The sequence below is a fragment of the Chanodichthys erythropterus genome, chromosome 19 (genome assembly GCF_024489055.1).
Source record: "Chanodichthys erythropterus isolate Z2021 chromosome 19, ASM2448905v1, whole genome shotgun sequence".
In the NCBI taxonomy this organism is placed as follows: domain Eukaryota; kingdom Metazoa; phylum Chordata; class Actinopteri; order Cypriniformes; family Xenocyprididae; genus Chanodichthys; species Chanodichthys erythropterus.
The window spans coordinates 30,560,662-30,621,609 of record NC_090239.1 but is presented as its reverse complement, the minus strand read 5'-3'; the positions used below and the strand labels follow the sequence as shown (position 1 = coordinate 30,621,609).

Here is a 60,948-nt window from a genome sequence, read left to right as displayed (position 1 = left end):
TTAGTCCAATGGTTTCACAGACAAGGTTTAAGCTAGTCCTAGACTAAAATGCATGTTTGAGCTGGTTTACCTGAAAGCAACTTGCAGTCATTTATCTGAAAATCTGTCAGTGCTATTGTTTTGTCTCAAGATTCGCACCAGTAATGTTTTATTTTTTTCTAAGGGGCATTTATAAAAGCTACTCAAATATCTTAATTGAACTATGGTCTAATCCTAGCTTAGTCTAAACCCCATTTATGAAAGGTAGTTATGTCATCATTTGACTTTTTATCTCATACTTATGATTTATGCCATAAATTCTGACTTTTTATGTCATAATTTCAACCTTTTATCTCATAATTATGATTTTTTTTATGTCATCATAAGTATGATTTACCAAAGCATGTTTTTTTTTTTTTTTTTTCTTATGTTAATGGATTTCCATACTATAAGCCAGACCTAGTAGCATGGAAGTATGCTCTATTCCGATTTCCGACCCGCTTATTCTGTGACTGACGCCCTACAGCGGCCGCATTGGTTCACTGCGTCTCAGCAGCGGTGGAAAGGTGCGTGCTTCATGCGCGTCCCCTCAGCACAATACGACCTATTTAGAATAACCTTTCCAGTTAATAAATCTTATGAATTTAGCTTAATTTTGTTTAATATGACGAGTTTCTTCCGAGATTTGAAAGAAATGTGAAACATCCTAAAAAATGATTTTGCTGATCCGGTGGATGCTGAGATCATGATGAGGTCAGTATAGAGGAGGGGTGCAGACGGTCGCCATCAGTGTCTCTCTTTAACAGCGCTCAAGGAGAAAGCGTCTGTTCATCAGCACTTTATAATAGTGGAGAATGGCGTTTTCATATCGCCTGTCTTCGCCTGTTCTGCCTCATCTCTGAATGCGGTTGTGTGTGTATTTGTGGCGTAAGGGAGGGGTCCATTGGGATGGAGCAGAGTTTCATGCAGTCCGCGATGGCTATGGGTGCACAGTCCAAGAAAGGCTTCTCCAGAAGCATCGCCGTGGAAAGAAAAAACCTTATCACGGTCTGTAGGTGAGTGACAAGCTTTCAGAAGTCACGAATGTACAGTCGCATATGTTGCAGTGTTTATGGCCTTCAGCGAGTCATAAACACGGATGCGATACTAACAAATGTATTTTTTCTGCTGGATTTGTTACCTTAATTCATTTGCAAAATGTAAAACGGAGTCTGAAAACAAAGGTGAACGTTTTCACTACCATCCTAAAGAAATCTGTAGATAGATATCTGTAGACGTGATGTCTGACAGACATATAAACAATTCAGGGAGGTCTGGATAGCTAAAGATCTTTGTTTAAGTTCTGTAGACTTGGTTTTACGAGTCTGACTGTATATTCTTAATTATTAAGGGTATGTTATTAAATGTGTGTGGACGCGAACATTATTTTTGAAACCGGACATTGCACGCTATGTGATTTATGTCTGTTCCCCGGATGATGTCGTTGCTATGACGACAACCTTCCTACCGCAAGGGCAGCAGGGCTGACGGGAGCCGCTGGGAATCTGCGCTGCTGTACAGAGAATAGGGGTCATAAAATGATGCGCTTCCGTTATCGAAAATCGGAAGAATATCATTTATCGTTTTGGGCCCACTTAATACCAAGTGTCTGTAGTTTCTTTATAGGCATCTATAGTTCCATGAATAACCTTTAAATTGTTAGTTCACCCAAAAATGAAAATTCTGTAATTTATTACTTATCCTCATGCCGTTCCACACCCGTAAGACCTTCATTTATCTTCGAAACACAAATTAAGATTTTTTTTATTTGGAATCCGATGACTCAGTTAGGCCTTCTTAGGGAGCAATGACGCTCTCGAGATCCATAAAGGTACTAAAACATATTTAAATCGGTTCATGTGAGTTCAGTGGTTCAATATTAATATTATAAAGCGACGAGAATATTTTTGGTGCGCCAAAAAACAAAACAAAATAACGACTTATAAAGTGATGACCGATTTCAAAACAATGCTTCAGGAAGATTCGGACCATAAATGAATCAGAAAAGTCACGTGATTTCAGCAGTTTGACACGCGATCTGAATCATGATTCGATACACTGATTCATTTATGCTCCGATGCTCCTGAAGCAGTGTTTTGAAATCACTAAAGAAGTCGTTATTTTATTTTTATTTTTTTGGTGCACCAAAAATATTCTCGTTGCTTTATAATATTAATATTGAACCACTGTACTCACATGAAACGATTTAAATGTTTTTAGTACCTTTATGGATCTTGAGAGAGGAAATGTCATTGCTCCCTATGCAGGCCTCACTGAGTCATCGGATTTCAACTAAAATATCTTAATTTGTGTTCTGAAGATTAACGAAGGACTTACGGGTGTGGAACGGCATGGGGGTAAGTAATAAATGACAGAATTTTCATTTTTGGGTGAAATAACCCTTTAACATGTGAGTCATTCCACGAAACTGGTACGATTTGAGTCCCTCTGACCTTTTTCACTGTATTTTATCTATTGGGTCACCAAAATATTTGTTTAAAAGCTTTTTGTATTAATTGAAATGTCTCCTTTAATAATGTTTAAAACATGACATACATTTTATCTTCATATTAGAAATTATTTAGTTTTTTTTTTTTCAGTTGACTCCACCTTTTTTGTCATGTCCCTCAAGGCCTTCTATGAGAGTGTACTTGGGATATGAATAATAAAATGAGAAAAAAGTCCATTCATTTTACCATTCCCATAAATATCCATCTGTGCTTTTTCTAAGTAAATTCATGAGTATTCATTAAAATCACATAATTTAGTTCCGTACCTCAGTAACCCCGTTACACAAACCATTCTTCTCCCCCTATAAAAATAATGAACTGATACTTATGTGACATCATTAATAGGAAGTCACAGTGGCCAATTTGGGCAAAAACTCACAACCCCGTCACACCTACATTTTTATTTTATTTTATTTTTTTTTTGTTAAGGTTATGAAAAAGTAATTTAAAGTTAGTTGAATTCTGTCTGAAATGATCAGAGCAATCATACGAATACTGATTTTAGTTCAAATTCTGAAGTTAAGCCTTTGATTAAAAATGATGAGGTTGCTATCACAAAAAGTGCCCATTTCAGGCTTTAGTATACAAAAGTGTGAGATTTTATGTAACCTTTATATTTGCAGTTACTGAATTAGTGTGAGGGACATCTGATTGATAGAAAAATGTTGATTTTATCACAAATACATTTTATAATAATATTCAGAGAGCTCCCATAGTGTCCATAACTTAAAATAATGACCAATAATAATAGGGATTTGATGCCTGAGATGGGAAAATATGTTTTTCTGGAAGTTAAGTATCTCATTAATGTTGTGGGGTGTTCAGAGAAGTAATACATTTCGCTAAAAAGTCTAAAAATGTGTAAGTCCAAATCGTACCGGTTTCGTGGAATGACTAGCTTTCCATTGCAAGGTTCTTTATAGTGAAAAAGGTTTCACTATAAACTAAAGTGTCTTCAACTACTATGTTTATTGACATTTAAGTTAATCATTTGATACAATGCACTATTACATATAGCCTACATGTTTTTATATTGTATTTATATTTTAATAATACCAGCACATATTTTTACATCTATAATTACACTGTTGACCCTTCCCTTACACCTAACCTACCTTTAAACCTACTCATACCACCAAACCTGCCCCTAACCTTACCCTGTTGAGAGTTTGCAATACAACATGAACAGAATAAGTACATTTTACTTAACTATTTTACCAAGGTTTTTCTCTCCAGTCTCTGAACTATGCCTATTGTACGGCTGTGGAGGGCTGTACTGAAAGAGTCATTGTTGTGATCAGAACAAGTGATGGTGACGTCACTGCTGTTTTTGGCACTGACAGGAATAACATATTACTCCATGTATGACTATATAATTTAATGCATTCAATGAAATTATATTTGTGGTTACACTGTAAAATGACACATACAGTATATCTTCTCACTAAAATGATGGCATCAGATTACAAACAATATTACTAATTAAATACAATTATGTTTAGAAGTCACCTCAGATGCTGGGATGGGCTCCAGCACTCCCACACTAAACAAAGAAATAAAAAAAAATTTAAGTCTATGAAAATTGTCTCCTCTATATTTGTTTTTTTCAATATTACATGCGCCATAAACCAGGGTGAAAGCGGATGTAACCCACCTTCAAATGTGTGATAGGCTACATTGCTTAACCCTGATTTGATTTTAAAAGCCTAATTTAATATTTTGCATACAAATATTCTTAGCAAGAAAAGAGGTGATATTCCCTATAAACATTTTAGAGATTATTATGTTAATGATCTTTAAGGCATATTTGGCTCTTCAGCGAGGCATATATACAGTAGAATGTACTAAAACGCTATGTATCTCTTCTATACATTCAAAACACAGCACTTTTATTCAGGAGTCTGTGGATGAAGTAAGTATAGTAAGTAGTCAAGTAAATGTTTTAGTCATTTACCAGAAAGATTCATTTAGTGCACTGATCCAAACAGTTCAAAAATGGAACACACTTACTCATCATATCATCATTGGCCATTACGTAACCATTGCTTCTTGCAAAAGGTTTGTAATGCATAAACTTGAGTGTATTGAAGGTTTATAAGATTTTGTATCTTATCATTGTATTTGAAATTGTTTTTAGTATGCAATGTATTACTGTGGACAAATATAAAGACATTCTCTTTGATAAAGATTGTGGTGATGCTTTGCGTATAGATTAGCCTTGTTACACCTTTTTTTTTCATTTTCCCTTGTTAAAAAGAATTGAACATAATTACATTTAGTGTGCACTTTTAGTGTACTTCAGATCTTAAAAGTGTTTTTTTTTTAAACTGAACTTGCTGATAACACTTTGTAATAATGTCAAATTAAATTAAAAGTTTTCCTATAAACATAAACTTTAAATCATGTTTTAATCATCTTTTATCATTAAAAAGGACACTTATTTTGATGTGTTAACATATTAAAGTACATGTAAAGTATAATTTTAAATGTAGTAGCCTATGTTATTGTCTTGCAAGGTTGCAGCAATGGAAATAAAGTGCAGGATTTAGTCGTGTCCGTCTTTTTTTTTTTTTTTAAAGGTAACAGAAACACTCTGAATACTCAGGATCAACTCTCGAACAGAACAACCAACTGATTTTGACAAGATTGGAGGATAAACAGAACAAACACAGGGCTTAAATACACAAGACAAACTCATAAACAGAAACATCAGATGCCCATTATGGAAAGAAAATATATTTCCCTATATATAAATGATCAATATATTACATGATTTAACAGTATATTTGAAAATATTCAGAAAAATATATTGAATAATACATAAGGAATTGCTGCTTTTCATATATTGAAAAATATGTGATAATATATCTACTAATATATCATCATGTATGTAATTTTATATTCAGTAATATAATTCATCATCAGATATGGTACTGCATGCATAATATATTGCAGATATATTTACTCATGCAATATAAACATATATTATATTAACACATTTCTTATATTTTATAATTCTTTACATTTTAAATGGTTAATATTTTCAAGTTAGTTAACAAAAGTACACCTGCACTAAAGTTTCTACCAGAGAGACTATCACTATCTCTATGCACAGCTGTTACTTTTTAAATAAAGTTATTATATGGTGTTCAGCCAATCATTAACCTAACCACAGACTCTACTCTTCAGCACAATGGTAACCCCAAAAGCTCACACATACCAGAAAACCTTTTAAATTTCAAAATAATACAACTTTAAACACTAACAGATCTCCCCCTATATCAATATTGAGCAAAACACATGAAATAGCACTTAATTTTTAACATTTACTCTCCCTTAACAGTCAGAAGCAAAGCATGCTGGGAACTAGAAGTCTGTTGTAACCACTGATTGTATCTCATTCCATGAATGTGTGTATATATGTGTGTACAATACATTCACATTTATAGGGGAACATGTATGTGCAATATATGTACACAATAAAGGATAAAACTTTATTTTTATTTTATCTATTCTTTATTTATATTTTATATGTATCAATATATAGCCATACATGGTCAATGCATATTTTGCAGTATATTGAAAAATATAAGCGCAAGTTTCCCATATATGGAAATGTATTATGTAATATATCACATTATATTTTGCAGTATATTCCCATTTATTAGTTATATAATATATTATAGTCATATCAATGAAAAAACATGTTACCAAATGCAAACTTAGGAAACTGAACTAAACACATGCAAAACCCATGTATAGTATAGTGTGAGTAGTATGTTCACACTGGAAAATGCACTTCAAATAGCCAGATGATACACTTCATTATTAAAAAAAACCAAAAAAACAAAACAAACACTTAATGCACTCAACTGTCGCATCTTTGCCTTTCCTTGCATAGCAGAGGTGGAGGATGTTGTATGACAAAATAACCTTATAAAATACATACACTAGATGGTAGAGCATTGCATAAGTGCATAGTATATAATGTGACATTTGTGTAAGATTTGTTTTTGTCTCCTAGAGATGCAATCAGTTATTCCATATTGTAAAATTATATTGTTTGTGTTTGTATGGCAGGTTTTCTGTGAAGACACTGTTAGAGAAATACACAGCAGAGCCCATCGATGACTCGTCTGAGGAGTTCATTAACTTTGCTGCTATTCTGGAACACATCCTCAGTCATCGCTTTAAAGGTAAGACAGTGTATACAAAATCACTTGTACACTTTTAAACTATTTAAAAGTACAATACAGATATATTTAAGCCAGTCACGTGAATGGAGGTATGTCTCTTGCAGGCTCTGGCAGCTGGTTTGATGGTCAGCGCAGTTTTTGGGACTTCATCCGTCTGGCCTGCAGCAAAGTCCCCAATAACTGCATAAGCAGTATCGAGAACATGGAGAACATCAACTCCTCACGAGCAAAGGTGGGCATGCGAAATATTTTTGGTAGGATAAGTAAATACTGTAATTATTAAGGCTGCTTTAATACACAAGCAAAAAATACATGGTACTTTTTTGTGCCGCAGTAATGGTAAAATAGAAATACCTAGGTTCTTACTTTGAAGGGTTAGTTCACCAAAAAATGAAAATTGTGCCATCATTTACTCCTCATGTCATTCCAAATCTATACTACAGTCTTTCTTCTGTGGAAAATAATAAAGAAGATATTTTGATAAATTGTCCATAAAATGAAAGTCACTGGTAACTAAAACTGTTTACCAACATTCTTCAAAATATCTCTCTTTTTTTTAATGTTCCACAGAATATACAAAAAGTCATACAGGTTTAGAATGACATGAGGGTAAATAAATGAGAGAATTTTCAATTTTTGGGAAACTGTTATGAATAATCATACAGAAGAGTACAGGAGAAAATTGCACTTTGGTGAATTGTAAACATTTTTGGTTTTCTTAAAAAAATATGATTTGTCTTATGATGATATGTTTTATTCTCAGGAACACATAATAGACTCAACTTTCTTTAAAGGTGTTCATTAATGTTTCTGCAGCATATGCATATGCATGTTTGATATGGTTTGTATGATGAAGCTTGCAGTGATTTATGATTCATCCATGCCTCTAGGGCAGAGCATGGCTACGGGTTGCACTAATGGAGAAACGTCTGTCTGAATACATCGCCACAGCTTTGCGAGATAGTCGCACCACAAGGTCAGACTAAAAGAGAAAAAACTCAATATTAATCATACCACCAATATGATCCATTTATGGTCACACCCAGGCATCAATACATATATCCAGTTTAAAAATAACAATTTACACAGCCATTAAGAACGTTAAAATATTGAATGCAGAAAATGGTGCATCTATAATGTGATTGTGTGTGTTTATGAATTGCATGTGTGTGTTTGTCTGCAGGAGGTTCTACGATGAAGGTGCCATAATGTTGCGAGAAGAAGCAACTGTTCTGACTGGAATGCTGATTGGACTCGGAGCGATTGACTTCAGGTAAGAGGATGGATATTGGAAGGAGTAGGAATACAAAACACACATCTCTGTTTCAAAATCTCAGCATTCCAACTAAAATGGAACTTCAAAATTAATAGATTTAGAAAGCTATACATAGGCAGCAACCGCATACAATACTATAATGCTGGTTCTGCAACCAAGTGAGAATGTTATGCAATGTAATCAATTTTATGCAAATCTTTGTCGATCTGTGTTTGTTGCCAGTTTCTGTTTGAAGGGGGAGGCTCTGGATGGGAAGTCTGAGGCTGTTATTGACTACACTCCTTATCTGAAATTCACACAAAGGTAAGAACTTTTATATTCTACAGTACAGCTCAGTTTCATAAAGGGAATGGTGTGGGAGAGATGTTTAGAGTTTATTTATATTACTTTATCAAGGGTGGCACCACTACTAAAAAAGTGGTGGGGGTCCAAAGTTTTATGCTTTTGGGGTGTATAATGGGGATTATTATTACAACAAGATTGTATACATTACCATCTGCACAATCTCAGTTCATTATTCTTAATAACTATATTTATTTATACCGACCATTTTGTAATACACCTCTGCATGACATGTGGGTCTATTGTAAATAAAATGCTACTTCTATAGTTTTTCTTTGTACCATCTATGATGAAAGATTCTGAAAGATAATGTGCAAAGTCTAAAAGAAAAATGTGCAACTTTCACATGCATCTGATCAACAGTTAAACCGCACACTCTTATTTTAGTGTTGTTGTTCTTGCAGCAAACAATTTTCTTTATCCATTCAGTTTAACAGCATTGAGTTAAAGAGTTTTGTGATTCAACTAAACTGTGCATATGAATTTTAAACACTTACATTATGTTCTTTCTCCATCCATGCAATAAATGTGTGCTCTGGTAAAGTCAATGGTATGACTAATTTATATTCATATCAGCATAGCTATAAATATCGTAACATTATAAGTATATCGATACAGATTTAACACCCTATTAAGCACCAGTGAACGCTATAGTGAGCGCTTTAACTCTTTATTCAGACTTGTCAGACCTGTCTGTTATTGCCTGAAGTGCTGGGACACTTCAGGGGTTGGTGGTGATAATATAGCAAAATATTGGCTAAATTCATTACTATTACTAGTAATGAATCTATTACTACTACTAGATTAATTACTATGCAAAAATATTTAACTGCTCAATGCAATTGACCAGTCAAATCAAGTATTCAATTGAGTCTATTCCATTGAGGCCTAAATAAAGAATATAGCTGCAAGCAGCGATACAGGGCCAATCCCTGAAGGGGCAGCAACAGCAGTGCAGAGCCAGAAGAGCAAAAACACCAGAAATAGGTTGAAAAAACAGATAGGTTCAGATGTATAGGCGAGAATGAACTCAAAATGAACAGAAGTTCATATGAAAATGAACACAGAATGAACAAAAAACACATTTCTAATCCAAGAATAAGAAAGATTAATACAATGTATTGCAATGATGTGACAGAACATCACACACATTTTTATAAAGTTGAATCATGCAGGACTCAAAAACACAATCTTTAGTTTTCATGCTTGTTGCTTATCATTTTGCACCTCTCAGAAGACTCGCTTACACTCAGTTGCTGGGGTTAGTTCAGTAGTTCAGGTGAGAATTAACTCATGAAGATTTTGTATATAAATGTACCACATGTTATATTTAATAAGTTCTGATTAGATTATTCATAGAAAGACAAAATGTCTGGAACAGAAGAAACTTTTGCACCACTTCTCTTGCGGTCTGGGAATGTGCCACATGGGATTCAAAACCACGACGTGAAAGGTTTGGGTACTGTGGCTACCCAGTTGACACACATTCACCAGGCTGCCGAGGAGAGCTTTCAGTGTGAGAATTAGCATACAAAAGCATTACTTAGCATGTTAACTAGATTAGCATGCTAAGCTAACTTAACTGCTAACGTAGCTTAAGGTTAACCTGATAGCCCAAGACTTACATTGAAAAGAATAGCAGGTTAGCATGTTAAGCTTTTTAGCATAGGACAACAAACGCAGCCAGACAGTCGATTTCAAAAAGGTATTTCTCAGGAACAGTATTGAATAGCCTATCAAAATTTTGTTCAGTCATTTCTGTGTGGTTTTGTCCAAAGATCATCTGAGCCAGATTTGGACAAAATGGACAAGATCCGTTTGGAGGAGTAGCGAAAAAAACTGTTTTTCATTTACTAAAATATGGTGGACAGGCAAATGGAAAATGAGAAATCGTCAGAGATATCGTCAGAATTGGCATAAACCAAGGAACGTAATGAAACAGAAAACAAAACAAAAATTGGAAAACAAATTTTGGACAATGTTTTCAAAAGTTTTATGTGTTTTTGCAAAAAACCCTAGGACATGCTGTTGATGATCCCTACCTATTTTTTTCCAGATATGTCAAAATGTTAAAAAAAGTTGCAATTTATGCAACTTTTCTGACAGACTGTTCAAAAGTTATGAGCTAGAATAGCCATTTTGTTGTGATGGATCAAAGTTTTGCTGAGTTACAGCCTCTGAACCAATTTTGCATCAACATTGTTAAGTTTGCGTCATCATAACTTTTGAACAAAGATGAATAAAAAAGTTGTGTTTGGTTATTTCTGTGCAGCACAGTCCAAAGATCTTATGATCAGTTTTTGGACAAAATTGGACAAAATTTGAAGGAGGAGTAGTGAAAAAACCCTAAATACTGTACTTTCAAAATGGTCAAAAGCAGGATGGATTCTGATTCGCTGTCAATGTTTTTATAGCACATCAGTTGGAAAAAATCAATGTGAAATTGATTCCAATGATATTGTTTCTCTGTGGCATTATGGTTGTGTTGTGGACTCTGCTACTGCTCTGTCGCCATGGAAATGAGATGTTGTGCTGTGTTCAGTTATGATTATCTTAGTGACGATGAGGACGGTCAGAGTGTGGACAGCAGTAACAGTGATGAGAGCGTCGAGCATCCTTACATCCCTCTGGTCACAGATGAGGAGAGCTGGAGGAACAAGTGCCGCAAGATGGAGCAGAGGTTCAAGATCGTCAATGCGCAAAAGGTTAAACACACATACATGATCTCCTATAGTGGGTGAGTAACACTCAAATGAATGTTTCATGTGCTAAAGTGTGTGTGTGTGTGGTTGTATTATTTGTGTTTAGGGGTACCTTGAGGAGCTGGTGAGGCTGCGGGAATCTCAGTTGAAGAATGTGGAGATGGAGAATAAGAAACTAACTGCTGGACTAGAAGAACTGCAACTACAGAGCCAGAAAGAGAAGAGAGAACTGGAGAACATCATACTGGAGCTGCAGGAACAACTGTGAGAGCAACATACACACACCTCTGTTTTTGGAGACATGGGATGTTTATGGAATTATTTTGAATTGGTTCAGACATATTCACCTGTTTTGGTGAAACTTTCTGCTTCTTCCGTTTTCTTTATCAATCATTTCAATGAGAATCAACACTGTCAGATACAAAAACATGTACTGTTGAAATAAATATGTATAAACATAGACACATAAAGCATTTATAATTATGAATGAAGGAATGAATTTCCAACCCAGTACGATTTCAGACTGATTTAAACACAGAATGATGTAATTTAATAATTGCAACGAAATAAAAATAAATAAAATATAAACTTCTAATGATCATCTCTGATTCATTTCAAAGTGGAAATGTTGCTATTTTAAAAATGAATGGCTGGTTTAAAAAACAGTGGGACGTACAGTATCGCAAGAAGTCCATAATATGTTTTTGTCTTTTATCACAGGACAAGTCTGATACCTGGTGAATCACATCCTCTTTCTAAGGATTTGTCAATCCCTCTTGTTAACCAGTGGCCATCACTCCACAAATACAACAACCAGGAGGACAGGAAATTGTACCACAGGTAATAAGGGCTTTCATACGGGCTAACAGCTTACTCAAAATCACAGTCATTAACCACCCAACTGGCTTTGTGAATTGAGTTTGTGTTGCTTAAAATATATCTAGAATGCTGACAAAGATTTAACGGCAGATACATTTATGTTGTGGGTCTGTTGTTGTCTTTTAGGGGTAGTTTCCCCAGCCCGGAGCCACATATCAACCTAACCACAAATTCTCAGAGGACGGAAAGGAAACAGAATGGAAAAGCCTGGTGCACAGCAGGTACTCCTTAAAATCTACCTACATGCTTAAAGTCGATAAGAAATAGAAGCTGCGATAGTATTTACTTTACTATTGTGAATTATATAAGAGTGAAACAGATTCTTGAATAAGAAAAAAATGTAGGGCGGGAATTGATTGGATCATCAGATCATTGTGGTATACTATTGCTGTGATTTCATTGCTGTGAGAATTGTCCAATTGATTTCATGGTGACTCTAAGGTGGTAGCTTTGTTTTTACCTTGCTGTCTAGTCCAAGCTGGTTTTGGTGGTTGTTCAGCTGAGTAACTAGCTGTAAGATGGTTGAGATTTTTGGAGAATGGTAGCTAGACTTTTGACTATCAGCATGAGGTGTGGTCCACTTTAGAGCTTATTCTGGCAGGAATTACCCTCTTAGGAGGAGACTGACAGGCCTAGGGTGCATTTCTCAAAAACATTGTTAGCCAGCTGTGGTCTCAAGTTCTCTTGTTACTAACATTGTTCAATAATTCTGTTTTTCCCTGAAACCAAAGTCTTAACAAACATTCGCAAACATCAAGACAATCTTGTGTAGTTGGAATTACAGCTCTCGACCTGTGGTTAGAATCATAGTATGTATATGTGAACTTAATATAGTTCATGCTTTTAGGTACAACCCAGCTAACAGAGAATGTTCTAAGAACTTCCCTAATGTTCTGGCAAGGTTCTTTCAAAGTTATGAGAAAATGGTCTTCCAGTAACATTAATAAAATGTTTGTTATCTGGTCTTTAATAATGTTCTCAAAATGTTAGCACAAAAAACATTACTTATACACCATTCATTGAATGTTTTTTTCTGAAACTTTTTAGGTGGATGTTCATCTACTAATCTTTTTTAAATGTTACTGCTTGTTTCAGAATGATCAGAGAATGTTCAAAAGTATCCCATAATATTTACAAAATGGAATTTTCCATTAACGTTCTCATAACCAAGAAAAATGTTTTTAAAACATATAAAAAAACTGGAGGTTTGGAATGGTCAGAGAGCTTTCAGAAATAACGTTTTCAAAATTTAATGGCAACGTTAGCAAAAAAATATTAAATTAATGTGTGTGTATTTATATATACATAATTATACAAAGTGCACACACATATATGATGTGAACACAAACTTTTATTTTGGATGTAATTAATCGTGATTAATCTTTGACAGCCCTAATTTTAGCATGTCAACAATCAGTGTTTTTAAAGAGTGTATGTGCATGAAGGACAAGGAAGGGTATGACGTAGGACGGAACCTGCGATGAATCAAACATCAAATAAAGCAAAACGATGGAGAACAAAAAACAGAGAGAAACAAAAAAGGTTAGTTCCCCATCTAGGTAGTCCAGCTGGACAACTTTCTAAACCTGATTCAGCAAGCCAAAAACCTGCTAGAAACCAGCTACTATGTTCCGAAGTACAGCTACCACCGTAAAGTCACCATGAAATCAAAATTGACTTATTTTTTTTTATGGAATATAAAAATGACTAATCTGTGGACATTATTTTTAAATTCACATAACCTCGTAATCTTTAATCAAAACAACTTTTCCCCCTCACAACAACTCTTTTATGATAACACATGCACCGGTGAAAGGGTTGAACAACAATCCCTCCTTCCAGCAACGGTCACTCAAATTAAATCACAGCAATTAGAAAACTCCAACAATCCAGTCAATTCCTGATGGACAAAGACAAGTCCCGCCCCAAATTCATCTAATTTAAGAAGCATTTTCAATCTAATTTACATCACAATAGGGATGAAAGGGCAATTGTAACTAATGTTTCATACCAACTTTAAAGGGACTGTCCCATTTACTTGCCTCATGTAATTTCAAACCTGTTTGAATTTCTTTCTTCTGTGGAAAAATAAGATATTTTGAGAAAAATTACAGTGTGTGCTTTTTTTTCTCTTTCTTTTTTTTTAATTTTAACCAAAAATGTTTAGTTACACAAAAGAAAGAAAGTCATACAGGTTTGGAATGGCATAAGGGAGGAACAGGAAATGCTATTATTGGTGTTCAACAATAATCCATATTCCCTTCATTTTCATTTCAGAAAAAGACTACACTCCCTCTATGTTAGGTCTGTGTGGTTCTCTGTCCTCTTTACCCAGCTGTAAGTCCCTGCCAAGCCTGAGGTCAACAGAGTGCCTGGTGAACATCAGCGCAGAGCCCAGTCCTGCTCTAACCCCCAGCTAGGGTCCAGCAAATGAGACCAATGTCACAAGCAGAGAGAATCTGCACTGTCAGCTAAGACATCCAAAGATATAATGGCTTGGGTACAGCCTGTGTAAACCGTGTTACCCTAATTGTCACAGAAGTATCATCCTGCTTCCCCTTGAAGAGATATAGCTAGACCACTGTAGTTATGTCAAGATGTTTTCTTACAGATTTTTTCTTGTCAGAGCTTTTCAAATGCGGATATCTCTGAATGTCTTTGCTGTTCAGGTCTTTCTCCTGACTTGTTGTGGTATCCAGTGAAGGCAAATTGTGGACTATGCACTGACTGACTTGAAACCTGCCTGAATCGTCACTACTAAAGGCCAACACTGCTTTCCCACATTCTGCTGCCCTTTAAAACCATACCCTTACAAAACACATACAAACAAAATCAAACAGACACTAACAGTCAGAAATTAACAATGAACAGTGTGTGAAAGAAAGCATATTATAGTTACAAAGTAGTATTTTGACATTATCATCACATTTGTTTTCAACCATCTAAACATCACATTTCTGCCAAATAACATGCAAGAACTGATAACAAGGTGATGTGTATGTCTTACTTTACAGTCTACTGTACAGTTATAGTGGTAATAAAATGAAAGACATTTCCGGAATAGCTGCCTTATTCCTCTTTCCTTGCCTCTTGAAAAAAGTTTGAGCATCCTGCACATGATGGGAGTGTACTATTGCTGAATGACTGATAGTGATTGACCTAAACAGATGGACCAGTATATATCTGCGTACTGTTGTATTGTACTGTATGTTTGACATCTATTTGTCATCTGTTGTTGCATCATTACAATACGTCTGCAATGTGTAGACCACTGTCATTTTTGGTATATTAGCAACAGATGTGACACCTTGCATTGATTTTAATTGCATTGGCATCATATAAAACTGATAAGCTAGGTATCCCCCCTCCATTATCATTGTATTTGAAAGTCTATTTGTTTGAGAATGTGTGTGTGTATGTGTGTGTGTTGTGTTAGGCTGTTCACCCTCAATTAGCATTAAATAAATTCATTTTTTTTTTTTTTTTTATCATTGCACATTTCATTGTTTAAAAAGCCATTGGAACCCTATGCTGTTTGTCATTTTAAATCGCAATAAAACTGCCTTTTTTGTCCTAATGTTTTCCATTGAGTCATAGTTGTTTCCTCAAAACAAACATGAAACACCACTGCCATTTTTAGAGTGTTTCTGGGTGTGCTGTATATAGTTTGTGGGTGTAAAGACTAATGGTTTTTAATGGAGTGGAACAATGAGAGAAACTGGTGAATTTAACTTTCTAATACATGAATTATTAATTCACAAAGGGGGAAAAAAGTCTCAGGTTATGACTGTAACCCCATTTCCCTGAGTAGGGAATGAGAGGGACTGTTCTACATTTACATTTACATTTAGTCATTTAGCAGACGCTTTTATCCAAAGCGACTTACAAATGAGAGTAGTAGAATCAATCAAATCAACATGAGAACAACAGTATGTAAGTGCTGAGTGAAGTCACAGTTATGTCAGTAAAGTGCTAATAGCGAATTTATTTATTTATTTTTTTTTAAATAAATACACAGATAGGAGAAGAATATTAGTCAAGGTAAGTGCTACTACTACTGGGTCAAGTGCTGACGAAAAAGATACGTCTTTAGCATTTTTTTGAAAATGGCTAGAGACTCAGCTGCTCGGATAGAGCATGGTAGGTCATTCCACCAGCCAGGAACAGTCCCGGAGAAGGTCCGTGAGAGTGATTTTGTGCCCCTATGTGATGGCACCACAAGGCGCCGTTCACGTGCAGAACGCAGGTTTCTTGAGGGCGCGTAAGTCTGAAGTAGTGAGTTAAGGTATAGCGGTGCAGAGCCAGCGGTCGTTCTGTAGGCAAACATCAGAGCCTTGAATTGGATGCGAGCAGCTACTGGCAGCCAGTGCAGACTGACAAAGAGAGGAGTGACGTGCGCTCTCTTCGGTTCGTTGAAGACCAGTCTTGCTGCAGCATTCTGGATCAGTTGCAGAGGCTTGATAGTGCATGCTGGAAGGCCAGCCAAGAGAGCATTACAGTAGTCCAGTCTGGATAGAACAAGAGCTTGGACAAGAATTTGTGTGGAATGTTCCAATAGGAAGGGTCTAATCTTCCTGATGTTGTACAAGGCAAATCTGCAGGACCGGGTCGTTGCTGCAACATGATCTGTGAAGGTTAGACAATCATCCATCACCACTCCAAGATTTCTGGCTGTCCTGGAAGGAGTGATGGTTGAAGACCCAAGTTGAACTGAAAGGTTGTGATGAAGTGTTGGGTTTGCACCGATCATAAGCATTTCCGTTTTTGCAAGGTTGAGTTGGAGGTGGTGGTCCTTCATCCAGGCAGAAATGGCTGTCAGGCAGGCTGTGATGTACTTGTGAAATCACACCAATTCTATTGGCTGATGGCAGTCATATGACATGAAACGGCACGCCATTATGAGTATGAAAGGGTGCCTGTATGAATGAGAACATAGAGACGTCATCAGCTTCTAATTGGCTGCAGTATGACGCTCAAGCATGTAGGGTTACAATCACAACCAGAGACAGTCCCTTTTGAGGGAACTCAACGCTGCATCAGAATGTTGATGCTATGGGAACTTCAATACCCACTACACCATAATGAAAGGATGCCTGCCTGAAAATGTAGTGAAATCATTTAACGTGCATTGTTTGGAAGCCACAAAACCCCTGCTGTGTGCACCAAAACACGCCAATGGCCTGAAGGTGGACAAAAATGCTGAGAGCGCAAACAGGGCAAAAAAGATGTAGCCTCTTATGTTTCACAGATTGAAAATGCACTAGGGGCCTATAGAAGGCCTATAAAAACACTGAAATGTGACACTGAGGAAGGCACCTTTGGGACATAATTTGGCCTAGGATGGAGAACAGCTTTGACTCCACCAGGAGCAAATTCCAGGCAGGAGGAGGCAACTGACAGGGCTTGCAAATTTTGCGATAGCTAAGAGAAAAAACTCCTTGAGAGTCAGAAATTTCTCAGAGTCTGACTCCTGGGGCTTGAAAGGTGCCATAGATACCCCTTTCCCACCAAGGCAGTTTGAGTGCTGGTTCGGAGCCAGAGCCTAGTTTCAAATCAGTTCTTTGTCTTTCGACACACAAAGCACCAGCTCCGAACCAGGAAAAGTGGTTCGTAAGTAGCACCAAAACGTTGCTGGGCTAGAAGAAAGAACCGCTTTAGGAATATGAATACTGAGATACTTTCACATATTTCAAAGGATGTTTTTAAGGTTTTCGAAACATACTGTGATCCAAGAATGCTTTCTCATTTTGTATTTCAAATGAGGAAAATGTGCGTTTTTTGGTAACGCATCCAACAGGAAGGGCTTTTTCTTTTACTCTTTGTCTTTCTCTTAGTATTTAGTTATTTTGAAGTCATTCTTTAGCTTCACCCTTGGATCAGCGGGAGCGTTTGTAGAGCATACGACACCTTGTACTTTTGGATTGTTCTCACGGTGTTTTGATGTCACGCGCCGATCGCTCTGCGAGAAGCTGATGCATCTGGAACAAGCCTGGTGTGTTTGTGTTTGGCACTGCAGCGCTAGCTTTGCTGTGAAATATGAGACATATACAGTGACGTAACACCTGGCTCTGTGCTGCTCTCTAGCCCATGGAAAGGCAAACTGGTTCTTAGAAGGCTCGTCAGTTAAACCAACTCCGAACTGGCACTAGCACTAGCTCTGAACTAGCACCCAGTTCGTGCTGGTGGAAAGGGGGTAAGAGAGACCTACCAGGACAACTGCAAAGTCTCTAGAAGGAACAACAAACAGGCCCAAGACAAGAAAGGTTGTCTCCCAGGGATGCCCCATCAATGTGAATGCGGATAGCAGAAATTGCTGCCACATACACTTTAATTGTAGATGGGGTTAACCCAGCAAAAAAGAACTCCAGCACTAAACCAAGATGGCAGTTAAGTGGGTCCAATTGTCACTCTCTGTATCACTTGAGGGTGATAGCCTCCACTTGAGGGTGTACAATTTCCTCATGGATGGAGCCCTCACACTTAGGATGGTCTCAACAACCTCAGTTGAGAGACCAATGCCTAAGAGTTGGTCCCCCTCAGTGGCCAGACCCATAGTCTCCATATTTTTGATAAATGTGATAAATTGTGCTCCCTGTCTGAAACAGAAGATCCCTCTGAATGGGAATCTCCCATGGAGGGCTATCCAGGAGAGATATCAGGTCTGAAAACCAAACTGCTCTGTCAAACCTCTGCCAGATCAACTCCAATTTTGGGTGAAGTCTCCATTCCCCGGGCCTAAGCCCCTGACTCAACAGGATGTCTGCTCCCTGATTCAGTTACCAGAGATGTAGACTGCTCTTACCAAGAAGGACGAGATCTGGCACAAACAGAACTGCCCTGGTGATTTATGTATGCAACTAATGATGTGTTAGCCTCATGTATGGCAACCTCTGAGATCTTGGAGGAAGTATTTCAGAGCCAGAAATACAGCCCTCATCTCCAGGCAAATTTATGTGCCTTAAAAGATGGTGACCTGTCCACAGACCCCGAGCTGAATGGCCATCTGGGACTGTGACTTTATTCAACAATTTCCCTCTTCCCTGTCAGTCTGTTACGCATTTGGCACAGTGAATGCATTGCAGAGCTTCTGTGTTTACTTCCGAATGCTGGCTCGGTATTGGCCGAGGCTGTGTTCACGTGAGCTGCACGACACATTCGTGTAATTCTGTCGCAGGAGCCGGCCAATAATCAGTCAGCGTAGAACCTGGAAGCGCTGAACGTAAAAAGGTATGCGAATGATAGAAGAAAAGATATTGTTGGATAAAGTCGTTATTTTTGTTTTGTTTTTGCGCCAAAAAGTATTCTCGTCCCTTCATAAAATTAAGGTCACCTCGACTTTTTTAACAATGTCTTTAGTACCTTTCTGGACCTTCAAAGTGGTGATAATATTGCTGTCTATGGACAAGTCATATTCTGCTCAGATTTCATCAAAAACATCTTAATTTGTATTCCAAAGATGAACGAAGGTCTTACGGGTGTGGAACGACATGAGGGTGAGTAATTAATGACAGAATTTTCATTTTTGGGTGAGCTAACCCTTTAAATATATTGCTATGGTAGCTAGGGCCAGTAGGCTCAGCCTCAAATCAAGTTATTAACAAATGTTAATAGAACGCTCATTCAAAGTGATCTGTTCTATTAATGTTCTCTAAATATTAGTCAATTTTTTTGAACATTTGGGGAACAATGAGAAATAACATTAACTTTTATAACTTAATTGGAACATTAGCATAATTTTCTTAAATATATATTTTTGTTAGCTGGGGTTTTCTGGATAGTTGATAAAATCTCATATAAATACATAACGTTCTGTTGTCTCATATGCATGGAACACATCATTCTAATCTATTTCAAACCTGTTCCTCCTCCAGATGTCACTGTGACACTCATTACAACATGACTTGAATTTAGGGTCACTGTGACCCAGGGGTCAAACAAAGAACAAGTGTCAATTATGTGTCAAAGGTCAGCATCATTTGTTCACTGTGGACTGTTGCAGTAAAAAGAACCTAAGAGAAGTGTCTAAATGCAAAATGGGGACCGGTGGTTCACCAAAAAGATGTGACACTTGATTAATATCTCAGCATGCAGCAGGGTGAAGCTAAAGAATGACTTCAAAATAACTAAATACTAAGAGAAAGACAAAGAGTAAAAGAAAAAGCCCTTCCTGTTGGATGCGTTACCAAAAAACGCACATTTTCCTCATTTGAAATACAAAATGAGAAAGCATTCTTGGATCACAGTATGTTTCGAAAACCTCAAAAACATCCTTTGAAATATGTGAAAGTATCTCAGTATTCATATTCCTAAAACTCTCTGCAATCCTGAAATATGACAATTGAATAAATGTAAAGCACAGATAACAAAATATAATTTACTATAAAGAAAGATAATACAAGCACACTTTAAAAAACAAACAAAAAAAAAACAAGTGACTGCACAGACCACAAAACAGTTCTGCAAAAATGGGCATATTCAGAAGATGTTAACTCACACAAGCTCCACCCTATGCAAACCACCACTGATTGCACTCCCTGGTCTTCAGTCATTTGGAGGAAGGTTATCTCCAACAATACATGCTGAAGACACCCACAGGGATGGGACTGTTACACCCATGGAAGAAATACCACCTCTATACATAGATATGACAAATGTAAAGCAGTTTAAATATGTGAATGAATGTTTTACTCACAATTCAATATGATAGTTTCCAAAACAATTATACAATATTATTGAATAAGGGTCTAGCATTGCCTAATGCACTGTACAGTTACTTAATAGGATACATTTGACAACAAAAAAAGGATCTAAAGGAATAGTTCACCTGAAATGAACCATTTGTTATCATACTCTTTCTTCTCAGTCTGAAATAGTATCACAAATACAAGGGAAAAAAATAGTCGCAATTACATTATTGTTTATTTGTGGCAGAAACAAGCTTCCATATTAATCTTATTTGCACTTGTACATATTCGACAATAAAATGTTTAAGTTAAACTTGCTATTATGGCGTATTTCTGGATGGCCATTTCTTTTAGCCAATCAAAAGGCGAATTCTGAAGATATCCGCCCACTTCCTAAAATGAATGAAATATCCGACAGAGCGTCTTGATAGGCAGAGTTCTGTGTCAGTCCGTGTCGAGCAGTAGAGGAACTTTTCTCTCAACCGTATAATCGTATACTTATACGATTAATTATGTCTTCTAGTTATCTGTGTAGTTAAGAAACTAGATTTTTGCACGCGTCGTCTTTTACGCAGTTTTTATGTAACTACACATACAAAAAGAAGCGTTTGAGCTCATGACGCCAGAGTGAGTGTTTGTGGAGAAATGAAGATGTCCAGGAGCGGATCAGGTCTCCAGCCTCTTAAAGCTACTTTTCCCTTCACACTGCACAAACCAGCTGGAGCTGCCGTCACAAATATCACTTCAGGTGAAGTAATAGGCCTAATACTCACCAGTGACTATCACAAATGATCTAAGCCACTTTAACAGGAAATGCTATGTGAATGATTGAGTTTGAAACAACATTATTACTTGAATTTGGGTTTTTATATGCTTTAAACGATCTAAACGCTTAAATTAATTACTTTATTAAGCTTATTTAAACTGTTTGGGCTTTTTAATTAATATGGTTCCTTATTTTCTCTGGGCACAGATGTAATTTATCACTAAGTGTATTGCATCTATCCACCTTACAGTTTTCTTCTAGACTTTGCTGATGCATAGCAACACATCATTATTATTAATTATAAACACTGGCTTTATATTAAAGCTGGAAATAAAGAAGCTTTTTTGATAAAAAGTAATTTATGATACAAGGAACTTTTATAACATTTGGAGAAGAATGAAGAAGAATTTCACTAATCAAATAATACAATTGGTAACACTGGTCATGTGAACTTCTTTGTACCAAAGGTCACATTTTCCTGCTTCCTTTGAAGCACAAAATGCTCTTTGAAACATCTCAAATCATGGTGGAGAACATTTTTCAAGAATTTTGTTCATGTCATCTACATTGTTACTGTCTTTAAAGCAAAAGACAGACAATCTAAATGCTAAGACATTGTGAAATTCATGTTAAAGGTGCAATATGTAAGAATTTTGCAGTAAAATATCCCAAAACCACTAGACCTGTGTTATATGTTTTGTTCAGTTGAGTGCTTAAAATAACCCAAATGTTTGCAACTATTTGTAAATCATGAGAAAATTGCAATTTTAAACAAGTCTCCGGGACGTGTGAGTTGCCTGTCAATTGCGTCATACCCGCGTTGTACTCGGTTTCCAGTTTTATTTTGTAGAAACTATGAAAACACCAAAGACGCTTTAATATTTACGTTTTAATAGACAATGGAACAACTGTTTTGATATATTTATAGACGGAAAACAAATTCTTGTTGCATAGCTCAACACGTTTAGTCTTATTGTTTAGGCTAAATCTGATTTTCTTGTTTTTTTTTTTTTTTTTTGTGAGTACCATGTTTTACCTCAGAGAAAAACAAACTATTTTGTGAATTGCTAACATAGCACAATCAGAAGCAGCTTTATTTTTAGTAACAGTAATACAGAATTTTCTCCATCATACAATACGTTTTAAAATTAATTGCATGCCATTTATCAACACAAGCCATCCAGCATTTAATATGATATTCTAAAATCGATCTATCTCACTGCAGGGTGTCTCAAACATGTGTCTCACAGCAGCCACCGAGTGAACGCATAGAGTAACGTTATAACATCATTTTCAACACTCTCAAATGTATCTGATATGATAAACAGAGCTGCGTTACCTCATACTCATGACCGGAAAAGCGGAAGCGTCGCCGGTGATTGTGGCATAATAAAAGTTCCGCTGCTCACGGCGTGTGGTGCGCAATCGCTCCAGCGGCCTCGTTCAGCTCCCACAACACTTGGTCCTGCTCTGCTTCATACTACAGTAACGATAATAATCGCATCCATGAACATGATTTCTTCCCGAGTCCTATCCCAATTCTTTTCCACCGGCTGTTGAGGTGAGGACCACATGTCCCCAGATTCTGCGCTCAAACTTGGCGTCATCAATCTACGCCTTTGTTTTGCATAGGCCTATAGTGGACAGAAAATATTACATGTTGCACCTTTAATCTTTACAGCTCAAAGTGTTAAATTTTAGAGATCCCAATGTAATACATAATGTCTATCTTTTTCATATCCAGTAATTCACTAACTTTTATGATTTAGACCAGTGAATGAAGTTTAATACAAAAGAGGATATAGGACATTTTTTTTTATTATTATTATTACAACTTTTTTTGCGATACACACATTTATTAGAACAAGAAGTTTAGTAGTTTCCTCATTGAAGTTTATAGATAATGGCTTAGCACTTGTTTTCTCTCCATGCAATATACTGTGATAACTTGGATTTGTTTTGTCTGAAAGCCTTTTTATTCAATACACAAGCTTTCTTGGTTCCTCAGGTGATTGGACCAAATCAGAGTGGCGTTTGCAGACTCGGATTCGGCGCACACTATCTTTGGATGCGATTGTGGGCCCGTACTTGCAAGGCCAGTGGCCCAAAGTGGGTGACAAATACAGTCCCAGCAGACACTGCAGGGAAGACAAATCCACACAGGTGAAGCAATTCAAATTATAATCAGAGTTCATAATAGATTCTAGTCCATCATATCACCGGCTCAGCCATTAGTCAGATTCTATGAAGTGTGTGAAGTAAAAATAAAGAGGGTTTTCACAACAATGCCATAGAAGAACCATCTTTGGTTCCCCAAAGAACCTTTCAGACAACAGTTCTTAAAAGAACCATTTTTTGTTAGTGTCACTGTCAAGAACATTTTGTGGATTGGAACGGTTCCATGGATGTTAAATGTTCTTCATGGAACCCTAGATGCCAATAAAGGACCTTTATTTGGAATTTTAGTGTTGGAATTTTAGAGATTTTAGTCAAAACTCATTTGTTCTCATTCTCACTATCTGCATCTCTCATTGGTTTAATCCAAGTGCTGTGGAGAAAAATGGACGGGTGCTGTCATGTTGTTTTGCATTGCTCACTCCTGCTGATCAAACTGTTTTAAGGTTCCATTTGATTGGAAGTAGACTGTGGACTGTGGTATTCCATATAAATACCATGGTACATGAATATGGTAATCATTGGCCTGGTTTACACCTAGTGCATCCACTTTTAGGATCAACATCAGTTTCAGGTGCCCTGATCACAAGTGGGCAAGTTTAACAGCGGTGTGTGTCAGCTGACTCACCTGAGACGGTGTGTGCCATGCAGTATATATTTCTATTACATTATATTTCTATGGTATCTTCTGACACTATCACTGTTACCATGGCGTGCACTGTGCACAAACTAGTCTATTGCATCACAGCCTATGATTTACTGCAGTTGTTCAGCTCAGCTGTGAAGGGAAGTGAGGGCATTAGCTTTTCACATTTTTAAATATCATCTGTTTTCTGTTCCTTTATAAACTAAGCCAAAATTTCACCCTTCCTTTTATATTGTCGACTTAAGACTGTTTTACCCACTTCCAGTCTCTCTATGGTAAATGTATTATATTTGCCTGTGATGGTTTACCCAAAAATGAGACTTCTGTCTTACTTTACTAAACCTTGTGAGTAAAACAAGGGTGTAACCAAATGTTCAAGATAATGGGCGACCAAAGGCAAAATTTTAGGAATCGTTCACTGAAAACCCCATATTGATTTGTTAGGGGGATGTGGTGGCTTCAGCCCTGGTTCCAAACTCTTTATTCCATGAAACAAAAGACGACATTTAGTGGGATGTTCACACAGCTGTTTTTCTATAGAATGAATGCATGTAGGACAGACAAGCAGATCTTTTCTTCTAAATTTTGATGTACATCCACGTGTAACAGCTTATCAAATATGTATATATATGGGTCAGGGGCTTGATTCTACTGTACTTATTGGTTGTTGATTGGATTTTAAGATGTGAGATACATGTACGTCAGCAGTCATTTTCACTGGGAGACCCAGTTAGGACATTTCAATTGAACATTACGAGGTCAAAAAACAAACAAACAGATACATGAATGAATTGTTCACAATAAGATCTATAATATGCATTTATAAAATAGATGGGGTGAATTTTCATTTCATGCCAGCTTTTAAAAAAAACAAAAAAAAAAAAACAGAAATGCACCATTAAAAGTCCAAATAGATGCCATATTCCAATTTTTCTGAATTCACGACAATATGTCACAGCACAACTCGTTTTGAATAACACTTGACTGATTCAATGAACATGAACTATCCCTTTAAGAAATCAGCCAACCCAGTACAAGACAATTGTTGTCTAAACAAAATGTGTAGTGTAGCCTTATGTATTTATGATGGTTGCTATTTCTGTTAAAGACGCCACAAGCATGGTTAGCTGGAGCCGAAACGACAGCTGTTAGATTTCACAAACGCTCGGCATCATGGGGAAATGCAGAACATCTCCAGGATGGAAGTGACGTGTGTGCAAGTTCATCGGTAAGACAAACTGCACAATAAACATGCTGCTTCACTTCTGTTATGAAAATTGCTTGAAGCTATCGAAAGTTCATGTGTGGTTTCATGTATTTTGACTCATGGAAAATGTATTACTATATCTACATCACACTACATACATCTGTATATTATGTGATATAAAATGTCTGTTGTTTCTCTGCTCTTTTTCTGTCCTTACACTGCTTTTGTTTTTAAGTTTTCCAAGTTGAAACAACAACTGCAACAGAAGCAAAGGTCAGGTTTTCCAGTAGACAACCAAGAGAAACTGCACAACCAACATCAGGTACTAACACACACACACACACACCCACTCTCTCACACACAAACTATCATTCTCTCTTTCTCGTTGTTCTTTGCTCCCTGGTTCCTCATTCCCAATCCTCATTTCTCTTTTCAACCTTAAAATAAGATTAAACAAAGCTATTCAGAATTTGTCTAATTGTGGTTACATTTTAAGTCAGAGGCTATTCGTGAAAATGGCAGAATTTTGCACTAAATTTGTACATACTATAGTGTTAGATTCTGTTTATTCTTAATCCAAATAGTGGCAGATACTATTTGCACCTCAGTCTCAGTGTATAGTGTACATTATAAAACAATAATGATAAAATTCAGTGTATATTTATGGTATGTTAGAAGATAACTAGGTTTCTAACCAAGATCAAGAAAGTTAAAATACAAATCCAGAGAATGTACATTGGTGAGCAGAATAGCAGGAAGTTGGGGTCTGTTGGCAAGGGCCTTTAGCTTAGCATGTAGCATCACATCCAGTGGTACCCTTAATTATAGGCCTATTAAATACGCATTAGGAACACTTTGTTTACACTTTTCGAATATTTCCTTCATTATTATTTAAAAATAAACACCTGTCCGAGATGATAGGGGATGAGAAGAATGGGATCGGAAAAGGTGGATTCAAACTCTGGTAAAAGCTAAATTCACCATTCTTACTCATGCCTCTGCTCATATTATTGAACAGGTTTCTATTGTAATTTTGTCTTTCTCAACTAGACAATTGAGTGTGAAGTAAATAGCCTCTGCCAACAAGCTGGGCTACTTTCACTTAGTGCTATATTAATTGTTGGCAGACTTGCATTTAAAGGATTAGTTCACTTTCAAATGAAAATTACCCCAAGCTTTTCTCACCCTTAATTCAGCCATCCTAGGTGTATACGACTTTCTTCTTTCTGATGAATACAATCGGAGAAATATTAATAAATATCCTGATGTATCCGAACATTATAATGGCAGTGAGCGGGATCAACGAGTATGAGCTGAAAAAAAGGTGCCTCCATCTACATCCATCCATCATAAACATACTCCACACGGCTCCGGGGGGTTAATAAAGGTTTTCTGAAGCGAAGCAATGCATTTGTGTAAAAAAATAAAAAATAAATCCACATTTAACAAGTTATGAAGTCAAATATCTAGCTTCCACCAGACCGCCTTCCGTATTCAACATACGAAGAAAGTGTAAAACTCTCGCAGTTCAAAAAACTTAGGCTACGTCCTACACCTTCCCTATTCAACTTACGGAAAAAGCTTAACAGTCTGGCGGAAGCTAGATATTTTCATTTGAAAGTGAACTAATCCTTTAAGGAGGGACCCCAAACATATCATAGGCCCTGTTTACACCTGGTACTGTATTAAGATTTGTTTTGGTTGATACGTTTTTGGTAAATGCATGTGTAAACGGGGTCTAAAAAGTTTTGAGATTGTCCACTTTCGACCACTTCCAGAGTAGTGTTGTCAAAAGTACCGACTTCGGTACCTATCGGTACTGAAATTTTAAAAACGTGACGCTTTGAGCGCTGTTGAGCTGATTCAAAAACATCTCTGATTGGCCATTGTGTTGACGCGCTCATCGGATAAGCCTGTGATTGGCTACAATGATCAACGCGTGGGAGCATTTGAAAAGCACACGGAAGTGTTTGAATTTGAAAGCGTTTTGAAAGTGGGAGCGCGAGCGATTGAAAGCAGGTGTCTAACAGTGGACCGATCCGCGATAGACGACTATTTACAACGTTTTTACAGCGTTGATCATTGAAGCCTATCACAGACATATCCGATGAGCCGTGAAAACAACGGCCAATCAGAGATGTTTACGAATCCACTCAACAGCGCTCAAAGCGTCACGTTTTTTAAAATTTCAGTACCGACTAGGTACCGAAGTCGGTACTTTTGACAACACTATTCCAGAGGTAGTTGAAAACACATTCGTTTGGATTGCTTTTGTAGTATAGATTTGTAGTTCAAACAGCCACAAAAGACTGCCTACTGACTTAATGCGTAAACATTTTGGGAAACCGACAAAAGAGAGAATTAAATGTAGTTCCAAACGTAGGTTCGGGAGGAGCCTAAACATTCAGTCCTGTCAATCATCATTACATAGCGTATATAAGCAGCAGTCACTGCGTCATCCCGGCAACAATTCTTCCAGCATCCCTCTTCCTCCCCATCTCCTCCTTTATTTCTCTTATTCTCCCTCTAGGCAGTACTGTAAGGGGGGGTGTAACTCGGAGCTTGAGCCGAGCCTGGGGTTCAAGCCTCCTTCGAGGACAGCAAGCCAAGTTTGTTTTACCATTAACCATTCAGACTGAATGGGCAGGCGAACTTGTGAAAATACCAGGTGTAAACGGGAATGCGTCTCCCTCTTCTACTTGTGATCCAATCAACCAAAACACATCTTAATACCAGGTGTAAACAGGGCCTTAGAGACTAGTGTTTTTTTTTGTTTTTTGTTTTTTTACTTGGTTAGCGGCCAGTTAGCAACCACCCAGAACACCCTAACATGGCAACACCCTGGCAACCACCCACAACACTCTAGAATAATGGCAGTGACTTTTGCACAGTCAAACAACTATCACTTTTTATTTAAAAGATGTAAACATTTAGTTATTATCAGTTTTTATCAAGCTTGTTCTTGTGTGGAAATCTGTGTGATTGCATTTCATGTATCAGTGTGCAACATCTTTGCATATGAAATTAAAAAATAAGATTCTATATGTATTGTAGTTTAGGGGGCTCATTCTTGGCTGTAACAGAAGCTCCTAGATGCTCATGAAATTCAAATGAGTTCAGTGGTCTGTGGGTGATGCCTTCAAATGCACTCAAGTGATATATTCTGACACATGTACACAAATGTTAGAGGAAGTGTGGAGGATTGCAAAATGTAACAGGAAGAGTGGTTGTATCAAAACCTGTTCTGCTTTAACGCATGCTGGCCAGCTACACACCCCAGGGTTGTTAGTTTCAGTTTTATTTCATTTTGTATTATGGTTTGTAATTTCAGTTTAGTTCTGAATATTGTTAGGTTTTATCTATTACTACATTTAGCACCAAATTGTAGGCCATCCATCTGCCACATGACATGCACAGCACTTTATTAGATATGTATGGTAAACTTTGTAAGTACACTCCACTTCAAAGTTTTATTAATCACATGTACAAGAATGCAGCATACTACAGTACTCGCTGACAATTAAATGAGCAATAAATATCGCTTTACAGCTACATTTAGCCACCTTTGTAACATTTATGCTTCTACACCATACACTGAATCCACTCAGGTAGACATTGGAGAACAACTATTTGTATGTAATGCCATTTTGCTGCACATCGGTTTTTGTCAGTTTTGGTTTTGCATGCCCCTAAATGTCATGCACGAAAAGCAAACTGTGGTGAGCTGTTTTTATATAATATGTTGATCAGGGTCCTCTTTCTTGTTTTTTTTTAATACCAGGCTTAGGGGAACAAGTAAATCAGACCATCCAGCATGGATTGAAATGATCAAAACTCAAGCCATCTCTTTAAGTTTTTGTCTTAAGCTCTTGCATATAAATGAACATCCATACGCATTCCCTTTTATTTGCTAACTTTGTCTTATAGTGTGAGCACGAAATGAAGTGCAGTATGTGTGATGTGGTAATTTTCATCATTCTCTGGAGTTTGAAGATGCATTGCATGCCTTTAAAGTCTGTGGCTGTATCCGGAATCACATACTTCCCTACTGTATAGGTGAAAAACGGTTTGTACCAAAAAAAAAAAAAGAAGACAGAAGTATGTCTGAATTCACAGTATTCCTAAAAGAGTAGGCAAAAATGAGCCGGACTCTCAGATTCTGAAGTGTGCACATGATGGACACTTTACTATCCCATGAGGTCACGGGAGAGGGTTTGTGAATGGCATATGATGCAACTGATGCTGGTAGGTCACATGATAATGACAGCATGGCAAATGTAGTACGTCCAGATTACATTCATACTACACACCCTCATACTATTTAGAACATACTTTTTAGCGGTCGTGAAGTAATTATTCAAAATACGTACCTACTTGAGAGAATGCGAGTTTGGAAGCAGCCATTGTTTGTGGTTCACCTACATTATGGGAACGAAAATGTAGGAAACAATCATATTTCTTTATATCACAAAATGAATCACGGTTAATTTAGTATATCAATCTCCAAGTTTCTGTTATATATTTAATATATATATGTATATGTTGAACAATGAGTGACCACTGACAATAGAAAGGATAAAAATATCATTAGTTATTATAGTATCAATATTTGTGCGTTTCCTCTCTTTTCAGTCCTCGGCTGCGTCATTGACTCGACTGCCATCACGTCTGCGACACAGTGAAGAGAGACTAGATCAGGAGCTGGAGAAAGTCTTCATACATCATTCACCGGTTGGCAACTGTAGAGTATGTTTCTTAACACATTTCCCTGTTTTAACTGATTGTGAAGGCTGATATCATGCTAATTTGCATATTATTTAAACTGGATAATCAAGTCCAAATGCTAAGTTATTTATTTATTTTTTTACAAACCTGCACAACTGGAAACCTGTATGTAATTGTATCTGTTTTTCTTTTTTTAGCTATATGAGGTTCCTGATGGCCACAGGGCTCCTGTTCCACACCTGAGCTCCAGGAGTGGATTTCAGATCGAGTCTTCTTGTGTAGCTTCACAGTCCTCTTCATCTTCAGCCACATCTTGCTCTCCGCAACGCCTTTTAGATCTTGACACTGGTAGGTTTCTTTTTTTCAAACTCTCACCAGGGTGGGAAAGAGGGTGGCCAGACGTCCCTGTTTCTGGAGACAGTCCCTGTTGTTGGTGTCCTTGACTAATCTATCCCCATTTTACAGTATGCTCAAAACACCCCTTAAATACACAGACAAAAGCCTGACCTACATACCCTGCAGGTTACTAGAGTAATTGTGTAATGATTGTTTTCACCAACAGAGGGCATGTTACACTGATTAAAGGTGCCCTTGAATCAGAATTTGAATTTTCCTCGGCATAGTTGAATAACAAGAGTTCAGTACATGGAAAAGACATACAGTGAGTTTCAAACTCCATTGTTTCCTCCTCCTTATGTAAATCTCATTTGTTTAAAAGACTTCCGGAAAACACTTGGATCTCAACATAACACCGACTGTTACGCAACAGTCGGGATCATTAATATGTATGACCCCAATATTTGCATAATGCCAGCCCATTCGACGCATTAGACAAGGAAAGGCAGTATTAACGGCTGGATCTGTGCACAGACAAGGTAAGCAAGCAAGAACAACAGCGAAAAATGGCAGATGGAGCAATAATAACTGACATGATCCATGATATCATGATATTTTTACTGATATTTGTAAATTGTCTTTCTAAATGTTTCATTAGCATGTTGCTAATATACTGTTAAATGTGGTTAAAGTTACCATCGTTTCTTACTATATTCACGGAGACGAGAGTCGTTGCTATTTTCATTTTTAAACACGTGCAGTCAGTATAATTCATAAACACAACTTCATTCTTTATAAATCTCTCCAACAGTGTAGAATTAGCCATTAGCCACAGAGCATAGCCTCAAACTCACACAGAATAAAACGTAACCATCTAAATAAATACTTTACTCACATAATTTGAAGCATGCATACAGCATGCATGACGAACATCTTGTAAAGATCCATTTGAGGGTTATATTAGCTGTGTAAACTTTGTTTATGCACTGTATTATAGTCGAGAGCTCGTGGGGCAGAGGGAACGCATCTCTTAAAGGGGCCGTGCTGAAAAAATCAGTGCATAGTTAATGATGCCCCAAAATAGGCAGTTAAAAAAATTAATTAAAAAAAATCTATGCTGTATTTTGAGCTGAAACTTCACAGACACATACAGGAGACACCTTAGACTTATATTACATCTTGTAAAAAAACAATCTAGGGCACCTTTAAAGGGATAGTTCACCCAAAAATGAAAATTTGATGTTTATCTGCTTACCCCCAGTACATCCAAGATGTAGGTGACTTTGTTTCTTCAGTAGAACACAAATGATGATTTTTAACTCCAACCGTTGCCGTCTGTCAGTCAAATAATGCCAGTGGATGGGAACACGATCAATAAGAGTCCAAAACACATCCATAGACAAATCCAAATTAAACCCTGCGGCTTGTGACGACACATTGATCGGAAAGATTGGTTTGTGTGAGAAACCGAACAGTATTTATATCATTTTTTTACCTCCAAAATACCACTATGTCCAACTGCGCTCATTGAAGTATATGCGCGAGACACTACTGCCATTGTCAGAGCACGATCAGACATCATTAACCGAGCGCTGAACACAAGTAGTGTTTTAGAGGTAAAAAAAATTATATAAATACTGTTCGGTTTCTCGCACAAACCGATCGTTTCATGTCTTATGACACCAATATGTCGTCACGAGCCGCAGGGTTTAATTTGTGTTCTACTGAAGAAACAAAAATTTTCATTTTTGGGTGAACTATCCCTTTAAGGTAATACAGTTTTACTTTTCGTACAGTATGTACGAACAGGGCCCGAACAGGATGCGTGTTTGTTTTCCACACAATTTTAGACGTTCCCAAAAGTTCAACAGCCACAGTGAATTTCCACACACATGTCTTAACTTTATCACATGGGTGAAAGTGCAGTCTGATAAGAATAAATTAAAAAAAGATTAACTAAACAATTACACTTGCAAAAATTTACGTTTTAAAATTACATAAGTCTAAAATGCAAAATTATAAGCCTAATAAGGGATAGTAAAGTTCCATTTCCAAAAGCACAAACATAAAATAACAAAAAAGTTTTAATTATTATATACAGTATATTGACAGTTGTGAAAATGAAAATGTGAAATGAAATTAGAAAATAGAGCTGGGTTAAAAATAATGATTTCTCAATTCTCATTTTGATGAAACGGTATCAATTCTTAAGTCCTGAGACTTAATCCTTTTTTTATATTCTATTCTATTCTATTATTATTATATTATACATTCATTCCCATAAGCCACAGGAAATGCATTGGAAACACATAATTTTCCAGATGAAAACAGTAATAGGTGTTGGTTGACCATTTGTGATCGGATCACCAAAAACGCATCTTAATACCAGGTGGTAACAGGGCTTCAGTCTCGCACTCTCGATTTCTGTGAAATTGTATATAATTTGTGGCCGTCAGGGAGCTGCTATCAATATGCGGGGGAACTTCCAGGAGAGTTGGGATGTCTGTAAATGTTTTTATGATGGCTACCATTTAAATGTTTATATTTCAGAAAATGAGTAGAAACATAATTGGTATTTTTAACAACACAATTATGTTGAAATTTATTGCTATAATATTATTATTACAAAAACTTCCTTGTGTATAATTTAAATGTCAGTATTTTGTTATAATGTAGCACTGATTTGATCTGTTTGCTATTTGCAGTGGTTACCATTTACTATTTTTTTATATATATATATATATATATTTCATAGATAAAAACAAGTAATATTTCAGACATTTGGTCCCCTTACCATACTATGTATTCTTGTCTGATTTAAGCTGATTGTGAACCCGCTCTGTCCTCAGTTGAGGAGGTCAACTCGTGTATCCTGATGTTATCTTCATCACCACGGCCTAATAACAGCTACTGCTTTCAGAGAGATCCACCAGAGGGCTGTGAGAGAGTCCGAGTGTGTGAAGAGAACGTAATGTAAGTAGGCATACCATAATGGTGTTGCTGTGTTGTTGCTAAGGTGTTCTGACTGATTAACTGCATTTTGCTTTGAACGACAGTACTGTTTTCGTAGTTCACCTCGCATCATCTGTCATTTATTTATTTTTTTATTCCTATCCTCTAATTCAGCCCTCCAGGCTTGGACCAGGTGTATGTGTCCTCTTGCCCCGACCCCAACAAAGTGAACTTCACCACACACACTGGCTCAGCCTTCTGCCCTGTCAATCTCCCGAAGCCCCTCCTTCCTCCTCCAGTGGACTTCCTGATCTGCAGCCTCTCAGTTTCTCCAGGGTCCTGCTGGGTGGGACAGTGATGACTTGATAAGAAAAGAAAAAGAGAGATAGAGATGAAGATGAAGTGACTGTGTCTTTAAAAACACTCAATACTTTGCTTGTAATGTTGCACTTGCTTCAGCATCCTTACTACTAGAAATTACATTTTTCATTGTTGAAAAATGTACACATTTATTTTCTAATTTAAAAAAATACTTGTAATAAGAGAGTGCCAGCTTTCTTTATATGGCTCACAGTGAGAGTGGTGAAAATATCCTATTGGAATGGCAGACATGATAGATTTATGGTTTAACAATAATTCAATTGAATATTGAATGTTGAATAGGAAAGAATAAGTAGATTTTGTTATATAAAGACAAATGGTACTATTAAGACAATGCTTGTATTTTAAATCAGTATTTTACCACCCACTTCAGCGTTATAATGAACAAATTATATTGGCAATTGTTTTATTTTTTTATATTTTACCTTAGCTTTATTTAGTTACAGTTATTGAAAAGATTGAAGAAGGTACTGTGGGTGGATATATTCATGTCATTTAAAGGGACAGTTCACCCAAAAATGAAAATTTGATGTTTATCTGCTTACCCCCAGGGCATCCAAGATGTAGGTGACTTTGTTTCTTCAGTAGAACACAAATGATGATTTTTAACTCCAAGAGTTGCCGTATAATGCATGTCAATGGAAATTCCATCTATTCCAGTCACAAAAACATGCACAGACAAATCCAAATTAAACCCTATGGCTTGTGATGACACATTGATGTCCTAAGACATGAAACGATCGGTTTTGTGCGAGAAACCGAACAGTATTTATCATTTTTTACTTCTAAAACACCACTATGTCCAACTGCCCTGCACATCCGGTTAGTGAGGTCTGAACGCGCTCTGACAATGGAAGTGATGTCTCGCACTCATTGAAGCAAAGCGTGAGACATCACTTCCGTCATCAGAACATGTTTTCTGACCTCACTAACCAGATGCGCAGGGCAGTTGGACATAGTGGTGTTTTAGAGGTAAAAAGTGATATAAATACTATTGTTTCTTGCACAAACCGATCGTTTCGTGTTTTAGGACATCAATGTGTCGTTATGAGCCGCAGGGTTTAATTTGGATTTGTCTGTGCGTGTTTTTTTGACTCTTATAAATTGTGTTCCCATTGACACGCATTATACGACTGACAGACCGCAACGGTTGGAGTTAAAAATCATCATTTGTGTTCTACTGAAGAAACAAAGTCACCTACATCTTGGATGCCCTGCGGGTAAGCAGATAAACATCAAATTTTCATTTTTGGGTGAACTATACCTTTTAAGGTGAATATCACCCTTTACTTTTTTTTTACTTTACTTTTTTTTTTTTTTTTTTGATGTGTGTTAAAATTGTGTACCTTGTACATGTAAATGTTAATTTTATACTTGAATAGATGAATCTGGACGTGAATGTAAAATCAGTTGGGTGCTCTGTACTGTTTGCACATACATTTTTGCTAAACATAAGCTATAGAATGTGGTGACGCATTATCTGACTTCAAAGTATTTCTTTATTCAATGTGCTCATTTAATGCACATGATTTTTGTTGATGTTTTAAGTTTAGGTTAAAATGCTTTGTTCAAATGTATTAGTTTGAACTATTGGCCTTCTTGTTGGGAAGTGCTTGGGGAAACTACATGCAAATTGATGATTCATCAATCTTGTTTTTTTATTATTCTTTTATTGCTATAAATCAATTTAAAAATCCTTGCATGTCTGCAGTATGTTTTTGGCACTGATAAAGGAGGAATTAGCAAGAATAGTGACTGAATGTCTATTCAATCTTACTAACTTCAAAATGGGTGCATTTTGAGAAATGGCAAACTGATTTTGAATGGCAAGACTCGCATAATGTAATCTGCACTAAACAGAAAAACCCTTAGTTTTTTCACGATTCAATTTCCTATCACATTTGGTTCCCACTTGGGAGCATTCTAAGAATGTTCTCTTTTTTTCCAAAAATAACCTTCCCAGAATGTACTAAGAAAAAAAGAAAAGAAAAAATGTTAGCTGCATCCCATGTACAGTAGGCCTACCTTGAGATTTCACTTATTTTACTAATATTAGTTAGGCCTGGTTTCACAGACAGGACTTAGATTAAGCCAGGGGTGGGCCTTATAAGGCTATATTTGTTATAGTTATATAACTATAACAATAACTAGTTATAACAGCATTGTAACTATTCTGAAAGTCAGCAATTACTCAATTACTTAGAAGACATGTTAGGGTTTTTTAGAGATATAATGTTCCAGCAAGTCTGCTTAATCAATTACCAAAGAAGCATGTCAAAATTATTCAGGAAAATAAGATTTTCTTATCCAGGTAATAAAATGTTGTTTAGCAAAAATGAGTACACTCTCCTAAAAGTTACTAAATAAAACAAAATAAAAATTTTCTGGTGTAAGTTTAAGGCAATGTTTGATCAACAGGTAAATATGTTGAACCAAAACACTTAAAGAGAAGTAATTTCTTGACAGTTAAAAGTGTTATATAGCCCACTGAATCATTCTCAGACTTAATGCTGACAACAATGGAGCCACTTGTTAGAGAACTGTCAGGAGACTTATTTCTTAGCACAAAAGAGGACAGTGGTACAAGAGGATTACCAAATCATTGTTTTAAGTGTGAAAATATAGCAAAAGTAACACAGAAATTCAAAAACAACGGACTTGTGACAAGGACCCTGAAATAATCAGGCCTTCATTTTAAGCTTTCGTTTAGTGATGAGGGATTTTTTTGCTAGACAGAGCAGGAGAAATACCAAGCAAGTGTCTCAGAGCCAGCAAAAGCTATGAAAAGAGTGACTGTTTATCTCACAGAGTAAGATGCAGCCTGCAGAAATGACATGCATGGTTGTTGTTCTCACTGGAACTACCTACTGTAGCCAAAGCACAAAGTCATTTAGCCATTTCTAAAGCCCATATTTACAAAACATAGATTCTGGTAATCAATACTCTGGTCTCATGAGACCAAATCAATCATTATGGATCTAACAGCATCCAAAATGTTATGGTGTTGCTAGAGGAGGAGTACAGTGAGAAGTGCCTGGTTCCCACAGTAAAGTTCAGTGGTAGTAAAGCTCTTATAGGGAAGTATGAGTGCTGAAGGTGTAAGGGAGTTGTGCTTTATCAATTCTATCATGAATTCCCACACCACTGTGTAATTTAATACACAAACTTGAAACAGAAAATTTTACCCTTTCCTCATTCCCTGCATTGTTAGGCATTTTTTTCAACATGACAATGAGGATATGCATTCTCCCAAGGTGAAAAACCTTCTGTGGATATGTATTGCACTCAATCTTAACACTCTTGAGCACCTGAAGGGGATTCTTTAGAGACTAGTTGAGCAACACTCCCCATTAAAGATCAGGGCATTTAGGGAGCTCATCATCCAGGAGTTAAACAGGATAGATGTGACAATTTGTCATGAACTTTTTCACTCCATGCCAAGAGGGGTCAGAGCAGTATATTCAAAATTATGGAGGGCATACTAAGTGCTAGAGTATTATACATTTGTTGAATTAAATCTAGGGTGTACTCATTTCTGCAATCCTTAATTTACACAAAATTGGCTAATTTACTTATTTTATGGCTATTAATGACATAAGTTTTTATTATGTAAATGTTTAATACATTTTAGTTTACCATTTTTCCATGAATTGTATTAGTGTATTAGCTATGCAGATGACACCCAGATTTACCTAGTCCTATCACCTAACGACTACAGCCCCATTGACTCCCTGTGACAATTCATTGATGAAATTAAAAATTGGATGTGCCTAAACTTCATCGTCATTGCATTTGGAAACAAAGATAAAGTTCTCAAAGTGAACACATACCTTCACTCTAAGGGTCACACAACTAAAATCAAGTCAGGAATCTTGGTGTGATTTTGGAGTCAGACCTGAGTTTCAGTAGCCATGTAAAGACAATAACTAAATCAGCATATTATCATCTCAAAAATATTGCAAGAATTAGATGCTTTGTCTCCAGTGAAGACTTAGAGAAACTTGTTCATGCTTTCATCACCAGCAGGGTGGATTATTGTAATGGGCTCCTCACTGGTCTTCCCAAATTGAGCAGAACCAGAAAATATGAACACATCACACCAGTCCTCAGGTCCTTGCACTGGCTTCCAGTTGAATTTAGAATTCATTTTTAAAGTACTGTTACTTGTTTATAAATCACTCAGTGGCCTAGGACCTCAATACATTGCAGATATGCTCACAGAATATAAACCTAACAGATCACTAAGGTCAATAGGATCACATCAGTTAGAAATACCAAGGGTTCACTCAAAGCAAGAAGAGTCTGCTTTTAGCTGTTATGCCAGCTGCAGCTGGAACCAGCTTCCAAAAGAGATCAGGTGTGCTCCAACAGTAGTCACATTCAAATCCAGACTCAAAACACATCTTTTTACCTATGCATTTACTGATTTAGCACTGTGCTATGTCCGAACTGTTTATACTTTTTATTCTTTCAACTCTTTTTCTTAATTTTTATTCATTTAATTTTTAATGCATTTTATATATTTTATGTATCTTTTTATTTTCTGACTTTTAATGCATTTTAAAAGCTGGGAGAATTAGGAAGTTTATTTTTTTTTTTTATTTTTTTTTTTTTTAGTTATCCCTGGATGCAGCTCTGTATAGAGTTAGTCCAGGAAGATGTGTCTGTAAGGGTACTGTTTAAATGCACAGCTGCCTGACAATTTATTTATTTATTTATTTATTTATTTAGAGTTATCCCTGGATGCAGCTCTGTATAGAGTCAGTCCAGGAAGATTTGTCTGTAAGGGTAATGTTTAAACGCACAGCTACCTGACAAATAAAAACAGTTATCCCTCTGCGTGAGGAATATCCATTTAGATCCGCTCTGATGGACAACAAAAAACTCCCTGAAACTTCCTAACTCTTCCATCCAGATAGCGAAATTCTGTTTTTACTGTTATTTCTATTTCTTATGTGTTCCATTATTATTATGTATTTGGACCGTTCTTCTTTATGTAAAGCACTTTGAATTACCATTGTGTTTTAAATGTGCTATAAAAATAAAATAGCCTTGCCTTGATCATAAAGAAAATACATCTTTTGTATTTGTTTAGAGGGGGTGTAGCTACTCATTTATGCTGTGCACTGTATTTTAGGATGTTTAAGTAGATTTTATAAACGCGCATTTAAAAAAAAACCTTGTGGCTATCAGTGTGTGTCAGTGTAAGTTGTTTTCAGTTAAAACAGCTCAAATATGCATTTTAGTCGGGGACAAGGCTTAAGCCTTGTGAAACCGGGAACTTATTTAAAACAGTATCAGTATAAATTCAGATGACAGAGGTTTCAAACAATCTAAATGTATTACAGAGCCTTTGGCCAAATAATGTAGTTTTATTCACGAGCATTTATGATCTACAAATAGACCTAGATCATTTTGCTAGTAGTACCTATTTGATTTTTATAAGGACGAAATTCTCCGGCCCGAGATTTGAATGAGATTCATTGGTGGAGGAATGTGTTACCCGCGGGCGCCCTCTATCGCCAGAACAGAGTAGCTGGACAAGCCTTCAGCTCATTTGTATCAGGCATCCCTTCACACTCCGCTCAGGAAACATAGCCTACTGTTCGGTGTATGAACGCTCATCAAATCCTGCTGTATAGAAATATTTTGGGGGTTTGACATGCTGAATACCGTACTGAAACAACTGAAAAGCCACCCGGCTGTAAGTATTTCACATTTGATACTGATGATACTCAAGTCTGTTAATAATGATGATTCATTCATTCTCAAATTGTGTCTCTGAATCGTTTCAGGCGTTAACGTTAGATAAATACATCCTCGTCCGCTGCTCGAGGGATGATATACATAATATAAATATTGCTGTTTGATTTTAAAGGTTTTAAGTATATTTTATTGCCGCATCCTATGGGAAGTAATCATGGTTTATTTCATGTCACAGTGGTTAGATATTCTTCTGGCCATTCTGTGAGATGGTGAGGGCATTGGCATTTCCCAAATGTATTTCTGTCTATAGACAGTGTGTACGTGAATTCCCCATATAACAACAGTGGCTGAGCACGTATGCCTGCTGTAGGTCGCGGTATCTGTCATATATGGCTGTTCAGCAGCTGTCAAGGACATTGAGGTGAAATCAGCTTTGCCTCTTTTTATTCATTTAACATAACTTATTTTTATCGAGACTTAAGCGTAACATAATAGGACAGAACATACATTAGCCTGTGCGAAGGAATTTGGACGTATACTTAGGCTATTTGAAATAAAAAGTCTGTGGTTGATAGGCCCACATTTTCTACATATTTTATTGTACAGTAACTAATACAAAGCTACAGTTCAGGATTATTAATATACTTATATATAGCCTATATATGTACAAGAAATCAGCTTTTTGCTCAATATAAAAACCTCTTGATCGAATTCCCTCAGACAAGCACGTCAGTGTCTCAAAACCTAGTGAGCTGCCTACATAGATAGCATTATAGGGATCATTCTAGCAAACGTACCTTTTCCAGTTTGATAAAGTGATTTTTGAATATTTAAACATTCCATTAGACAAATGATGTTTCAGGGTCTATGATAACAGGGTTCACATCTAAAAGATATTCAAGTCTTTTATTAGCCTATAGGTGGCATAATAGGCAGGTTATTGGGTGTTCAGCTTTACTATTGGCCAATTTTGTAATTTCTTTAGTAATTTATTTATAACTCTTTCTCTCTTTGAAGTTGATTCCTCTTTTTATTTTCATCGGTGGTGGAGCGACCATGTCTATGCTTTACCTGGGCCGCCTCGCTCTAAAGAACCCTGACTGCTCGTGAGTAACCTTTTCATTCAGTGCCTTATCAATCTTTAGGTTTCAGTGTAGTTCGGAGTACACGGAGAACTGACTGAAATCTGTCAACAGATGGGATCGCAAGAACAACCCAGAGCCTTGGAATAAACTGGGTCCAAATGACCAGTACAAGGTGATAGCAACATTTACGTAGACCACATTTTGGCCCATTTCTGATTATCCAGCTTTTTATATTTAGCTAATATATCCTATTAGCCTATATCCTTACAAATAGTCTCATGATGGTAATATTTGGTACTTTTTTATTTTTTTACTTCCCACAGCTCTTCTCTGTCAACATGGACTACAATAAACTGAAGAAGGACAGGCCTGATTTCTGAGTGAATCAGCTGGGGTTGTTAAACGCTGCACTTCATGCGCCAGAGGTCTATTCAACATGACGTCAGATACTAGAACTCTTTTGTGAATGTGAATCACCATTTAAAATCCTTAAAGAAACAGAAAGTGTGCACATACACATAAGCTATAAGATCTGAATGTCTATCTTTAGCCAGAAATGATATTTTTTACAGATACACATATTGACACCTCAAGGGAAATGCCTCATCAATCCTGTATCAATATCATATGAAGTTATCTTTCTCTTATCCAAATAAACAAGACAGACAGCAATAACAGAAGTGTTTTGTGTGTGTGTGTGTGTGTGTGTGTGTGTGAAGCATCCAATGCTATGAACTGTTTTTCATGGTTAATAAATATACAGAGAGAGAGAAAGAGTTTTTAGATTTAAGATGAATCTATCCGCAATAATTTGAATGAGAACAATATGTAATATAGAGGTACCCAAATCTAATCAGAGCTGTTTTCTTACTATTTTCATTTATTTGCACAGGACTACTCAAAACGGTCTTCTTGAAAAGGTTACTCTGCCTTACAATAGATGGCGCAATTTACTCAAAAATGGTGACAGACTTAAAGGGATAGTTCACCCCAAAATGAAAATTCTGTCATCATTTATTCACCCTCAAGTGGTTCCAAACCTGTATGAATTTCTTTCTTCTGCTGAACATAAAAGAAGAAATTTTGAAGAATGTTGGTAACTGGACAGTTGATGGGCCCCATTGACTTCCATTATCTTACTGTAAATGCTATAACAAATGTCTGAATAATAATTTCAAGAGCTCTTACATTTGTAGACTCAAGATAACAGGATAAACTTAAAAAGGAGTTCACCCTGAAATGAAAATTGTGTCATCATCTGACATCTTCAGAACACAAATTAAGATATTTTTAATGAAATTTGAGACATTTATAAATGGAATACATACTTTGATTTTTGCAATCCCATCGGACTTATGATAGCTGCCTGAATCATAATAAAGCACTGTTCGCCAGAGGAGAACTGGGCCCAGCCTTTTTTCTCCCAAGGTTTTTTTCTCCATTTTACACACCTGTTTGCCACCCGATGTCACCTGTTGGAGTTTGGGTTCCTTGCCGCTGTCGCCTTTGGCTTGTTTAGTTGGGGACACTTGACATTTGATATTCAACAGTGTTTTGATCTGCCTGCATTGACACTATTGTATGCGAACTGAACTGAGTTGGATGATGACATCACTGTTTACTCCAGTGCTGATATAGATAAATTAACTAAATTAATAACTATTGATTCTTACATCAGAATGAATCTGTACTGAATTTACTTAAGATGGATACTGACACCATTTTCTTTAAGAGCTGCTGTGCAACCAAAATTATTTACCAGGTATCAATGTAAAGCTGCTTTGACACAATCTGCATTGTAAAAAGCGCTATATAAATAAAGGTGACTTGACTTGACACTTCTATCCCTCCATTGACAGTCCACACAACTGAAACTTTAACACTTAGATTGTAAAACTAATCCATACGAATTGAGCGGTTTAGTCCAAATTTTCTTAAGAGACTCGATCACTTTACACTTTAGGATGGACAGATTTAATTTAGGATTTTATTCACATATAAACATTCATCAACGCACACATCAGTTATGATAAATGGAAACTCAAGCATGTTTGCTTGACGTGTGTGAAAGGGTTAGTTTTTGGAGCGCCAAAAAAACAAAATAATGTCTTATATAGTGATGGCCGATTTCAAAACACTGCTTCAGGAAGCTTTGGAGCGTTATGAATCTTTTGTGTTGAATCAGTGGTTCGGAGCGCCAAAGTCACGTGATTTCAGCAGTTTGGCGGTTTGACACGCGATCCGAATCATGATCCGACACCGAAGAATCATAACGCTCCGAAGCTTCCTGAAGCAGTGTTTTGAAATCGGCCATCACTATATAAGTTGTTATTTTGTTTTGTTTTTTTGGCGCTCCAAAAATATTCTCGTCACTTTATAATATTAATATTGAACCACTGAACTCACATGAACTGATTTAAATATGTTTTTAGTAGCTACCTTTATGGATCCTGAGAGAGGAAATGTCATTGCTCCCTATGGAGGCCTTATAATATTAATATTATAAAGTGACAAGAATATTTTTGGAGCGCCAAAAAAAAACAAAAAAACGTCTTATATAGTGATGGCCGATTTCAAAATAATGCTTCAGGAAGCTTTGGAGTGTTATGAATCTTTTGTGTTGAATCAGTGGTTCGGAGCACCAAAGTCACGTGATTTCAGCAGTTTGGCGGTTTGACACGCGATCCAAATCATGATCCGACACGGAAGAATCATAATACGCTCTGAAGCTTCCTGAAGCAGTGTTTTGAAATCGGCCATCACTATATAAGTTGTTATTTTGGGGGTAATATCTTGTGGCTTTATATTAGTATTGAACTGTACTCACATTAACTGATTTAAGTATGTTTTTAATGGATCTTGAGAGAGGAAATGTCATTGCTGTCTATGCAGGCCACACTGACCCAGATAGCAAACTGACATAGAATCAACGTAGAAACGACGTTTCTCGTGACATCGAAACGACGTTGATCTCCGACGTTGATCCGGCATCAGTTTGCTCATCGGGGTAATGTTGAATCAACGTCAGACACTCCATTCAAATCTAACGGAAAATCGACGCAATTGGTTTGGTTACCGAACGTTGAAACGATGTTGATTTTCGGATGGTTGAAACGACGTTGTAGAATCAACACATATTCAACATAAAATCGATCTAATTGGTTTGCTTACCTAACGTCGAAACGATGTTGATTTCAGCTGAGTGAAACGACGTTGTAGATCAACACGAATTCAACATGAAATCGATCTAACTGGTTTGCTTACCCAACGTTGATGTTGATTTCATTTGGGTGAAATAACTCTATACAATTAACACATTTTCTACTTATTTTAAAAATCTCAAACACTTAATACTAAAAGATAAGCCTGTTTACAAAATAATCACACATCACATTCAGTTAACATTGCTTTAATATTTACAAAATACAGGTACAAATAGCCTACATCGTTAGAGCATACAAATCTTCTATACAAGACTAACATAGAAAAGGCATTTACTCTCAAATACACACAAAGAGGTATACAAGTTAATTATTAGCTATTATAAATAGTCTCAAGCTACAAATTAAAAGCAATATTTACTCAAGTATAAAACTGGTCATGTTCTTTTGTACCAAATGTGTTATTTTTATTGGAGCACAAAAGGAGATGCAAGGCAGAACATCAAGAGACTGACAGCCTGAGTCAGAATACGCCATCAGTTTCTTTTCTTGCTGTGACTGAGACTATATGACTCTCTCCTTTTGTGTTCAACAAAAATAAAGACATATGGGTCACTAGATGATTTATAAAGAAATCTTACCCTTAAAAATGGAGGACAGAAGAATATAGACGATGAATTGGTTTTCCTTTGCAATTAAAATGTAAGTTCCTTGCTCTTGTAACAACAGAGATGTAAACTCATCAGGGATGAAAAGGGTGACAAAGATGTAACCCACAATTTCAATACAATGGACAATAAAATATATATTTTTAATTACTTTTTTTAATTTCAAGGTTTATGAATATTTAAATTTATTTCATAATTATTATTGACATTTATATCAAAATTAAAATATTTCATCTTTATCTAAATGTAAACCAGTGTCAATTCATGAAGTGCCCCAATGATTTAACGGATTCACTCCTGTAATTGGATAAGTGCGAATGTCACTCCTGAAAATTTGCAGTGCAGGTGGTTCTCTATAGCCCCCAGCTGTTAGAATAGCGACTCAATTATGCACATGCTGTATTGTATCTGGCATTATTGTAGTGAAACTGAGCAACTGACAGTGGAAGGTGTAGACAATATTTCAGTGAAGTCATCAAAATGTTTTAGTAGTTGAAAACTTAGTTCCTTTCTCTCTCAAAAACATAACACAACAGTTACACCTTTTAAATTTCAGAGTGTCTATTTACATAAAGTGCAAATAGCGTCCCTTTTTGGCAAACGCTATTTACACTAGCTTTTGGGCCACTCAAGTTTTAAAAAAGAAGCACAGAAGGCAACGTCTTCAGTGACACAGCAGTAGAGAGTAGGGAGTTCTGGCTTTTGATGCAGGTTCAAATCTGCCTTTTGCTAAGCTCACATTTATTTTCAATAAAAATGAAAATAATGTTCTAAAAGCGACTAGACTAAAATACTGAATGTCAAATAGTAGCATTTATAATAAATATTATAATTATATATAATAATATATAAACCATACTTCTACAGTGCATGTAATTTCGGGGTGGTGCAGTGTTGATTACTGATTGATTAATAATGACAAGATCAGATTGTCAGATTGTATATCTTTACATTTTGAATATATTTGTTAAAATTTGAATTCATGTTAATAAAAAAGATACTGCAAAGTGTGACATCATATCAGGACTGTTACAGTGTCTGAAGAGCACGGCTTAAATGTGAGCATATGAATTTCTTAATTTGTGAAATAGGATTTGTGCACCCCCAATGAAGAATTTGAAAAGGTGTAGCTGTTTTTGTAACTGGAGAAAAAAGTTTGCAACTTTTAAAAATCCTTTCAAATTTTTAAATAAAAAAATAAATAAATAATTTACTGATGTATGACTATTCTTTAAAATTAGAAATCCCACTGTCACAGGTGCTCAGTTTTGCTATAATAATACCCGCACAGAACATGGTAGTAATCAGCCATCCATTTAAAAGCAGAGGTCTTTGTGGTGTACTGTTGGTACATCTGTCCAGGCCAACATCTGATGTCCTGATGCCTTCAACTGGGGATCCCTGAGAACCTGCAATAGAAATAGTACAGATCAAAATCATACATCATACATACCCATTACAAAGTATCTCATCTGGTAACACAAATTATCATTCCAGGTTTAGTTTTAGTGGGCATGATAATGCCCAAAAGAAATTATTTCAATTCGCCCCTCTGAATATTCCTCTAACGTGGCATTTTGTGAGAAGACCAATGACCTTGTCACGTCTTCTTTTACATTGTAATTTTCATATAAGAGAAATAATTAATGCAAAATATGAAACATCCATGCATTTACAAACCTCATTTGGATAAATACAATGGTGGAAAACTTGAATCAGTGTTACACAGGAAAGCCTGTCAGTGATGTGCTGTAAAGTAAAAGGAAAGACACGAATAACACTGTAAAACTGTATTTTCATAGTGGGTCCTTTTATAATAAAGTCATTATATTATGTTTTTAAAAGATCTTGTTAATTTTGTTTAATAATATGAACAATATTAATAGTAGTAATAGTAGTAGTATATATAAATGCTAGAAAAATTTCACCATGAGCTGTTTGCATGTAAATGAACATAATGGGAACAGAAAGTAAAAAACAGCTCCATCTGAAACTTTTCAATCAAATCAAAGGAGTACAAGCTCCTGTTCTAAAATTATAGTACACAAGACACACAAATGAGAGGTACAGTCTCTCCCTAATCTTACAAAATAACAACCATCCTGACAAACACATGTTGTATGAAGACTAGAGTTGGAATAAAACACCCCTCCTAATCCTCACATATCATATAAAGTATTTCCCCTCCTCAAGTCCATATTGTCCTTTCATCTTCAGGAAGCCATCTTTCAGCCTCCATGCAGTGGTTGGGTAGAGCTACATTAGGTTAGGACAGCCTTAAGAAGTTATTTCATGTGACTCATAGAAGTTATGTCAGTTATGTCATATGGGTAGGGATAGGTATCGTTATAGTTCTAACGGTATTGCTACTGTTAATTATTGATCGGGTACTTCAACGGTATTCTTATCGGTTCTTTTTATTATATACAAATTAAGAACATAATTAACATTGCTTTATAGATGAAATCAACTGAAGATAAAAGACATTAAATCTCTCAAGATCTCAGCAGAGGAGGATTAAACAACTCTAAACAACAACTAACACCGTGTCTACACCAGACATGACTTTTTTTGTGTCGCGCCTCAACAGCTAAAAGCTGACCGACTGTTGAAAATAGAACGCGGAGCCCGCTTACTGTCAGGAATTTGTTGTGTTGCGTCACTCCTCATCCAGTGTAGACAAAATCACAGATTATAACAGGTTCTATTATTAAACATGCTGAGAAGATGTTACTGTTTATGTGATCACAGATATTCCGTGCATCACAGCACATATGAGCTTTGAAGCAGTCTGTCTCAATCGAGATGTGTTATAGGCTGCCCACAATATGCGCGGCAATATCCATCGGCAACTGTAACAGATTTTAGATTTTTGAATTTCATCTTGGGATTTCAAACAGAAACAAGATTTTTCTTACCCCCCCAGAAAACAAGAAATATTTTATGTAATTTTAATTATCTAGAAAAGGCATCTTGATTTAACAATTTCTAGATATTTGGAATATAAACAATACAAAAATACTAAGTAAGAAAATTTTTTTGTAGTGCAGGACATTTTTAAATATATCTCCGATTGTGTTTGTCTAAAAGAAGAAAGTCATATACATCTAGGATGGCTTGAGGGTGAGTAAATCATGGGATAATTCTCATTTTTGGGTGAACTAACCCTTTAAGGTCTTTTATCTTTGGTTGATTTCATCTAAGGCTGTGGCTGGAAGTTTTTCACTTTTTCTGTTGTTGTTTCTTTCCTTCAGTAATTCTGCTCGTTAACAGGACTGGTTTACGTCACGTGACAAGCATTGATAATGACACAAGAGAGGGTAACTTCTGTCCACCTCGTCTATAGGCAAGGACTAAAATAGAGAAATTTCATATGAATTAATATTGATTCTGGAATAAAAATGTTTTTTTTTTTTTTTTTAATCATAAACAAATTGCGATAGGTGAATCGATTTTTTCCCCCAGCCCTAACATCTATATAGCAATAATGAATAGTGCGTGTAATTTCTCCAGTACCGACGGCAGAACCAATATTGTTCAAGCTTATCGATACTCTGGTCTTTCAGAATTTAGCCCCGGGGCCTGTTTAATACCATGTTTCGGTACCCATCCCTACATATGGGTGAGCTCATAAGGATGAAAGCTTGAGTCAGTCTCTTGATTTGTGACTGTGCAGCTATTGTGAAACTCACCATCTTCATGTATCAAGTGTGAATGGCATCTTGTCCTGAAGAATCACAGCTCCAAACGCTAGAGATTACATCTCATCTGGTAACAAGAGCATAGTACAGCCATAACTGTAAGAACTCTAATGATATCTTTACCCCCTGATATTGCATTGATGATATAAATTCAAACACATTAGAGGCTAAGAGTATGAGCAATGAGTAAGCTGCCCAGATTTCTGTCGAAAATAACTTACTTGCCTGAAGTTGTCGACCCACTGGACCACAATCAGCATTTATAAGTAAAAATATTTAAGAATATATCATTAAAAAATGCATGCACGTATACAAATAAATAAATACCTTTGAGTGGAACAGTATGGTGTCTGTCACTGGCAAACATAACTACAAATAGACAGAGAAATACAATAAAATAGATTAATGACCATGATATTCTGTTATCATAATAGTTAAATAAATGATTATAACTACAAGCATTATAACATTATACTTGTCACGTATGTTACCTCTTTTAGCTGATTATTTAGCCTACAGGCCTTTCAAGAACAACCTCACTGAAACAACCTGGGGTTAATGATTTTAAAATGTGAGACTTCTTTCAAAGACATGTAAAAATCTTACAGACCCACAACTTTTCAACAGTAGTGTAGTGAATGATTGAGGTTTTGCTTACAATAGTCATCTGGTTCATGGCCTTTGACAGGAGGTCGCTCAGCTCTGCTGGGGTGCAGGAGGCCATCCTCATGGAAGGATCTAGGAACATAACGTTCAATTTGTCACAGAGCCAACCACATTTATTACAGGTTTATTACAAGGAACCAAGCTAGAGCAGAGGTGGAAAGAATAAAATACATAATATTAAAAAATAATTTCTTAAGTTAACAGAATTTATATTTTTAGTATTAGAATTCACTATTGTACATACAGTGTCACTTACGTTTGGATGTCAAAGCCTTCTTAACTAATGCATTAAAAATAATTTTACAAAAGAAAACTGCAGATGCATGGTGATATAGGTAAAATATATCGTGAAATAAATGCATTTTCAAGTATTTAATGAGCTTTCTCAGTTCACCTGTGTTTCCTCCAGAAATGCTGCAAACTTTGGAATTTACCCTTTGTTAGAGGGGTTTTCTTTCGTCCCTGAAATTACAGAACAATTTTTATCAATATTTGTTTACCATTAGAGATCAAACCGTGTTTGAAATAGTTTCAGCTAATATTCGCGCTCATGTAAGTGACGTCACCGATTAACGGTACAGCCAGCGCATACTTTTAGGTTAAATAAATAAGTAAGTTTACCATCATTCATTGATAATATGCCAGCAAAACGTTAACAAAGTTATCAAAACATCTCATCTACACATAACGATGAGATTAAAAGCCCAAACTTTCATTAAACAAGGGCTCAAAATATAGAGTTAGCCAACCGCTTCTGAAAACGGTTGAGATGCTAACGGACTTTTTCAAAGACACTAAATCATTTCTTTTAAGTAAATATTCAACAGAAGTGTGTCAGTTACACTTAAGAAAAGTGTCAGGAACAGTTTTATATATTATGTGTGTGATTTTGTGGACTAAACTTACCTAAAATCAGTGAAAACAACAGCGAGACGGAGGCTTGCTTGCTTGACGTTTCCCCGTTTCCATGGCAACTCAGATCCGCTACAGCATTTGAAAGCGATTCGAACGTTCAACGCGCACGCGCATTAAAACACGTCACAGTCATGCAGCATTTACAAACATAAACATATAGAATTATAACATTACATACAATTATTAAATCATGAATTTAAAATGCATTTTGTAGTTCTATCGACCCATTGTGCAAAATGAGAAAGTGAAACTTTAAAAGAACTTCTTTATATTTTTGGAAAACGTGCTTGGAGTATTTTTATACCAACACTTTACTTTTGTTTTATATATATATATATATATATATATATATATATATATATATATATATATATATATATATATATATATATATATATATATATATATATATATATAAAGCCAGTTTGTGCTTTTCAGATTCTCTTTAACTGTAAAAAAATAAATAAAATAAATGTACAATATATTAGATTTATTCATGTCCACTACAATGGGCACCAGGACGGAAACAACAACAACAAAAAACATATTTTAACCATACAGTATTATGAGCTAGAGTTCAAACACAGTATGTGAACTAGCGTTGAAGATTTTGAACTTAACACATACTGAAACAATGAGCAATGGCAATCAGAATGAAAACATGTAAGATAGGATGGAGTCTCAAGAAACATTTTGATTCTTTTTGTTGGTCGAGTGGGTGAATTGAAGTATATGTACTTGCTGGTTTTGATAAATATGTGTTTGTGTGATTGATTGCATATAGCATCCAGGCATCAGTGTGTGTGTGTGTGTGTGTGTGTGTGTGTTGCTTTGTGTACACTCATAGTCATTTCACATTCGTTGTTTCACAATATTGTCTCTTGTTAAAAACTATACATAACATGATTCATGAATAGGCTATATTTTTAAAATATATTTTTTACATATGTACACAGGCCTATTTATGCATGTAACATGAAGATCAATTTTTAAGCTTTATGTTCTATACATTTTTAAAATATAAACAGTATATATATATATATATATATATATATATATATATATATATATATATATAGTTTGGAAAAAATTAAGAGACCACTTAATATTGATTTCTGAACTTGGAGTGGTCTCTTAATTTTTTTCCAGAGCTGTATATATATATATGAAGACTTCAGATGCAAAAGCCTCTAAGTGCCATCTGAAATTCTTCTAAAATGAGCATTTTTATCAAGCTTATATGTTTATGTTCAGTTATTTCACTTTAATGGCAATGAAAAGGACCTATTAATTGCCATTCAAGTGAAATTACTGAACCTACGAGCTTGATAAAAATTTCAGACAGTACTTAGAGGCTTTTGCATCTTAAGTCTTCATATTAACAGTGTTTCACATATATGTTGCATTCATGGTTTTCATTAACGCTCCTTCTCGTGTGTTTATGACCTACCGATACCGTTTGAGCAATCTTCGGTAGGCTATGCTTTCATTTAATTTTAAAATGGATGCATCGGACAAGAAATCACGGAAACTTGAGGACTGCTCATTTTATCAGTGTCAGAGTAAGAGCCTGCTATAGATTTTGCTGCTCATTTATGTGGATTTATTATAAATAACCACTGCTATAAACTTGTTTAATTTACTTAAATAGGGTTTTTATAACGAATTAAAATTATATCAGTAAATAAGTCAAAAGACATGCACGTCCTAATAGTGCACGCAATGTCCGATTCCTCTAACCAAGTTTAAACATATATTAGACGTTATGATTTCGATCATATGCGTCGGCGTAGGTATCTGTTGATGAAACAACCTCATTTCGAAATTGAATCGATGTCATATTTTCGACGTAATAACGTTCTGATGTACAGATCAAATAGTGAACGTTGAATCAACATTGAAATTTGATCGGCGACTGATACTGATCTTTACAACCAAAAATAAACGTTGAATCGACGTCCGTTTGCTATCTGGGTGAGCCATCGGATTTCAACAAACAATATCTTAATTTGTGTTCTGAAGATGAATGAAGGACTTATGGGTGTAGACGGCCTGAGGGTGAGTAATAAATGACCGAATTTTCATTTTTGGGTGGACTATCCCTTGAACCAATAAGGTTCATTCTTGTGTTGCGCAGTAGGCAGTTGAGCTTCCAGTAGAACCAATGAGTTTTGTTTATGTTTGCTGATGAATGTTTATATGTGAATAAAAGCCTAAATTAAAAATGTTCATCATGTAAAGTGATTGTGTCTCTTTAGAAAAGTTGGACTAAACCGCTTGATTCATGGATTAGTTTTACGATCTCTTTATAGGCGTTTAAAGCGTCAAAGTGGTATTGCGTGGACTGTCAATGGACAGAAATCGCTCAAATTTCATTTAAGATATTTTCGTTGGTGTTCTGAAGATGAATGGAAGTCTTACGGGTTTGGAACTACACGAAGATGAGTAAATGATGACAGAATTTTCATTTTTAGGTGAACTATCCCTTTAAAAAATGTGAGCCCTGTACTTTTCAAAGTCTAAACACAGTTTCAGAGCAGCTTTCAATCACTGAATACGCGCATTTATGCCAAACAATTGTTTATGATCTACTGTTGCTGAATTATGACATATTCGTTACACAATAAGCTGTATCTGGCATTTATTTATTTCAACGTAAACTCTTATAGCGTCTGTCTGGGCTGTGCCATCACAGTAAGGAACATTATTTAACACATTCAGTCGAGATATGTTTTGCCCCCTAAAGCACAGAAGATTGATTGATTGATTAAGTCCGGGGTCATTCAGAGTGCTGTGGATGATTATTTGTGCAGAGAGAGGGGTGCATGTACAGGATGACTTAATTCATAAAATAATCCTCTACTACCAACACTTATGACCATGTTATAGGCAGTTCAAGAACATCTGCAGCCACCTCAGAGAGTGGGCCTTATGTTTCGGGATGTTTTAATATATTGTAAATATATAATTACCTGACAAACTTGATGTCCATGAATTCAAATGTAACTATCTATCTAGCTATGCCTGTCTGTCTGTCTACAAATGTGTTGGCTTGGTGGATTGCCTCCTGTCTTTTAGTTAAAGATGGAATGTGGGGTCATGCAATACCACTTTATTCTGAAAGGGGGCGATGACATTATGAATTTTCATGGTTGCAAATGAAAATACAAAAATTAAAAACTGAAGCTGTGTAACCCCTTGTAATAACAATGAAATGTTAATGTTCAGTTATATCAGCATTTGACTGTACAGTAACAAAGAAAAATGGAAAAGGTTGTGTTTGTTTTAATATAGTTATTGCAGTGAGGCTATTAGCTTATGGATTTAAAAAAGAAGCTCAAGTTCCCTTGAGTAAAATGTAATGTCAAGATATATAGAGAGTTTTTTTGTTGTTGTTGTTGTACATTAAATCTAGCTTACATGTAAGCTATCGAACTAAAGGAATGACTAATGTTTACAATGCAAAGTCGTATTTTGCTTCCGAACCCTGAGGTATATTATTACATGTGTCTCTAACATGAGGGAGACTGCTTGAAAGAGTCTGGCAGTGTAAACTTACTCTATTATGTTTCTCTCCATTGTTAAAAACATAAAGAGGACATAAAAGAGCTCTCCAAACATTCTTCCCTTTGAGCTGAGCGAAGTCCTGATCTTTCCTGTTAGAAGCTGCTAACATGACAGAAATGGGTCTTAATCTCAGCCATGAAAACAGACATGACACTCTCATAACAGATCTATTCCCCAAGAGGCTCCGTAGAATCGGTTTATAAGTGGGTGTGGGAACTTTGAGGTTTTTGTGAGGTTTGAAAGTGTTTCCAGTAGGTGACGACAGGGAATTGCAATTACTGAGATGAACAAATAGTTCTTTGTAAACTTAATCCACTAGTAGTCATAAGTTTATTAAAGCAATATGTCTTTCAGATACACATTCTCTTTATATTGATCAGAACTATAATGTTTTTTTGGGATGCTCCTACTGGTTTCTCAGCCAGATATTTTCATATAGGGTTGTTTGGATAAAGAACTAGTTGTAAAGCCACTAAGATTTCACCACAGTCCCATTCTGCTCCTTTAGGGAGCTGGTCAATGAGGTGATGATAAAAATGTGAAACCAATATTGGCTGGGAAGGAGGTCCAATGGCTGGGATTATGTCCTGAGCTCTTTACTGAAGGAAAAACATGGTCGGGAATGATATGTTTATGTAGAGGGTTCATTGCAGATGGTGCAAATCTTTCAATAACAAATATTTTGTTGCAAATGTCAACCTTCAAGCTTCACTAAGCATGAGGTAATGTGTTAAAAGGATATTTCCCAAAAGGATAGCCCCAAAAATTCTTACTAACTAGCTGGTGGATTTGCATGACCTTTATTGCACGACAAGAGAAATAATTTTTTTTTTTGACATATAAAAGGTCTTTAAAACATCCTGCATGCTTCAAGGCTTAACACGCTTCATTATAAACAAAGCAATTATTTAACCAAGCTTCAAAAGTCATGTCTCACAGGCAAATAAATTTGCATATGACTGCCTCTAGAGCAAGACATCAACAAATAGTTATCACACATAGACCCCGCCAAATGGCTTTCAGTCTTTTAAAGTCAGTTCCCTATTGTGATGTGTATCTGAAATGGCTTCTCAAACAAAAAAGAAAATGTGGGGCGGGATTTGATTTTGTCCATTAAAGGGTTAGTTCACCCAAAAATGAAATTTCTTTCATTAATTACTCACCCTCATGTCGTTCCAAACCTGTAAGACCTTCGTTCATCGTCAGAACACAAAATAAGATATTTTTGATGAAATCCGAGAGGTTTCTGATCCCCAAGAGAAAGCAACATAATTACCACATTCAAGGTCCAGAAAAGTAGTAAAGACATTATTAAAATAGTCCATGTGACTACAGTGGTTTATAAGTACCATTATTAAATGCACACGCCGTGCTGCTCACGTGAACAGCATCAGCCAATACTGAGCCAGAGGGCCCTATTTTAATGAAATAAGCAGCATATGGGCTAAAGCGCAAGTGCACTTAGGGCGTGTCCGAATCCACTTTTGCTAGTTTAAGGACGCATGGCGCATGGTCTAAAAGGGTTGTCCCTATTCTCTTAATGAGTAATGAGTGTGTTTAGGGCATTAACATGCAATAAACCAATCAGTGTCTCATCTCCTATTTCCTTTAAAAGCCAGTTGCGCCAAAAAATATACACTAACAAGAAGCAACACTCAATAGAATGTTCCATTGCAACATCGGCGCCCAGCAGCAGCCCTGCGTTTCCGCCATTTTGGGGTGAAAGCGAGTCGTCAGTCCACTAGTTTCTATCAATATCAGCTGCTTTGTTAAAAAAAACATACATTAAAGCTGAAATCCAACCTGAATGATGACAACACAGAATAAAATACTATCCCTAGTGATCATTAAAGGTGCCGTAGAACGTGTTTTCAAAAGATGTAATATAAGTCTAAGGTGTCCCCTGAATGTGTCTGTGAAGTAAAAATACCCCATAGATTTTTTTTGTATTAATTTTTTTAACTGCCTATTTTGGGGCATTATTAAATATGCGCCGATTCAGGCTGCGGCCCCTTTAAATTCTCGTGCTCCCCGCCCCCCGGAGCTTGCGCTTGCCTTAACAGCATAAACAAAGTTTACACAGCTAATATAACCCTCAAAATGGATCTTTACAAAGTGTTCGTCATGCCGCATGTCTAATCGCGCAAGTATGGTATTTATTTGGATGTTTACATTTGATTCTGAATGAGTTTGATGGTGCTCCGTGGCTAAAGCTAACATTACACACTGTTGGAGAGATTTATAAAGAATGAAGTTTTGTTTGTGAATTATACAGACTGCAAGTGTTTAAAAAATGAAAATAGCGACAGTCTTGTTTCTGTGAATACAGTAAGAAATGATGGTAACTTTAACCACATTTAACAGTACATTAGCAACATGCTAATGAAACATTTAGAAAGACAATTTACAAATATCACAAAAAATATCATGATATCATGTCAGTTATTATTGCTCCATCTGCCATTTTTCGCTATTGTCCTTGCTTGTTTACCTAGTCTGATTATTCAGCTTTGCACATCCAGACGTCCTGCCCTTGTGTAATGCCTTGAACATGGGCTAGCATATGCAAATATTGGGGGCGTACATATTAATGATCCCGACTGTTTCGTAACAGTCGGTGTTATGTTGAGATTTGCCTGTTGGACAATAAATATATGAATATAACAGCTTGATTTTGCAGTGTTAGCCTATCTAATGTCCATTCAAGCAAAAGTGTCCAAAAGTGTGAATTATGTGATAACGGACACAGCAATGCATCATGTATTATAAGATCATTATGTTTGTAGCTTGATCCATTAAAACGTACAATATAGACTATTTCAATTCAGACCTAGATATTATCACTATTACTCCACTAGGTCTAAAATATATTGTTTGCTGCAAATATGATGATCTTAAATTAATTATTAATTTACTATTAATAAATGTGTAAAGTTGCATAAAATGGAAATACTCAATAAAGTAGGCTAACTACATTACCTCATATGGTTGAATGGTTGGATTCCACAACTGGTAAAATAAAACATATATAAGACAATACAACATTTACTGTAGGAGCCATACAATATACTGGTGACTTATTTTTAAAAACTGTTCTATTGCGCTTCTGATTTGGCTGTGAAATTCACAGATTTTGGGTGCGTAAGATGTGAAGGATTCTATGGTCCAGTTAGTATTTTCACACCATAATGGCGTCCGCGCTACTGGAGCGCCATCTAGTGGCTGTTTCCCAAAAAGTATCAAAGTGTTGCCTCTTGGGTTCTAAGCTCTTTGGTTGCGCTCACGCCATGGGGGATTTGCTATTTACATGGGGGAATTTACAAGCGGAAAAACTAAACGCTTCTCTAGGGAGGAAATGGATCTGCTCATGCGCGAGGTTAAAGCCGGAAAAGCCGGATTCCACCAAAGCATTTTTATCTTTATGCACATAATGATAATCTTTTACATTGTAATCCTTTTCTTTTTAATATTTGGCATGTTTGTGTGCTGCTGTGCATCCCTGTGTGTGTAATAAGCAGAGTCTATGCACGTTGTGCGCCCGCATATAGGTGCATATTACTAACTCGTCCTTTAAATAACAAAACAAATTCTCAAAATAGCAATATGCCAACAATGCACCTGAACACACCTCGTTTTCAGACCAGCATGCCCATGGGTGCACAAATGGGCACAAATGCATTTGCTATTTACACAACGTGGCACAAGACGTGAAAATGATAACTGCGTCGTGGTGAATCTAGCAAAAAAAAACACTTGCGTCGCGCCTGGCACCGCATTGCACTGCGTGTATGACATGGCCCAGTGTTTTTACAAAGAACCTGGAAACACTGCACTGTCTATACAACATAAACAGTGTAAGAGACTGACAGGGGAGAGAAGAAATTGTTGAATAAACTTTTTTTTAAAAACTTAAATTCATAGTTTGGATATTTTCTTTTCACTAGTCTTAAAGAAGACATGTTACGGAAGCAGAACAGCCCAAAATCTCAAAATTGCAGAGTACATGAAAAAACAACAACAATATTGGTTTTGCCTGTAGTGTCTTGCATTAAATAATTGTCTTGAGAAGTCACACTGTGTGTGATAGAGCAAAGCAGCCTCTAACTAGCTGACTCGAGTCTATTTTAATCTAATAGAATATTCTGTGTTCAATATTTACTCAAGCGACAGCAATTTTAGTAGGCCTATACTGTTAAAAATGACTTTTGACCATTTGGATGTCAGTGGTAGTGCATAAGACTACTATGTTCTTTCTATTTTGTATTAAAATTAGTGCCAATGATATGGGAAGGGACATAAATGCTGTTATTGGCACTGAAATTACACACTGCACCTTTAAATAATACGGTTCATCTCAAGTCTTCAGGCGGTTGGATGTCACAATGTTCTATTTAAAATAATCCAGCTGGCTTTGGAACTGATCAGCCTGAAAGGTGCATAAATCTTATTCTCTGTCATTTTTGTGTTTCATGCCTGTAGGTTTCTGAGATGAATGACTGTCATTGTCCAATGTTTGGAGACTGTTGCTTTTTCAAAGGTGTAAATTTATGATAAATTGTTATTGCTGACCTTGGGCACATTGTGTATGATGTATAATGAATAAAATGTTCATGGAGAATTCTGTTTATAAATTAACAGAAGTGTAAAAATGTACATAATGGTACCTAAAGATAATTAACATACTTCATACATACTGTATCATACATCATACTTTATACAACAGTTCATTCTACCATGACATAACAAACATTCACTAGTCAAAAACAGTAAATATTGTAATTGTTACAGTAACTGAATCATGGAATGAAAAAGTTCTCTATTAAATGAACTAATTACAGGCTCATCCAAATTCTACTTCTTTTTTCAGTGATATGTACATCCAATAATGTATGTACATAATGTAAGCTGCAGATACATGCATTCTGTAATGAGAGTGATCCACAGTTTAGTCTACATTGATGTTGTTGACTGTCTGAAAAATTGATTCACTAGATTTTGAGAAAGACTGTAAATCTTGACAAAACAAAAGGTTACTCTGAGGACAAAAGGACACTTTGCTGTGACAAATATGATCATATTTATTGAGGTATATCTTTATGAAGCTTTAAATAGAACTACTTAATGACATAATGAAGTTTCAAATATGATTAAACCACTCAATTCATATTATGTACTTTGATCTCTTTTTGCACTTTTTGATACGATAAAGTTTTATTTGCTTGGATTTCAAATGGATGGAAAAAAGATGAAAGAATAATAAATATATCTTCATTTGTATTTTTCAAAGATGAACAAAAGTCTTATGGGTTTGGAAAGACATGAGGTTGAGTGATTAATGAAAAAAAAATCATTTTTTGGTGAACTATCCCTTAGTGTACAAATTGTTTTTGGGGTCACCGTAGGTGTATCTCTTAAGAAAATACTTTATGAGCTCCTCGTCATATGGATTCACTCTGCCCCCTGCTGTTTCCCTATCTATACAGTCACAGAGAAAGTCAAATATTCAAAGGAAAAAGCAGGACATAAAGAGGTCACCTAATGAACTAGGAGACATGAAAAGAATAATGCACAGTACACACACGCTTTACATGCACTTACTGTCTGACCCCTGATTTGTTCTGCCTTCCTGAAGAAATACTACAATAAATCACACTGTGTGCACACTTTCTCTTAACCACTTACACATGCACATACTCACACCATGCAAACAGGAAAATAATTACAGAATTATCACTCAAAAAATTTAAAAGCACCTCAGATTCCAAGAGAACTTGTACCTCTCAGAGAAGGACTTTTTGTCCTGACATATGCCCTTTCTGTAAAGAATATCTTTAGATAACTGCAAAGTATTTCATGATTCTAATAATAATTGTTTAGTTTCATAATAATTAAAAACTCTTTAGAAATTGGTGAGCACGTTATTTAAAGTAATATTGAATGTTTTCAGGACCAATAATTGTTCTGAACTTGACAAGGAAATACTAGAGATTTTTTTTATTAAAAAAATGTTGTTAGAAAGATACATTTTTAATTAAATTATGTGAAATGTATAGAAGCCCATTTCCACCACAAAAAAAAAAAAAACTCCACTAAAAAAAAAAAGATTAATTGCGAGTTTATATCTCAGAATTCTGACTTTATATTAGGGCTGGGCGATGTATCGAATGCTTTTGTCACGCGCATTTCTTCAGTAAAGCCGGTTCCCTGATTACCGCTAAATCGCCATCACCTGCTTTCAAATGAAGCGGCATTTAATAGACAGAGCCGTAGTTCACTGATAAGACACGCAATATCGCGCTCAATATCGACGGCGATACATATCGATATTGAACGCGATATTGCGTGTCTTATCAGTGAACTACGGTTCTGTTTATTAAATGCCGCTTCATTTGAAAGCAGGTGATGGCGATTTAACGGTAATCAGGGAACCGGCTTTACTGAAGAAATGCGCGTGACAAAAGCATTCGATACATCGCCCAGCCCTACTTTATATCACGCAATTGTGAGATATAAACTCGCAATTGCTTGTTAAAAAGACAGAATTCTGAGATGTCACAATTAATCTTTTTTTTTTTTGTGGCGGAAACAGGCTTCCATAGAAATGCCACCAAATAACAGAGTTGAACAGAAAGTGCAGAGATGAAGAAAATTTAGAATTTTCATAGAAATTGCATACAGCTTATAAAAAAACTTATAGACTAAACACTTTTTATGGAAAGCACATGAAAGCACACTTTTTACATTTCAAAATTCGAAAGCAATTTGAATTTAAAGGGGACCTAACTTTTTCAAATACTTGATTTTGTTTTTGTGGTCTACTAGAATATGTTGTCATGCTTGAATGTTCAAAAAACATTATTTTCACATATTCTACATTGCAGCACCTCTCTTCCCAATCTGTCTGTAATGCTCTGGTGCTTCCCAAAAGCATCGTTAGCCAAGTTCCGTAGTTCCAACGTATTTGATTGACTTGGCATTTCCCAAAACCATAGTTCCTACTTACATGCTTGGATCTACTCTTGTATTATGGTTAGAAGCATAGTTTCTTGTTAAAATGACATGTGGCAAGCTAACATTCAGTACATTTTATATCTTTTATCCCATTTAAATATATATACAATTTATATACATCCATCAAGACTTATTGTGGGTGATCCTCTGGCTCTATGTTGTCCCAGAAGCCTTTATCATCCCCTTTAAAAACCTGTATCTCAACTCCTTATGTTGCATAAGAACCGACACAGCTTTCTTTGAGATCAGTACTGGCATCCACAAGGGCTGCATCCTTTCCCCGATCCTTATTCTCGTTGCCCTCAACTTTGTCATGAAGAAGGCAACTGCATACTTTGGAGCAGGCATCCCTTGGACGGACTAAGATCGCCTGACAGATCTACATTTTGCAGACGACGTGGCCCTTTTCAACAAAGACGAAACTTAGCTTCACAATGCAACCGAGAGACTTAGCCACAAAGCCAGTAAGATCAGCCTGTGTATTAGATTGGAAAAATCAAAGATCATTAAGACCGGACCTGTAGGTATACCAACAAACATTACCACTGACGCGACACGACTGGAAACAGTGGAAAAATTCACCTACTTGGGGAGCATTTTTTGTCACAATGGCGATGCCAAGACCAATGTCTAGTGCCAGATCAGGAAAGCTTTGGCCATGTTCTGTCGTCTC

The 60,948-nt window shown here is 36.2% G+C and overlaps 3 protein-coding genes and 1 long non-coding RNA gene across 5 annotated transcripts; 3 read left to right on the top strand and 1 right to left on the bottom strand.

Annotated features, from left to right (window-relative positions):
• Positions 1–546: 546 nt before the first annotated feature.
• On the top strand, positions 547–15,477 carry rundc3ab (RUN domain containing 3Ab). Its single transcript, XM_067369227.1, has 12 exons — positions 547–732; positions 912–1,034; positions 6,609–6,724; positions 6,829–6,956; positions 7,615–7,700; positions 7,908–7,997; positions 8,223–8,303; positions 10,885–11,047; positions 11,151–11,308; positions 11,765–11,884; positions 12,050–12,144; positions 14,201–15,477. The coding sequence occupies exons 1-12, from the start codon at positions 725–727 to the stop codon at positions 14,341–14,343; spliced, it is 1,311 nt and encodes a 436-aa protein (XP_067225328.1). The 5' UTR covers positions 547–724; the 3' UTR covers positions 14,344–15,477.
• Positions 15,478–21,044: 5,567 nt separating this feature from the next.
• Positions 21,045–34,334, top strand: fam117ab (family with sequence similarity 117 member Ab). Of its 2 annotated transcripts, none has more exons than XM_067370064.1 (8): positions 21,045–21,355; positions 23,382–23,536; positions 25,303–25,422; positions 25,637–25,723; positions 30,034–30,147; positions 30,324–30,474; positions 33,312–33,435; positions 33,589–34,334. In XM_067370064.1, exons 1-8 carry the CDS (start codon positions 21,253–21,255, stop codon positions 33,770–33,772), a joined length of 1,038 nt encoding a protein of 345 aa, XP_067226165.1. In that variant the 5' UTR covers positions 21,045–21,252; the 3' UTR covers positions 33,773–34,334. The 2 variants fall into 2 exon arrangements, with proteins under 2 accessions (XP_067226165.1, XP_067226164.1); XM_067370063.1 differs by having other exon boundaries at positions 33,285–33,435.
• A 5,033-nt stretch (positions 34,335–39,367) lies between these two features.
• On the top strand, positions 39,368–41,248 carry ndufa4b (NDUFA4 mitochondrial complex associated b). Its single transcript, XM_067369947.1, has 4 exons — positions 39,368–39,499; positions 40,519–40,607; positions 40,698–40,758; positions 40,910–41,248. The coding sequence occupies exons 1-4, from the start codon at positions 39,458–39,460 to the stop codon at positions 40,964–40,966; spliced, it is 249 nt and encodes an 82-aa protein (XP_067226048.1). The 5' UTR covers positions 39,368–39,457; the 3' UTR covers positions 40,967–41,248.
• Positions 41,249–45,282: 4,034 nt separating this feature from the next.
• On the bottom strand, positions 45,283–48,460 carry LOC137008176 (uncharacterized). The gene is made up of 4 exons (XR_010892766.1): positions 48,444–48,460; positions 48,108–48,183; positions 46,096–46,164; positions 45,283–45,824 (listed from the first exon to the last, which is right to left on the bottom strand). It is a non-coding gene; the product is annotated as an uncharacterized lncRNA (long non-coding RNA).
• Positions 48,461–60,948: the final 12,488 nt, after the last annotated feature.

Coding starts and splice junctions, on each gene's coding strand:
- rundc3ab (XM_067369227.1), top strand. Junction 1,035..6,608: donor AACCTTATCACGGTCTGTAG/GTGAGTGACAAG, acceptor TTTGTATGGCAG/GTTTTCTGTGAAGACACTGT. Junction 11,048..11,150: donor AGATCGTCAATGCGCAAAAG/GTTAAACACACA, acceptor ATTTGTGTTTAG/GGGTACCTTGAGGAGCTGGT.
- fam117ab (XM_067370063.1), top strand. CDS start 21,253: ATGAAGATGTCCAGGAGCGGATCAGGTCTCCAGCCTCTTAAAGCTACT. Junction 23,537..25,302: donor GGGAAGACAAATCCACACAG/GTGAAGCAATTC, acceptor TTTCTGTTAAAG/ACGCCACAAGCATGGTTAGC. Junction 25,423..25,636: donor ACGTGTGTGCAAGTTCATCG/GTAAGACAAACT, acceptor TTTGTTTTTAAG/TTTTCCAAGTTGAAACAACA.
- ndufa4b (XM_067369947.1), top strand. CDS start 39,458: ATGCTGAATACCGTACTGAAACAACTGAAAAGCCACCCGGCT. Junction 39,500..40,518: donor AACTGAAAAGCCACCCGGCT/GTAAGTATTTCA, acceptor CTCTCTTTGAAG/TTGATTCCTCTTTTTATTTT. Junction 40,759..40,909: donor GTCCAAATGACCAGTACAAG/GTGATAGCAACA, acceptor TACTTCCCACAG/CTCTTCTCTGTCAACATGGA.